The 71,878-nt window shown below is 40.2% G+C and overlaps 3 protein-coding genes and 1 non-coding gene across 4 annotated transcripts; 1 reads left to right on the top strand and 3 right to left on the bottom strand.

Moving 5' to 3' along the window:
• Positions 1-32,339: 32,339 nt before the first annotated feature.
• RANBP1 (RAN binding protein 1) lies at positions 32,340-42,248 on the bottom strand. The gene is made up of 6 exons (XM_042035089.1): positions 42,161-42,248; positions 40,244-40,380; positions 39,072-39,229; positions 37,152-37,280; positions 35,177-35,242; positions 32,340-34,247 (listed from the first exon to the last, which is right to left on the bottom strand). The coding sequence occupies exons 1-6, from the start codon at positions 42,173-42,175 to the stop codon at positions 34,123-34,125; spliced, it is 630 nt and encodes a 209-aa protein (XP_041891023.1). The 5' UTR covers positions 42,176-42,248; the 3' UTR covers positions 32,340-34,122.
• LOC121667966 lies at positions 34,965-35,096 on the bottom strand. Its single transcript, XR_006017213.1, has one exon. It is a non-coding gene; the product is annotated as a small nucleolar RNA SNORA77 (small nucleolar RNA).
• Positions 42,249-42,361: 113 nt separating the features above from the next.
• On the top strand, positions 42,362-49,405 carry TRMT2A (tRNA methyltransferase 2 homolog A). The gene is made up of 11 exons (XM_042035088.1): positions 42,362-43,339; positions 44,043-44,151; positions 44,634-44,815; positions 45,682-45,796; positions 46,037-46,152; positions 46,728-46,839; positions 47,312-47,434; positions 47,723-47,798; positions 48,300-48,416; positions 48,634-48,730; positions 49,047-49,405. The coding sequence occupies exons 1-11, from the start codon at positions 42,759-42,761 to the stop codon at positions 49,315-49,317; spliced, it is 1,899 nt and encodes a 632-aa protein (XP_041891022.1). The 5' UTR covers positions 42,362-42,758; the 3' UTR covers positions 49,318-49,405.
• A 1,164-nt stretch (positions 49,406-50,569) lies between these two features.
• On the bottom strand, positions 50,570-70,385 carry DGCR8 (DGCR8 microprocessor complex subunit). The gene is made up of 14 exons (XM_042035087.1): positions 70,244-70,385; positions 63,413-64,412; positions 62,819-62,981; positions 61,503-61,645; positions 60,530-60,812; positions 58,838-59,035; positions 58,372-58,473; positions 57,719-57,817; positions 57,238-57,320; positions 56,033-56,133; positions 55,512-55,618; positions 55,166-55,293; positions 54,741-54,854; positions 50,570-54,396 (listed from the first exon to the last, which is right to left on the bottom strand). The coding sequence occupies exons 2-14, from the start codon at positions 64,133-64,135 to the stop codon at positions 54,313-54,315; spliced, it is 2,328 nt and encodes a 775-aa protein (XP_041891021.1). The 5' UTR covers positions 64,136-64,412; positions 70,244-70,385; the 3' UTR covers positions 50,570-54,312.
• Positions 70,386-71,878: the final 1,493 nt, after the last annotated feature.

Genomic DNA, 71,878 nt, shown 5'->3' with positions numbered 1-71,878 from the left:
ACACTGTTACTCAATGGAAAAAGCCATGTAATTCTTTGTATATTTGGTACAAGTTCAATGATTATTCCAGGCTGTGAAATTTTTACACTACACATTCCTGGAATGAGTTCTTTTAGAAGCAGAAAGTTGCCATTTTTTTCCGCTAGAAAAAGGGATGTTTCCTTTAGCTGAACCACTTTATGCTTGCAATAAAACACTCCAGGGTGCGGTGACAAACTGTCTAATAATCACCACACCTACCAGTGAATGAAGTCAGTGTGTCCCAGCACAGATTAGGTGTGGCCAGACTGGACAACATCATCGTATCCTGGTGTGAATTATTACTTAATGAAAAAAGGCATAACTGGGGGCAGGGAGGGTTAAGCAGTGCTGAACTTTAAAACAACTCTACACACACAGTACTGAGAATGGAAAGACAAGGAAGCAGACAGAAGGATCCATCTGCATCATTTCCATTTGCAAAGTTTGTCCAAAAAATCCTTTCCTACGTGTAGAATATGCAGACTTTTTCTTCCCTTTTCCTCCTCTTCCTCTATTAAAAGCGGTTAGAATAGCTTTTTTTCTGGTGAGATGATTCAACACTTACTGGGCTTTTACATTGCAACAAATAAATTACATGAAAGGGAGGAGGACAAACAATAAACATGAGAAACTACCATAAGCCCTCCTGAAGTCAGGGCAATACTTAATTTGGTATTGAAGATCATCTTGACATCAAGCAAAGCTAGTTATGGTTTTTTTTTTTGCTAAAGTAAAACCAGGTTTGAAGTTATATGAAATTTAGATTAACAGCAAACTCCTGACACACAGGAGTTGAACTGAAAAATCCCATGACTATGGAAAGGGTGGCTTGGCATCTTACAGAATATTGTGCTTCATTCTGGAAGTTTTCTTTCTAAGAAAAGTCATCCCATGGTAGAATTATCCTTCACTGAACTGTTCCTCTAGCTCGAGTTCTAACAATCAAAAATTGAACTCTTTACACATATTGCTACAGAGAAAAGAAACAGGGCTCCTACAAGAGCAGAATGATTTAAAACTTGTGACTGTTTCACAACAGAAGTTCTCAGTCTAAATGTTCTTTTTCAGTATCATAACATCTTTCATATGTTTACACTCGAATCAATGTAATAGTGTCAATTTTAAGCGGTTGCTTAGAGCAATAATTATCTTTCAAAATAAATGGTCCAAACATTTTCTCCTGCCCTCTGGGGAACGAACAAGCTTTAAGAAGATGGTTGGTTGCTCAAGCAGCCAGGAGACACGGAGGCGACAGCTGTCAATACAGACAGAAACCCACAATTCTCATAATGCAAACCAACAAACATTAGGATATAAAGAAGTCTAAATATAAAACAATCTGATTTCTTTTCTTTCCAAGCTCTTTCTTGCTATAGAATAAAGAAATTTTGATTATACTATTCCAGACTGCAATGGTAACCACTTTCCCAGCAGCCAAGTCCTCCCATTCTACTCCTGTCCACCCTCCCCACTGCTGCTACCAACCCCAGTTTAATTCCTGTAGGAAGAAAGTACCTTTCTTAGTCATTTTTAAAAATTGGAATTTCATGGAAACCAAAATGTTACCAGATTTTTAACCTGTTTAGGTTTCTCATACACACTAAATTTTTTATTCTAAAAACCATTCCAAAGATTTTTAGAGAAAGTAGGGAATTGCATTTAGACAAGAAATTATTTTTCCTTATCTCACAGCCTGAGAGACAGTTTGGCTTCTTTTTTTCCCCCCTAATCCTTAAAAGTGCTAGAGGAAAAAAGGTATGTTAAATCTGTACAGTAGAACTTTTAGGACACAAAAACATGGTGATTTTTATTGTGCCACAAAAACATGGTGATTACTCCTTCTCCCCTTTCCATCAGGGACTGATTTATTTGATTGATGAATAGCTTTGCCTGCAAGAATTTGAAATCCCAGTTATTTCAGCCTCAAATAGTTGCCATGCTTGTAATTATTTCAAAGAACAATAATTACTTTCACCCAATCTATTTGAAGTTATAAAAAACCCACCAGTTTTTGAACTCTAATCCATAAAACCACAACTTATAAAGTCATAAAGGATTGCAAAAGAGTCAAATTTGTGAAATATTAAACATCATGGAGAACGCAAGGAGGCCTAAGGTTTTGTTCTTAAAATATAAGACTTAAATTTATGATACTGCTTAATACATAATATGATCCCTTTTTATCAGTGAGAGATGGAAGCATCCAAGATAGTCTTGCAGAAATGTGACCACAACAAACTGAAACCCCTAATCCTATTTGTAAAAATAGGCTGTATGCTAAGGGTAATAGACTTTCCTGTAATTCCTGGGGAAGCAAGCGTTTTTCCAAATATTTCTGCATGCAGTAACATCTTTTACTTGCTCCAAGATCAATTGTGATGATTTTGACAATAAAGAAGAAAAGTGCACTGAAACAACCCAGATCAATCCAAGGGAACCCCAAGTTGCTTATAATGTTTAAGCTTTTCCACTTTATAGATACAATATTGTATTTCTCACCTTCCTCAGACTAATAATTGAGTGAAGAAAAAAAAGCAGCCCCAAGCCCAGCACTTCTTTTTGCAACCTGACACTGTAAATTCATATTCACCATCATATTTTTTAAATACATTAAAGTGACAACACTGGCATAAAGGCAAGTGCTCAGAAAATGGGACTGCTGGAATAAAACTGTCCATGAATCTTTAAAGTCACTTGCATGTAACAAGAGGGACAAATTTAATCTCTTTATTGCCTGTATTCCCTAAAGGGCTGCTGCTGCTCTGCATGCTGGCTGAGCAGGTACTGTTCAGGATCACTGTACCCCGCCAACATGTGGCCTCGGGCCATACTCGCTGCATGCCATGCACATTCTGTATTCAATATAGAATTGTTCTCCTTCTGGGATGTTCTGTTATAATTAACTTCATATGAGTGTTTTGCTAACATCAGCATTTATCATTTTAACACCCAGAAGTTGTTATCATCTCTCCATCTCAGTCTGATTTTGCAGATGGGAACCCAAAGTGCTGTGTGACCCCCATAACCTGACTTTTCAGGGACCTTGGCATTTGGCAGTCAGTGAAATGGGCACTACCAGCATAACATAAACTTGGTATTGCTCAGAGCTAGAAGTTCAAGATGACATTGCTCTTCAAATAAAGCAAGACTGCAGTCACTGTGAGTTGACTGAAACCAGCTCACCCAGGTGCTTGCAGGCTCTTCGCCTTCCCCCGAGCCCTGCCCGGCTCCCTGACTGCTCACCTTAGAAGCACTGAGAAAACACGGCTGTTTCTGAAATATCTGTTTCTGCCCTCATTTCTGCTGCTTGCAAGACCCAAATCCTGGGCAAAGAGCCCCACACCTCCTCAGGACAGGGCAGAGGCCCTGGGGCACCAGATCATGCCCTGTGAGGGTGAACATTAAGGGACAGGAGCAGTCTGCCTCTGAACACAAACTCCACTGCTCTTCTAGAGACAAAAAAAGTCCAAGCACAAAAGCAGTTTTGTTGTCCCATTTCAAGTCCCTAAGGTTTAGCCTTGCTGAATTTGAGGATTCTGATAGGCAAAACATTTTTTTTAAAAATCATTCTGGTTTTGCCTAAGCATACACAAAATCCCTTGGTGTGAAGCATATTTCTTCACCCAAATGGCAGGTTTCACAGAATTAAACGTAAGGTCTTATAGCAGAAGTGTTGGAGATAATTATGATTAAGGTACACTGCAACCTGCAATCTAAATTGCAAAGCAGTGATTTCACGCACAAGGGAGATTAAGGGCACAGCTTCACAGGAACTTGATGCCAACAGCAGTGGTAACTGCAGAGAGAGCACAGGACCCTCTTTGCTATTGGCTACACGGGAACTGAACCACAGCAGCATACCTGGGTGAAAGCCACCATCAGTGCTGGCACACAATGGCTGTAAAGGAATGCCGTAGGGCAGAAGGTCTGGCACCTTTTTCAGAAGCAGCACACGTAAGTCACCTTCTGCAATCATAAACAATGTCCCAAAAACCATTACAGCTTTTAGTAATTCCACTGGTTGCTTCTGTCTTCCACTCATGTCAGAATCCATTTCACTGCTTGAGGTCTTGCTTTATCATGTTTTCTCTCCTATTCACATAGTATCCAAAGTGGCTGGCAAAGATTAGAATCATAGTCTACATATTTCATTTGTTCAATTTCCTTAATTTTGGATGCTTACCAGATGGAAGCCAGGAAAGCAAGTTTAAAAGGGAAGACTGACCAAGGGCTTGAGAAGCATCTGAAAGTACTTGCTTTTAAGAGGACCATATTACAACTATTATTTTTATTCCAGCAGTACAAAGCTGGGCAGTTTTCAATCCAATGCAAGCCTTGGTGGCAACACAGAAAGCTCTGATTTGGACAAGTGATCTGGTCTACTCTGACAGAGCTAAATAAATACAGAAACTAAAAAAACAGTAAAAAGAGACATTAAATAATCTCCTGTCTCATTAAACTATGATAGACCTGGGAATGTCAGACGGAAGGGTTCCCCCTCTGAAAGTATCTATTTTAAAAGTAGTACATAGCACAAACAGCTTTAGTCATCTGATTTCCAGACAAGCTTGCTGCTCAAATGGGAGGACAAAGAGCAGAAATTACAGTGTCACTTCATGCTGCTGTGGTTCCCTGGAGCTGTGTACTCTGCTCCCTCATGCCCAGGTGCCAGTCCCAGGTGCTGCAGTTTGAGGGTCTGCAAATGGAGCTGCTGTGAAGGGCACACCCAGACTGTGAAGTCCTACTCAAAACACAGTGTGAAGTGACAAGGTCTGCAAAAATTCCAAGTTCTTTATTTTAATTAAACACATGCAGATCAATAGTCATTCTTCTAGATATGCACAGTCTTGAGTCAATTAAACCAATTAGTTATTTTCCTTCCACAGCAATCAATGAAAACCATTTTCATTAATTAGCCCAACAGCATCCTGACCCTGAAGAGTTTAGTATAAGCTGAAGCACCGAACGAGTAGGCAACATCCAGGGGAGAAGAAAACCCACATGCTTTTAATCTGTGGCGAGCAACTATTTAATTTAAAGTTCTGTTTGCTTTCCAAACAAGGTTATGCTGAAAATAGCTATGGGCCATAATTTTTTTTTTTTGTTTTCAAAATAACACTTGTCACAAGAGTTTATCAAGGCCAACTACTTACTCCCTTTCACCGCAGAGCAGATAAATGGACAGACAAACTTCCAGCAAGTGAATTGCACTTTTCATTAAGAACATAACTTTTTGAGAATGTGCATTTTCAGGTTTTGTAACTAGCATATAAAAACCATGCAGTACACACACCAGTGATCGAAGATGCTGCAAATTACAACACAGAATTCCCAGACCTGTTCTCCATGCATGCTAGCACCCACTTAAGAAGATTAGTTGTTCACACAGCTACAGGAATGAGACTGGTAATCACTGTAGTGCAGTTTATCACTTTTCTTTGCAGATGCAAGAAAATGAGCCAAATAAAAATTAAAAAAAAAAAAATTTAATTTGTTCTGTACATATTTGTTGTTCAGTGACGGACCAGGTATGCAAAAAACCCATATTGTAACTAGGTTTCCTTTTTTGTGTTAAATACCATGACAGCTTCAGTCCTTTGCATTATTTGCTCATTCAAGTATTCATAATTCTTTCACTGTGACACGAAGAGACACATCAGTTCCACTAAAATTTCAAATACTCTTTTGCACTACCTTAAATCAATTAAATTGCTTGTATACAGAAAGAATTAAAGTCACCAACCGGTACATGAGAGTCACTTCATTTTTCTAATGTGTTTTAAAATAGCTAATGAAGGACAGGCTTTTTATAAAGCTTGGCACCTGTGTAAAAAACGTTTAAGCCTTAGGATCTGATTTTTTATTAGCCTCTTCTTTTGGACCTCTGACACTGCCCACCTGTCTCTGGTCACTCTGCATCACATTTCACCCCAGGAACAAAACAGGAGGTAGCAGGATAGACTTGCTTTCTTCCTGCCCAAAGACTTCAAAGGAAGGTCTCTTATGCCTCATTCCTGGGGAGCAAAATCTCCCTGCCAGCCCCTGAGCACCTTTCTGAAATTACCAGTGCCAAATGAAAACCCAGAACAGTGACCAAAGCACTCAGATTCACTTTACCTCTCACTCCTCCTCTCTCCTGCGCAGGTTTGCCCTATAAGCCAGCAAAAACCACTGTTGTGAGGAACAGCACTGTTGAAAAAGCACAGATTAAACACCCACTGGTTCCCAGTCACTCTTCCCCAAAAAGCATTCATTTGGGCCTCACCTGCTTAAGCAAAAACCACTCAGGTGAATAGCAGGGATAGTCCAGTGCACCCCAGAATAAGCCAAGAGGCTTGGGCATTGCCAGGTGCTCTGAAAAGGCCAGAAGCCTGAGGTGGAACTTGGTACACAAGGATCGTGTTCGGCTGCCTCAGGAAGCTGCAACTCCTGCTTGTAACAGAGCAGGTTTAAGGTTCCTGTGAGTCATCCCTAAGCAATACTGTCCTTCCTTTCAGCAGGTGCTGCAGGTGCCAGCCAGGGCTGTGCCTCAGAGAAGCTGCTGCTCTCTGAGCAGTTTCAGCACAGGAAAAGGCAAGGAGTGTAGTGAGGAAGACGAGCACTTTGCAGCACCCACTGAGCACTGTAAAATCTCCCATCAGACCGACAGTGGGCTGTTAAAGCATGCACAAGGACATTCCTCCCCAAACCCCCAAAGAGTTTAAACAATCTTCACTCTGTCAATAAAGAACAGGAATGTTCTTCGAAAGCACAAGATGAGTTTGCTATGGTAAGATTTTTATACTGTGCTAATAACTTAATGAATGAGCCAACTAGATTCACTACATCCAATTTGGGCTTCAAATATTCAATATATTCCTGGCAACAACTCTGCTATGCATAGGAGCTCCTACTCCAGCAGATATTAGTTCCAATTGTAATTTTAAAAAGTAATTCATTAAAATGCTGTCATGGTATGATAACAATGTTTTTAATAACCTGTAAATCATTTAAATGCCTACATTCTTTTGAAATTCAGGAAGATTTAACTACTGCCCATACTACGCAGGGCTGGCCAAAACACTGACAGAAGAGCTACTCTATACTCCAGATCAATTCTCTTCTCCAGTCAGCCTTAAGAGCTCATTGCTAATATTAGCTTTGGGACTACATGAGATTTTAAAAGTGAACACAAGAGAGGCACTTTTCAGAGGCACACTGGAAAACAGTTTGGTTCCTTCCAACGGGCACTGAAGCAAAACTCTCTATACTCTACATCAGTGAACTATCAACCGCAGCAAAGCTTTTGCAGCAACTTTAAGATTTGGGAAAGCAAGGGAAAAGGATGACCACTTTTCTGTATCATCCAATTTCCATGAGAAAGAGTTGACAAGTTCAGTGGTCTGAGCCTGGAGAAAAAAGGGAGAGTGAGCACCAACTCCTTGCCAGCCATGAGTAACAGGGACACAGGGATATTCACACGGGCAGGGAGAGCAGATGTGGCAAACTAGCTTTTTAAACCATTTGGAAACAAATTGTGACTTCAAGCAGCAAGTCTGATTTAAACAGCTGCAATCTTGCACTATCAGGATTATCTGTTCAATGTTTAGAATAATTCTCATGTTTCAAAACAAACTTACAATTTATTTTATGTTTCAATCTTTCTCCCTTTGTGGAAGATATTTCTATCAAAAATAAAACATTTCCAAAACTGTCTTCCAGTTAATGAAGTCTTTGTGCATCAAGCAAAAGGTACTTCCTTTTGGAAGGAAAGTGTGAAGAACAGATTAAACCCACTACATTAAAGTGGATTGAAAGCCCATCAGCACAGTAAAGAGAAGCTTATATCTTACTTATATTTCCTCCATGCACTCACAGCACAGTTATAACTTCAGTTCAATGTAAATAACACTGTTTTCATATACTTGTATTTCTTGTATCTAAAACATTAACCAGATTTCAAAGTTAACCTGGAATTGGTGCTGCACACGTAGACAGCAAATTAAAATGGTTTCTCATCAAGTCATCAAGCTTAAATACAGATGACCTAATGTAACTGGTGATGTTCAAAACCAGAGGTGTTGATAAGTCTGACTAATGAACAGTGCAGTAACAAGGATCACTGTATCACATGCTGAGGAAAAACTGCTGCTTAAATTTATCTTAGGTGGCATTAACTATTACTGCAAGCCAGAATCTGGCATAAATACATATTTAGAGAGCATCAGCTTTTTCTACCCAGCCATGAGGCACTGAAATCTAAGAGAGGAGCCTCAGCTTGTTAAGACTGTGCTATAAACATACTTCCAGCAGTCTGGATACTGTACCAAAATAAACAGAGGCATTAAAAGCAGTTCTCCAGTATTTTTAAAGGGGCCCAGGAAGGACAGTCAATTTGGTTTATGCACAATGTGTTACTGTTTGGCTTTATTTCTAAATTAGGGGGGTAAAAAAGCTGGTAGACCAGAGCAAGTACTAGAAGATGGGCACCAGCCGCCTCTGTTCTGGGCAGGGCAAAACACATTGCTGTCACACTACCAAGTTTAATGCATAACAGTGACATCTCTTGACAGGTGTAGTATGAGCAAAGGCAACTATGATGGAGTGCTTCAGGATAAGAAAAGAGAAAACTGCAAACTGGGCTGAAGCTTTAGTGTTTCTGCTCTGGAAACTTCATTCCTCACACAGCTTCTGACCTAGTCACTTTTCCTGACATTGACAGAAGATGATTATTTCTCCTTGTCTCTTACTATGTACTCTCCAATAACAGGGTACAGCTGCCAAAGTTACCCAAACAGATCCCTGTAAAACTGTGGTAAATGCTTCACATTTTCTCCTTCTACTACATGAATGTTAATGTGGGCAGTTTCCACATCTTAAACCTTTTCTAGTCCCCAGAGAAGAGGCAGCTATTCTCTGGAAAGTTTCCTCTAAAAATCTCAGCCCTGTAACCAAACCCTAGCATTTAAGAGGGGTTAAAACTAACCAAATCAAGTTTTCTGTGGGATTAGCAGGAGGGACAAGGCTTTTCAGCAGCCAGTCAGCAGCAATGCAGTTGGCTGGTGAGGCTACACAGAATTATCTGCTGCCAGCCCCAGGTGTGGGGATGTTTGCAGCCACAGCCTCCCACCAGTGAACTCTCTTCACCAGCAGCTTGCAGAGCACAAGAACTGACGGACTTTGTGTCCCGTGCTTGAATAAAACCCTCAGCTCATGACAGAGAAGCTACAGCAGAACACACAAATGGAGGATCCTCAAGTCACAGCTGAAGAAGCCACATTAACGTGACTCACAGAATCACAATGGAAATTCTGAGGAATTTCATTAATGAGAGTGAGCCATTGCTGCACTCTGACATTCAGCAATTTTCCTGAAGACAGATTGTTAAGCGCTACTAAAAAACAAGTAGTTTACAGGCAGGAAAAATAGGCAAATCTGTTTTCCTCCCAACTTGTTTGACTGACCTTGTGGTACAGGTGGGACGATGAAGGTCAAAACCGCATTTTTTTGGTAAGTCTCCTTCTCCTGTATGTAAAGACTCATATAAATGTAGAACTGCTGGAACATCTACCTAGAAATGTTTCCTCTTTGGGGTTTGGGTGCCTGTGCCCAGACGCTGAGGGCTGCTGTGAGGGGAGCCCTTAGCAAGGCCGCAGCACCTCGGGAAAGGGCAAAACCTGCACGGAGTGAGGGGAAAAGTCTGAGGAATGTCCCTCGAGTGAGGGGAAAAGTCTGAGGAATGTCCCTGGGAGTGGCTGTGCTGGATTCCCTGGCAGCCATCGTGGAGCAAATCCACACTGCAGCCTGTGGAGGAGCCCATGCTGGAGCAGAGGGTATTTCCTGAGGGAATGTGGCTGCGGAGAGGAACGGCAGCCATGGAGAGCCCACACTGAAGCAACAGAGAGGGGCTGAAATGGACTGACCACAGCCCACATTCCCCCTCCCTTTGGCCCTGCTCAGGGGGCAGGAAGAGGTGGAGGAGTTGGGAATAGAGGAATGAAGCTGAGTTTGCAAAAAAAAGAGGTAAGGGGGGAAGGTGTTTGGGTTTTATCTTTGCTTTTCACCGTCCAAATGTATTTTAATTGGCAGTAAATTAATTTTCCCTGAGTTGAGTTTGTTTTGTCTCCGATGGTAACTCGTAAGTGATGTGCCTGTCTTTATCTCAACCCCCGAGGTTTTTCATCCCATTTTCCCCCCTGTCCTGTGAGGGGAAGAATGCCAGAGCGGCTGGGTGGGCATCCAGCCAGCCAAGGTCATCCGGGAAGGGCAGGGCAGAGGGAGAGCTCGGAACGGGAATTCTGCTCCATGCTGGGCTGCGAGCAGCATGAAGCACTTACGCAGCACTAACAGTCTGTAGCGATGGCTCCAGCACCTGGAACAGCCTCCCTGCACAGAATATTTCCAGATATAGCATCTGTAGCTATGAACCAGCAATTCTATAGGAAACATAAGCAAGGGTGCATTTAAACTGCTGTCAACACTAGCTCTGATCTTTCATCCTGACATTCACTACCATCAAAATCCAAGACTGAAGGAATGGATGGAGGAGTGACAGGTCTCACACAGAGCACTGAGGAAACAACAGCGAAAAAAAGAAAAAAAGATAAAAAGAAAAAAAAATAAAAATAATAAAAATAAAAAAACTATGCTTCAAAGCAAAAAGACAAGAAAAAAGATGATTTCATCAACAATCAGCCAGCCAGATTTTATTAATCCTGACTGTACTTGCAGGGTCTCCAAAAGACTACAGATTAGTGTCCTCCTTATGTAATTACTGCCAATCACCTCTTTGAGCCAGAAATACCAGACAGAAAGCAGTCTTACAGAAAAAAAAAAAATTAAAAAGGGGAAAAAATTCATTTTGTTAGCTTTAGATTCAATAAGATACTGGACTTAATGAGAGTTCAGGGAAAGGAGATAAGAATCGAGGAGAAAAAGTAAAAAGATAAAAGGGCAAAACCCCAGCATTTGTTTTGAAGACTATTTATTTAAAATTGCTGCTGACCATAAAATGAACAAAAGTAACAGGAAAAAAATATTGCCATATCTAAGTGCCATGTTTCCGTGATAATATGGAACAGCATCATATGCTGCAATAAAATGTTTAGGCTGATCATTTCTTGTCTTTTTTGGCACTCTGCTGACACACTTTTAAAAGTGTTAATTAAAAAAAGAATCAAATCAACACTACAAATTGGATGGATTTGTGCCCTACAAACAGTCTCTTCTGACCAGTAATTTGTGGAGCTGGGGCTCAGCCAACTTCCAATGAATCTGTGGAGAGTTTCCAGCAAACTGTCATCACAGCAGGATGCAGTTCTTGATAGGGTGATCATACATGGCAAGTGAAGTGATGCTGAACTGTCACTAAACAAGTCTATTTTACTGTGCCTGAACCTTCCTTTAAGGCTCACCCAAAAATGGGGATTGACAGTTTATATCCAGATATACATTTATACCATAATGCACCTAAAACCCCGTGGTATCCTCATGGAAACAAGATTTTTGGATGATTGTCACATTGTGGGAGAACAACAAAGAACGCTGGACCAGCCGCAGCTCTAGAACACACTTTTTTATATTTATAAATCAAATAGGCCATGACAAGAGACCTGAACATGCAGTACTTTCCCCTTAGGGGTTCTGACTTATTTCCTTTCTATCTTCTTTAGTTTGAAATAAAGAATTTCAGATTTCATATACATGAGAGGATTTTAGGTGTGCCTAGTGCAGCCCTCATACTGTATTCATCTATTGCTAATATTTTTAGAATTTCCAAGATACAGGTAAATAAGTACAAAAGGAAAGCTAATCTGCATGTAGAATACTAACAGTAATTTGCAAATTCAGTGTAGATGTATTGACTTTTGACAGGTTTCTGCTTTCTGAACATGGACTCAGTCAAGGCTAGGCAAATACAGAGTAAGAATCAGCAGTCTAAGTCTCCCTTGATGTACCTTCTCTCCAGTACCCTTCAAAATATCACAGGTAATGTCAGGAAACTGATAGTGAAGTGTTTGTGTACTCTTGCAGAAGTGTTTGTGTACTCTTGGAGAAAAGACAAAATTTCTTCTGTGTTACCATCTTGGAAATCAGAATATCCCTTCTCACCTGCAACTTCTTCCTTAGATACATAAGATTGGGGTCCCCCCCCCCCGAATGAAAGAAATCCTTGCCTACTGCACAATAATTCATAATAACACTATTTTCTACTCTCCTGTCTTTCCATCCTGCCCCCTACCACTTAAATGGGTGCAGACTGTAAATTGTCTGAAATATCTTCTAAAAGAGATAATTTAGCTTAAATCACTGCTTTCTGAACTCAGAAAAACAAAAAGAGCAAACAATACATTTTTAAGACTGTCACCCTACAGAAGAAGCAGATGTAAGAGAACTGACTTTGAGAGGGAGAGCTCAGTATTTCCTGAAATTTAGAAAGACTTTAGAAAACAAAGGAGTGAAGAGAAGCATCTGAAAACTAGCAGCCACTGGAAAAGCTGATGGGAATGTGTTCAGATATCTGTTGATGGGACTGAGAAGGCACAGGTATAAAGCAATATTGCATATTTTGCATTCTGAATCACTTTGCCAAATTAACTGTTAGGCTGCAATCTTTCTTCCACCTCTGCCCTTCAAGCAAAGCATTTGTCCCAATTAAGGCTTTAACCAAAATGATTCAGACGTTTCCAAGAGGAAGCTGAAGAATGCTATTCTTTTCTCCTGTTGAAAAGCTCATCATTTCAGAGTCACAGAACAGGATCTTGTCCTTGGGCCACAGACAGTCATCTTTCAGAATGGTAAGGTTCAGGACACGTGCATGATAAAGGCAGCTGAAGGAACACAATCAGCCAAGCCAGCAGGACCAAGAGCCCTCCAAGGGATCTAAACCAAGTGTGCAGTCCCTTGGATACCTTGAAGTAATCACTTTGCAGTGAGATTTTAATGGGCAGGTCAGGAGATCAGATTCAGGTTCTAGCTTTAGATGGCTTCATCCCATCTCAGTAATTCTTACACAGCTTCATCAGGTTATTTAAGCAGGCACAGTTAAGAGCGAGCAAGAAGGAAACTAAGGGGAGAGATCTGAATTAGATGCAGCCTGTTTAATCAACTATCTCAATATAACTGTAAGCTTTTTTTTTTACTAAAACCAGAAAAGAAATGCCTTCCAAAAGAAGAGACCACTGGGACTAAAAGAAGACAGAATGTATATTAAAGCCTCAAGTTTCCTAACTGAGGAGTTGGCAGGACTCACATGCCCAGGGGAATCAATCCCTCATCAGACATGCAAGCATCCACCCATCACACATGCATAGTATGCTGCTTTGGAGACTTATCACAACATACACAATGGCAGAAGCAGCCCAAAAGAAATGTATTTCTAGGGGAATCAAGAAAAAAACTGGCAAGAAGAGACACTTTTTTAATGATGCCAAGTCAATATTACACTCAAAATAGCCTTTTCTCATTTCCAAAACAGTTGAAGCAACAAAAGTAAATAACGTCACTCTCAAAGACGCAAACAAAAGCACAAAACATATTAATCACAAAAATGCAGAATCAATGCCTCACTCCACTAAACAGGGCTCTCTTGTGTTCAGAGGAGGACAATGTAACTGGCAAATTGCTACACATCTCTTTCCCTTTTGACCAGCCAGCAACTCAGCTTACTGTTCTGGAGCAAGTAAATTCACAAAGAATTTCTTAGTGGGGAAGAAGATAGAAATGTTGGTCAGCTTCTTTGGAGAGGATGCCAAACATGTGTGAGTCACAAGAAAGACAGTGGCCCACTGAGAGCACTTACAGTTTCAATACAGAAGAGTTGTTTCATCAACCCCTAAAAGCCACCCCAGCTCAACAGATGGGATTAGATGTTGAATTACATCTTGTAGGGCTTCTACTCTGGCATTTCAGAAGGTAAACAAGCAGTGTTTTGTGTATATATTGGGCAAAAGGCCTTATCCACCTGAACAGACTGACCTGGAGATCAACTGTCAAGAGAGAAAGAGAACAGCAAAAAAAAACCAGCACAAGAGGCAGACAAGATGCAGCCAGATAAGCCCAGGAAGATCCAGAGTGATGGAAAAGACCAAACACAGGAAGTGAGAGGTCTGTTCTGTAAAGGTCTCATAGCTTAGTCCATAGCCATGCCTCTCCCGGAGAGGCAGAGTGGCTGGAAGCAGCTACTCAGGACACTTAAACCCACCGTAGTTCTCCGTTTCCTTCTGCTGTGAAGTGCCTCTGAAACGTAAACCACGTACTTGGGTTATGCTAAAAGTCAAGGGGCATGGCAGTGGGCTGTGACAGCAGCTGTGATACTTGGGGTCAATGCAAGTCCTGGGGTCAGATCCTACAGAGGATAACAAGGCTCATGTGGGAAATGAGAGGTGGAGAAAACATGGGTCTGGAAACCTTCAGGAGCACTTTAGGGCCCAAAATTCACAACTCCCCAGCACCCACTGCCGGAAGAACTAAGAAAACCCCACCTAGATGTAAATGGAGAGATGATAGCTGACTCAGAAGAGTACGTCTCTTATCAGATATGCATTATAAATCAAACACAGCAGGCTAGAGAAGGAATCATTAATTTTTCAGTTCTCGAACCACAGATATCATGTTTAGCTCTATCCCACTAGTCTTTGTAATACAATGCAAGAAAAATTACTTGCAAAAGTAACTAGTCATTGTGGAATCACACACAAATAAAAGTTTAAAGACTACAATGTTACCATTAAACTCTTAAAGAGAGACAACAAAGCTTTAGTACATGTATCTCTATATTCATGCATTCATGCAGTGTTCAAGAAACAAAACACTCTTGCTGCATGAAGGATGGCCCAAAATGACATTAGACGGAGTAGAAACCGTAGAATTAAGCACAGCTTCAGAAGCCCTCTCTGAAAGAACGATCTCCATTGAGTCCTGGGCTAAAAGGGCCTCAGCCCTGGAGTTGGCACATTTGTGCAAAACTTCCTAAGCACCAGCACTTCAGTTGTACAGTGCCTCTCTGCCTCAGTTTAAGAAGTAAACAGGGATTATAGCGCTGATGACCTTATTCACAAGTTACACTACTGGAGACCAGAAGGGATGGAGACTTCCTAAGAAGCAGCACAGCTTTGCCCCAGCAAAGTCTTCTCAACTCAAGCAGTAGAGAAAGCAGATGTTTTCCAACCTGTTTATTATCATCAGCCAGCCAAATTCAATGCCACATGTAAGACCTTGTATGTTATTATCATTGCGATCTATTTGTCAAATGCCATTTTCTAAAAATACACAAAGATGACACAACCAGAACCATTTCATTTCAAGGAACCAGCCCTTCCACTGTTAAAAAAGACCTGTATCTGCCTGTCCTCCTCCATTGTCCCCCAGATCCTTGAGAGCACTGCTCATACAGACTGGCTTTGATTTCAAAATCAATAGATTATGTAAGATGAGAGAACATACTTAGCAGAGCTCTGCCAAGAGGAGCTGAGGTGGTCCTTGCATTTTATTTTTGATACATAACTATCTGGACATAGATCACGTAGAAGTTTTGCTTCACAACTAAAAGAAAATATCACATTGATTCAGTGGCCACACCTAGCAAGCCCTGTTATTTTAATCCTGCATTGTCTTTGAACTGAAATTTCTGTAGCAGATATTAATTCCCTTTGTTGCTGCAGATGCTACAGCTTCCATACGATTTAGAAGTCACCTTATCAGGTTCAGTGGCTTCATATCTCCTTCTGTTTGACTTGTACTGTGTATCAGAAAGCAGCCATTTTATACACCTCTTTTTACAGAATTCTCAAAACTCGGTCATTAAAAACATCTAGTGTGTTGATGCTCTTATTGTTCTTGCCACAAAGACTCATTAGCCACTTACACAAGATGCAGTACGTGCAAAGCCAGCTTCAAAGAGAAAAGAAAGATGTGAGACTTACGCACCACACAACAGAGAAATGAGACAATAATTTAACAAAAAACCCAATACAAAACAAGAACCTAGAGACCTACAGTTACTGGTCAAACTCACAGGTCTTGACCACATGACCACTTGACCACATGAAGATGACCATACAGACATCCTCAAGACCCTGTTCCATCATTGTGCCTTGGAATGTCAGAGGATAAGCCAAGTTAACAGTGTGGTTCCATAGGGAAACCTTGAGGTAGTGGCTCCTGAGCCCAGTGCCAGACACAAACCCCCATGGAGGGGGAGCTGCCCACCTACACAAGTCATGGCTCCTGCTGCCTGGAGCCAGGAAACAACATCATCAAATGCTGGGGTTTGGTAAAACACAGGAGGTGGTTCAGCAAGCTGCTGACAGTAGACAAGGGTTAACCACAGCATTATTAGATCATAACACATCTGGAGAGTCTTATTGCTGGGGCAAACATTAATCTTCAGAGAAAGCTAAACATGCAAAATGAGATCTCACTGATGAGAAAGAACTGAAAGGGAGGTTGTACACAATGAAAATAATCCTAAATAACTTTTGAAAAGTTAGGCTGAAAAGGGCGAGAGGAAGTATTTTTCCATAAAAAATACCTGCCTCTCCTAGCCAACTGGGATAAGAGTAAGTGGAAAAATTATAAGCTGAACTTTTCCATTTTGAAGCATTTCTGTGATTGACCCAAGTTTCAATTAAAACGATGCTTGTTTATAGAAATGTCCAAGCTCTCCTTATTCCCAGAACTGTACTTAAATTGTGTTGATATAGATATTACATTACATTATTTCCCTGAAGACATGAATAAGAGCTAATGTAAATGCCAATTTAGTTTTAAGAATCCTGGGAGAGTAACGCTTTGTCTGGCTTTATTTATGAAGGCCCTTATATATTTAAGCAGTCTGTAGTTTGCTTTGTTGGGCTCCAACTTAAGTAATTTGTTAATTTAAGAATATTCTGTGATTAGTTCAGTCTGAGTGTGTACCAAGGTTTTCTGGAGAGTAGTCATTTCATGGTGCACATGCACACTGGAAACAGCTACTTTGGTGTTTAGATTTCAAATTCAAGAGATACTTTTCCTGCACCTGGCTCCAGTGTCTTTTGTTGCTGGATGATCTCAACACGCAGCAGCAGAGCACAGGTATTTCATAAGGATTTCACATTTGAAGTGCACAAATGCTGTGTTTACAATTTCACAGAGAACCATGGTAACCACTGCAATATCTAAATATGGGTTACTGTACAGTTTATTCCATAATATCCATCCTGAGAAAAACAAAGAATCAAGTACCCACTAATGTTTGTACAATACGTTTTAGAGCGTAGAATTTTAGGCACTTTGGACAGCTTTGAAGCAAGTCTAGCTAAATTGCATTAGTAATTGAAAAAAACCAATCAGTGACTAATTAAATCCTCTTTCTGGAAACAGACTACTGGCTGAAGATTTATGTAGTAGACACTACACTGTGGTGTACTCATTGGAATTAATTTTTCCAATCACCAAGCTAGGATCCCTAAAATTGCTTCTCCATGGTAAAATAAGATCAAGGCTGGGTAGGTTTTTCCAATCTATGGTATTCTTTGCAAAAGAACAATACAGCATTTCCATTAAAAACTGCAGCATTTCTGTCTCAACCTCCATGCCTCTTCCTCTCAATTTCATTAGCTGCTCCCAGTGACAAATGATCAACTAATAGTAGCTCTGTAACAGTGCAGCCAAATTGAACATTACTCTTGGATTATAGAGAAATGAGTGTTGTATCTACTGGCTTGAATCAAAGGACAGTAAATCAGTGTTCCACTTCTGCACTGATTACACAAGTGTAGCTCGTGTAGCTTTTACAATACTTCCCCCCCACTGCAGTTTGCATCTCCTTCATGCTCTAAACTGGCTTGCACCACTTTATTGCTGTATTCCAGGCATCTTCCATGGCAAAACTCATGGTTTCCCTTTGTTGGCCTTGAAAAGTTTCCTTGTAGCTTATACACTAAGTAAGCACAGAAAACTTGTTCCAGGTCATCTCTCACAGGTCCCACAGAGATCCCCACACCACAGGGCCCTACAGCTGATTTCAGCTGAGAAGCACGTGATAGCAGAGTAAGTTGTTTACACAATAATGTTATGTGTATAATTAGCAACTATCCCAGGTAATGAACTTCAAAAATCAGATCTCTAAGGTCACCACATGTATTTATCTCTCAATTTAAGTTTTGTGTTTTTGGCAGTAACATTTCTTAGTTGACGTTACTAACAAATCAATTGAGCTTGAACAATCTTGTAGAGATTGTTTCTATTTATAAAAGGATACACATGTGGCATACTTGGACAAACAAGGACAGTATTTAAATCAGCATCTTGAAAAGGACTGCAGACAAAAAAAAGAAAAATTGCTTGTATATTCTTGTACAAAGGCTGAGAGGCCCACCCTGATCTAATTGAGACACTCTCATTCCTACTTCCATATGACCTTAATCTCTGCTTATTAGGAAAAATAGAAAGGAGGTTGCTACTGGCATAAATCACACACTGTCTACAGCTGTAGCCCATGTACAGCAATAACTTCCACTACGGTAGCTCTTCTGCTTTTTTCAAACTGGATCTACAGTGAGCACTGAAATGCCACTGCAGTGGCTGCAGAAAGCTCTGCATCCACAGCTGAACACGTGTAGCCATTTACTGCCTTCCACAAACACGATTCTGCTTTTTACTTTCTCAAACTACAGGGGAAAAAAAAATATTCCCATTGATAATAAATACCAGGTTTTGTTCTAAAGGAATGAATTTTAATAGCTTTCAGAAATGTCCTGTATTGACAACTTTGCTGTTCCCCTTGGAAGCAAGATCATAAAATCAGCTAGTTAAAAACAGTAAAATGGAGGCTTCTTATAGCATTAAAAACAAAACAAAGCAAAAACTTTTCACACTTCAGTTAAACATATTTTCCTGTTGAGATTGCCCATCTTATCCTGCATGACAAGGTTGTCTAGATTCTATTTCCAAAAATTTTATAGCAAGATGAAACTGCCATGGCTTAAAAGGACATTTCTGTGTCATAACAAAAGTAAATATTTTTCAGAAGCTTACAGACATGACAACTGAGATGACTGAGGTCAACCAGGCAAGCGTTACCTCTTCTGGATTGCAGGTAGAGTGGACAGGAAAAGCCTGCCATTAAAGATGCATTTAACATGGAAAATGTTAAAGTATCTCAGGAGGCCAAACTGCACTACTTGAAATCAGTATGTGACTGAAGTCAGTTTTAAAATTCACCTGAATAAACTGATCCACACTTTTTTTGCACATTCTTCTTCCCCTGTATAGTGTCACCTGCGTGGCTGTCAGTGAAGCTGCTCCCTACCAGTTCCAGCAATTTCTCAGTTTGGCATACAGAAAGCAAAAACATAAAAGAAAAATCAGAAATACATTAATATTCCAAGTAGTGAAGAATGGTGTGGAAAGAACATTCAAGGAGGGCGGAATTTGTTCCTTTTCGTAATTAGCATTACCACTATTAAGTGGCCCCCTAGCATGGCTAGAAACAGACAAGGTAGAGGGGCTCTGTGCTCCAAAGTTTTCAGAATGCCAAGGATATCTGATCTGACCATCTGATTAGGATGGGGGGGGAGATGGATTGTGGAGTGGCAGTGTTTCCATGTGCTTTCACACACACCACAGCACACCTGGAACTTCTGGCATCACACAGCACAAGCAACTGCCACCAGAGCTCTCCAAATCCACAAGCAGCCTTCGGCAAGTTATTAGGCAGAAGCCAAACTGTAAGAAGGATGTAAGACCACACTCTAAGGCAAAATTCATGCTGTCCAGCAGCGTATCAAGATAAAACAATTTGAGCTGCAATTTTATCTTTATTTTCTTTGTTGTGCATCTACTTCTCAGCATTCAGTTCTATTTCCTCTAGGCTGGTATAAAACACACCTGTGTTACAGATGAAGCTCCATACCATCTGTAATATACATTTCATCATTTGTTCTAACTGAAATCAGAACACTGAACTGGCAGAAGTGAGTATCTGCACAGCTGGAACTAAATACTTTAGGCAAGGAAAACATCTTTGGATACAAATCAAATTCACTAAAGCAAAGATGATCTTCTATTAGCTTGACCTTTGCTAGTGACTAAACAAACCCAAGTCAAAACAGCAGACCATATTTTTCCCTTTTTGATCTGTGAACACTAGCAAGTCATAGGAGGAAAAGATCTATCGGACAGTTCAAGAACTCTAAGTACACATTTTTTTCATTATATATAGTTCATACTATATTCATATTATATTATATTCCTCTTATATTTTCATTAACTACCATCCAGGACGGTTACTATAGTTTTGAACTTTAAGGTGCTATTACCTGATTATTTTAAGGCTGTTCCAGTGCAGGATCAGATGACTGCAGGAAGGGGGTAGTGCCTATGATTTAAGAGGTGAATGCATCGTAAGTGCATCTGGATTCATATATATCTGACTACAGAAATGCTGAGTCTTTCTAGTTCATTAAATACAGTAACATGATATACAAATGTGGGGGGAGCACAAATTTTTCTGTAAATATTCATCAATTGAAGCCAAGCTTTCCTCCCTGTTAAGGTAAATCTAGGAGCCCTGCTATGGAGCACAGTCTACCAGCCATTCTTCCTCCTTCTGCCATCTGAACAGCACAGGTTTAGCTATGTCTCTATTTTCTTTCGATCCCTACTGCAACTTCAGTTTCTCTTCTACACCAATTTATCACTCCTCAGTTTTTTCCTGAAGGTTATTGGTATTAGACTCCCTGTGCCACAGACTGCATTACAGTGCCAATTGCAGATGTCTGTGGTGTATATCTATGATTATCTCCCATTATGACTCTTAAGAACAAAGTTGTTCGCATCTTCAGTACTGACTGAATGTGTTTTCACCTTATTTGCGCTTTCACTTCACCCAGAAAATTACCCATTTTATTATCCCATTTCAAAAGATAATATACAGCAGTGTTACTACCATTATATCAAAGATGTAGTGGCACCTAGACCTTTGTTATGAATTACATGTTTCTACTGTATTTCAAAGGTGCTCAAGAAGCTGCATGCTACGGAAAATAGTCTGAAAATGGGTATTTTATCAGAAACTTCAGGCCTACAATATTCAGTGAATGATGAGCTTTTTTTTCCTTACTCAAATGAGCCACAGTTTCCCCTTAAAACCATATGCTTTCAGCTGGCTGTGTAATCTCCAGACATAGGCACTGCAGCTGCAGAACTAACTCAGAAGTTCTCAGCACTAACACCTACAGTAAGTAGCCAACTTAAGCAGGTGAAGAGAACTATTAGCTCCAGAATAATTATAGAATCATTTAGGTTGGAAAAGTCCTTTTAGATCACTGATTCCAACTGTTCACAGGTGACATTCTACTTGCTGACAATTAAGCTAAATTCTCTGCTAATACTGAAGGTGCAGAACCTAAAATAAGGTGGCAAGTTCTTGAAACTCAGGGTCTTTGAATGAATACAATTAGGTTTACACCACAGCACTTGGTAGTCCAAGGCATAAGAACCCAGACTTCATTGAAATTGGTTAATTTGTTATCTCTAACAAAAAGCCTTATGAGAAATACAAAGAAAAAATGGTTTTGGTAGAAATAAGTTCAGGTTTGCCAGGACTGAATCACTGGATTCGTGCTATGTTAAGAAGAATTGGTTCTTCCTTCATTACACTGTTTGATTTGCTCATATAAGTAAATTAACTTAATCATTCTACACAACATTATTGATATGTTCCTTCATAATGCTTAGAGTTAACGCTTGTTTACTCTCCCACTGTGACAAATCAGACCACCTACTCAGACACTGTATTTATTACTGAAGGAACACACATGGAGTGCTAAAAGCCTGTGATAATACAAGTGCAATATTTAGTTGCTTTTCCAGGCAATAATCTTGATAGCTAAATAGTTTAGTTCCCCCTCATAAAACCAGAAGAAATACAGCAGCAATACAGTGAATCGTAAATGCTTAGCTGAGGAAAAAGAATAAAGGAGAATCTAAAATGGAATTTTCCTAAAGTATAACAGTACCACCGATCAGCACCACGATGAACTAATAGCGGACACTGTGTAATTCAAACACTCTTTATGTGCTGCTTTTTAGCAAAGGTGTTTGGAAAAAAAGTTAAAAATAAAGACCACATTGCTAAAAAGCTAACCCCGGCCTTCAAGTTCAAAGAGCTTTTCATCCAGCAGAAGATACTCATAATGTGTGGCATGAGCCCACAAACATGTCTCAGGGAGAAGCCAAGTCAGAGCCTCTGTTTTCATACGTGTTACTCAGAAATGTTTCCAGTGCCCTAAAAAGCTTATTTTTTCTATTCAGTAAGTGGTTTAAAACCAATTATTATTCAGTTTTTCCACTGCACTGAAGTTGCTCAAATCTCTGACACCCTACTGAGGTGATCTGCACCCAAAATTTGATAGAAGTCCCATCCATCTTCAGTTTCATGTGTTTATACACAGGTTACTTCATTAAGAGACACAGCAGCCTTAGAGTTTAATGACACAAATAAGGAATTAATAAATACACACGTAAATCTGCCTCTGATTAAGTTCTTGTGCTATGACAAGCAAGCATGGATTGTATCAAAAGCACCACTTAAAACAATTTTAGGCCAGTGTTTCAACTGCTGCATCTCAGAGCTCTATCCAACATCAAACGAGTTGTGCAAATCAACACACCTGAAAATTCAGGTCTATCTCAGCCTTTAATAACATATCACAACAAAAAGATCTTCAGGAGACAAAACACTGCCTGTGGAAAAAGATAAAAAATGGAAATGCTCAGGAAAGGGGAAAAAACCCACCGCCACACAAAAGAAACTAATCTCATGCATATGGCTTGCTTTGATTCCACAGCAAAGATAGATTTTACTAAAACTGCTCAGCATGAAAAACAACACCAATCCCATACAAAATCATCTGAGTATTTTTGAATGGACAGGACTTCAGATTCTGCCTGACAACAGTTGCTCAATTATGTGTTACTTTTATTACACACAAGACTTGGCAGCAGCAGAGAACGTATGTCTGGGACAATCCCTAAAAAATTTACTAACACTTCAAGATACACAGGCCAAGTTACAATATGGAGAGATCCTCAAAATACTTCATTTTGCATGTAATTATTCACTGATAACAGAGGGAGCAGAGCGAAGTTTCAGACTCGGTAACAGATTAAAACCGATTGCTTCTTCCATACCAATTGTAAAACGAACATCTCAGTTGATGTTCTGCTGCCAAAAGGATGTTTCAACAACAACTGTGTTACCAGGAAAGTCTCACATCACTAAGCAATTTGTAGCTCTACACTGGAAGTATCCTATGAAAACAAGCATACAGCTTCCAAAACAACCTTAGCATAAATCCATTTCTCAAGCAGCCGGAAAAATAAATGCTGGCATTAAGGCCCCTTTTTTTATCATTTAATATTCGCCACTCCAATGTCAACCAAGTTCATCACAAAAGCCAACTTCTGTCCTGTGTTTGCCTATGAGCACCAAACTATAATTAGATGCCCAAATGATGAATGATAGGCTGATACTTGTACTAGCTCTTGAGGCTTGACCAGTTCTTGAAACAGTGTAATATCCTGAAAGGATTTACCCGTACTTCATATCAAATGCATTGAAAACAAGCAAGGAAAAATCAAGGCACATTAAGTCAAGAGCAAAACTCAGTGTCAAAATCTGTTCCGATTTAAGAAACTGTTAGACAAAACAACATTTACATTTTATTCTGAATTCCTACATTGACATTACCATACCAGTGACGAGCATTTTGAAACATCGAGAATCATATCACAGCCAAACCACGAAAGATAATGACACAGACACATACTCCCACTCTTATAGAGCCTTCTGCTTCCAACAGCTTCACTGAGCTAAGTTAAAAAATAGCAATGGCAAAACAAGGAAAACAGAGTTCCAAAATAAGTGCGACAATAAATCTTAATATGCAATAGCCATGTTTTCATCTTCCCAAAGGCAGCTTAGTCAAAGCTCCTTTCAGAGCACAGTTTTGTAGCATCTCTGGAAACACCGACACCTCTGCAGGGAGGGTGCCGCTAAACGCACAGGGTTAGCGAGCTACAGAACTCGAGTGTATAGAAAGGGAAAGGAAACAGCCAAAGCACTACAGCACTCACATATTAATATAACTACAGGAGATCTGCAAGCCGACAGCCACAGCTCCCTTCTGCATTTAAGGGAGAAGGGAAGGAGTGAAGAGGAAACAGGGGAAAAGTTTCCTCGTCTTTCCGTCAAGCAAATGTAAATTTGTTCATTAGCTCCTCAATCTTTCAGGAACAGTTACATAAAGATATGTAAAATCAGTAATCCTTAGAAAAGGATTCCTTCCACTTCAAAAGGCTGTGCCGGATAAACCCTGAGACACGCCAGAGATTGACGGGAGAGGCCAGCTCTTCCTCCTGAAGCACAGAGACTCCAGCCAGCTGAGACACGGGCTGGATCCACGCCTGTCGGCACCGCGGAGGCTGGGGCTGCATTTCCCTCCCGTACACCAGCCCTGCACAGACGGGCAGAGGGGCTGCGGGGCTCTGGCATCTCTGATGCACACAGCCGGCAGCTGCGGGAGGCTGATGGGGTTTTACGTGCCATGAAATGGTGGATCTGACTGTCAGGCACATTTTATGATAGGGAGAGATCGTGAGCCTCTGCAAACCCAAGCCGGGCAGGGATAGCAAGAGGCAGGCGGGGAGCGGGACCAGCAGAGGCAGGGCCTGGAGGACTGTCAAGCCCAGCCGCCTCCCCCCGCCGGGCCGGGTGGCCCCAGCCCGGGCCCCCCCTCCGCCAGAGCGGTACTTACGTGAAAACAAAAAATAAAGTAGTCGAACCCACTAATAAGGCAGCTGCTGTGGAGACCGGGATGTATTTAGTAGGTTTAAACCTCTTTCCAGTGCTGCTGGGCATCCTGTAGTTTACACATCACTATGTAAATCCAACCCGAGAGGAGGGAGCCGGGAGGATGCGGGTCCCTCCGGCGCGGGGAGAGCGGGACCCGGGCGGCTGGGAGGGACGGGAGAGGGACGGGAGCAGCTGACCTCCAGCACAGGAAATCCCACCCACACCGCCCAGCCCACTCGGCTGATGTCAACCAGCCCCTTAAGGTAGCGCTGCGGGGAGATGGGAGCGGGGCGCGCAGGCAGCGCAGCCCCGCGGAAGGGCGGCCGGTGCGGGCAGTGACGGCCCCGGGGCGGCCGAGCCATCGCCGCTCGGGCCTCCCGCAGCGGGGCAGCCCCTGCGGACAGGGGTGTCTAGGTCTATCCTCTCTACAAGAAGCCCCCCCCTCCTCCCCCGAAAAGAAAAATGGCAATGAACTGAGCTCCACAGGGCGCTGTGTGGGACGCTGAAGCTCCTGTAGCAGCTCCCTGTACAGCGGGGCTCTAGAGGGGGCTGCGGGCACGGCACCGCCGCAGCAGCCCCGGAGCGCAGCGGGGTCCGCGCAGGGAGCGGCTCCGAGCGGGGCCCTGCAGGACAGGGCGAGCTGCACACGAATCCTGCCTTGCTAGCTCAGGGAATAAACCCTACTTTTCATTCTGCTACAGCCAGAGTCACAGTATTAACGGAACTGCTGCACTCTGCCAAATGTAACTGATTCCAAGATCCATAACTGAGTGCAAACATAACTGAAATTACACTATAGTCTGTTCTTTAAAAAACTATCCATTAGCATCAGGACGCAGACAGAAGAGGTAATTTAAGGTAACAACAGAAAGTTCACCGAATCGGCTTTCCCAAGAGTAGTGTGTGAATGGCTCCTCTGTTCACACTCGGGGCACCACGCAGCAGCTCGCCTCAGTCACAAGGACACCCTCCGATGGGAAGAAAGGTTCAAGGCCGCTTGGAAGTTTAGAAATCAAGACCAGGAGCTGCATGCATCTTGCTCCCTCCCTCCTGCTTTCTTTCTCAGCTAATCCCCCTTTTGCAGCTGCCAACATGCAGATAAGTAACCCCTGCCTAACACAAAAGCCACATTTGCAGCATCTGCTGGGTGTTGTTAAAAGCAAGCTTGCCCTAGAAGGCATACACTGCAGTGCTGTTCTGAAAGGACATTCATAATTTCTTGTTTCAAGAGACTTGATTAGTTCCACAGTCCTGAAAGTCTTAAGAACAGAACAAGTAAAACCCAACCAAAAATCTGTAAGGGTCCTCAGCTTTGCAGTTTGCAAACTGCCAACTCCCCCCCGCCCCCCCCCCCCCCAACAAAAACCAAATTTTGAGCATCAGCTTTAACAAAAGCAAAGCCAGTAAGTTCCAGCCTTAGGACATATGGCTATGTGAAATCTCAGCTTTTGCTAACAACTGCCCTGCTTAAAAAAAAAAAAAAAAAAAAAAATCTTATCCAAAAGGGACTACAGCCAGAAGGCAACTTAAAATGATCTCCAGAGTTGGATTTTAAGGAATGGGAAGGACAACATCTACTGAAAGTTAGTTATTTTTGAATGCTTGGGGGATTGAATGTTTCCTTGCTTCACTACTCCTTGTCATGCTAGCTTATTAGAATTAATTATTCTCCAACCCCTTGTAAGTAATCAAAAGGTCAACAGTTTTACACAGAATCAGGCTCTGCATACTAAGCTGAAAGGCTTCAGGTACAGCTACATGAGCATGTTAAATCAGATCAAAGGCACACCTGGGAAGCAAATCTCTCCATCACCATCACTTACCAGGTCTGATGTGTATTGCTGAGTGGTCTTCAAGGAGCCAGCTGGGTCCCTTTTCAACAAAACTGGGCTGGAAGATCCATTTCAGGAGCACACCTAATGTTCTGGGCCACAAGTTAGTTTAGCACCACTTACTTGACAAAAGCAGAGACTTCGTCACTTACATCAGTTTAATCATCTTCTTCCTTCCCACTCAAGCAACAGTCTGGGTGAAGAATTTTAAATGCAAACAGAACTCTGACTAATTTTTCAGTGATATTTTTATTTTAATCTGGAAAATGTTATTCTAAGCAACATTATGGACTGTTTATGAAGTTTGGTCAGCATCCTGTAATGGATAGTATGAGAATTACTCAAATGCATTTCTTATGTCTTGAAAAATAGTAAAGAAGTTGTCTCCCAAGTGACAGTCATATCTGCATTTTTAGCATGGACCTGCAAGTTTCCTTTCTAGGTGAGCCACAGAAACATCCTGTCAAGTTTCTAGCATGAGCTGGTAAGCAATAGGCACAAGTTCATTTTAAGATACATATCTGGAGTATAAAGATTTATTTAAATTTCATTATTTTTAAAGATGAAGCCTTTCTGGGACAGTAACATTCCTTCATGTGAATAGAGGAGTTATTCTTAAGGAGACTATGCCTCCTCTGCACCTCATTATTTTCAGTTGTATTTTCCCCTAAGGACTCTTTCCTCCATAGAAAGTCTGCTTCTCAAAGACAGCTTTGCAAGTGGGGAGGATTCAGCACTTCTGCTCGTTCCAGCCTTCAGAATGGTTTTCCCTTCATCACTCTGACACACTGATGCTGATCCACTCTCACTGTATCAGCCCCCACTTATTGGGCCAATCTTTCAAGCCATTCCTGTTCTGAAAAGAGGCTCTCAGCAGCAAGCAACTTCGGCTTTTTTTTTTTTTTAATATCCCGATCACACAACACTTCTCTAGAGGGAGACTAAAGATAACTGAGTTCTCAGGACACAAAGAATTGTACCTTCCATAGCCACAAGAAGAGGTGCATCTCCAAACTGAACTGATCTCAAAGATCACTGTGGGAGCCTGGTTTGAGCTGCACAATCATCCTGTGGATCACGACACCTGTGCTGTGCAGTCATGCAGACCCAGCATTTCCAAAAAACAGCTGAGACATTTCATTTTACAAGGCTACAGTGTTGGGCTTTGGGATTACTTTTTTCTGGTGCACATTGTAGATTACCTATCAGAAAGCAGTGATTTTCTGTAATTTTGTGTCCAACAGTTCCCACAGTTCACCTCATTTCCTTCCCACTAACACTCCAGTTCTCAAGAATGCCCTGTTTTCAAGCCAGCACAAAGCACTGCTGAGCAACACTCAATCTCATTATTACAAGCCAAGTATATTTAAAGCAGTCAGATGACTTTACCTGTCAAACACTAAGGGTGTCTGAGGAGGACTTGACTAAAGCAGAAAAGGCATGTCTCAGAATTGCTCTCCTGGAACACCTTTATTTCAAGGACTGCAGTTTCTGGATTCACACTACCTTATGAGCATGCCAAAAGATTCTGGCAGCACTGAGGTAAACAGCAAAGGCAGCATGAGTTAGGGAAAGATTTAATGACAAAGAACAAACACAGCTACAAAGAGCAATCTAAAAATAATCTAGCAGAGCATGGCTAGTAATTGCACGTCTTCTTGCAAGATTTTACTCTGAGGTTTTACCCCAAAGGAGGAAGGGCCAACCACAGAAGTTGTGTTGGAGCCACATGGCAGGGTACCCCTCTCGGAGCTGGTAAGATGAAAGGAAACTCACAACAGAGCAAGAATCAAGAAAGCCATGCAATTTTCATATCAAGTCATGGCACTAATTTTAGCTGGAAATCTTAGCTACGTGATTAAGAAAATTCTTTTATTTTGCACACTTGAAAGTACTGAAAATCCCTGGAATATTTTATTGGTCACTTGCAAGTTAGCTCCTAGCTTGTATTTGCTGTTGCCATTAAACAGTGACCACAATAAATAATTATACTTTTCTTACTACAACAAATGTAGTTGCCAGCCCTTGTAGTATTCGTGACCTGCAAACTGTTCAGGGTCACTGGGAGAACCCTCAAGGATCACCAATTTGTTGTTTAGTAAAAGCTGGTTTTCCCCTCTAATTTGCAGTGCTCAGAACAGAGCCATCTGGATCATCTTGTGCTGCACAGTGCTGCCAGAAAGTGCCAGACAGTTCTAGGTACGAGCCAGGCCTAGTAAGTTACCCACTGGAACTTTAATTTGACGATTTTCATTTAGTTGTTCATTTCTTACCAGATAAATCAATAAATTATTGCCTAATGATGACTTTTCAGTAGCCTTAACAGATATACCACAAAATTTTCTAGATGATTCCAATAGATATTTTTCATGGGATGGCTTTTGCTCAGAACAGAGATGGAATATTTCCCAACAGCAGTGACGAGGCATGTCAAGTTTCATTTACTATGAGACTTTGGTAACTCTGCAGACTGATTCTTAAATGATCCCCACAAAAAACTATTTACATCAGAATGAGGTAGACCTCCAGTTTTAAAGATTCACTAACCATCCTGTTTAAAACCATTACTTAAGTGCAATTCTCCTCCTCTAGAATGAAATATCACTCTAAATGATGCTGCTGAAACTCTGCAAGCCAACAGTGCTCATAAACCAGCAAACAAGATGTTAAAACTGATAAGCACTGTTTATATGAAGCAATGTTAACTTTAATTAGAATAGTTAGAATAGCTTGAGAAATATCCTCCAAACATACAAAATATTCAGTCATTTTAATGTCTAATCCATCTTTGTTGATGTTTACAATAGCCATAATTGCTTTTATGGAAAAACGTAACTACTTGAAATGAGGCCAGCCAGCACAACATGAATAGGCAAGAGCTCATGACACCATTAGCTTCTGTTAGGTCATAAGCAAATTGCACATCTTGATACAACAGTTCATATCTACAATACAGTGAATCAGCTGATGTCAGTTTGTAGAGTCAAGACTGATAAACAACGAGCTGCACTTTTCCAGCTTGAAAGCTGGAAACATGTTTAAGACTGTAAAGCTGGTGAAACTCTTGCAGTAGTCAGACACCTTCCACAAAAGAAGTTTGCTGCACGTAACATCTGATCCAGATTTGTGCCAGCACCTTCTTTGTACTTAAAACATTACATTGGTGTAACAGAAAATACACCCCACAAACATTACCTGTACCATTAATACTTTACAAAAAACCATCTGATCTGATGTATGTTGCATTTTCACTAGGAGACTATAGCAAACTGGTTTGACAAGTCTTTCAAATATGAACAGGTCTTAAGTCAGTGGTTGGTGTCTAATGTGACTTAAGTGGACAGATATTCCATACTTAAATTTGCATATTATAAAAATACAGTGGGCATAAATCTAATGCATAGCTGTAGGTACTAACACTACTCAGCTCTTAAATATTAGGAAGATTTTTGCTCCTGTGCTTGTCAGTTTTCACAGCCTCAAGATTTATTTCCTTATTCTTACTTGCTCAAACTGCTTACTTGAGAAGCACCTTGTTTTCACAAGCACTAGAGTCTTGACAAATCACTTGCATGTAGAATCCATTCTACAGCTGATCATTTCAAACTTTTCTTCATCAAGCAAACCACTTCTGATCTGTTGCAGTTAAGTTTTCCTTAGCTCCTTACTCTGAAAATGATACTGTCAAAGATTTAGCTAAGGTTGGTAAAAACCTGGTAATTCCTTTTCTTTCTATTTTCAAGAGTAATTCTAGCTAAATCTAATTAGGAAGACCTTTAAAATAGATCCTAAATAAACCATCATAAAATAAAATAAAATCCTTTATACACACCTCACTTCACTGAACTAGTGTAAGTTTACACATGAACTCAGCAATGTAAAAACACTTTGAAATTAGTTTGGCTAATCAAAATTAAGACATTGGCTTGCCATGGACACCTCAGAAAATACAGCTTGCTAGAAACAACCTGGAGCAGCCAGGACAGATGGGTGTCCTGGGAACAGGAGGGCATAAATAAAGACAGCAAAGGGAAGTTAACTGGAGAGGTTTAGGGTTGTTAAAATAACCACCCACTGTTTAAGGACTTGGCACTGAAAGCCAATGGCAATTTGTACAGATCAAAAACCAGCAGGGAAGTTTATAATGTAATCTCCACCACTGTCTCCATTTCTACACAAATAGGTGCAATTTAATATTACTGAGGTGCCAAGCTGAGTTTTCTGAACTCTGATTCGGAGTCTTTTCTTTAGAGAAAAGTTTCTAGCAACATTTAAGTTTTTCACTGAATTATGTGAAGGAATGCACCGAGATGGAGCAGCACAAGGCCCAGCATTGCTGAGGGGCATCAGAGTTCAGCACAACTCATTGTGATCCACACACAGCATCCACCAGAGGACACAACACTCTCAAAGAGGTAACAACTCTTAGCAACAAAATCCAAAGAACTACTCAGACTGATTTTTTTTCCCCTTTACATACAGCTTTAAGCACGTTGCATCAAAATTAAGAATTTACAACAGTCTCCTATCTGCATAGCATTGAGAAGAATTTTAATTTTCTGAGTTTTTGGTATCACTGAGAACTTGTGTTTGATACAAGCTACCTTATTATACAGGAAAAAAAATATCGACATTTAGTGTTAAAACAACAAATTGGGAGTGTTTGCAATTTGTGAATGAGAGATTTAGTATCATTAATACAAACTTACTCCTGGAGAAAAAAAACCCCAACAGATTAGTGTAGTCTTCAAAATAATTAATATGGAATCTAGAGAGAACTATTTTAAATTCATTTCTATAATAAGTAGACTTCTTTAAGACCTGAACTACCTGTTAAGAAGGTATTCTTTTGATGCTTGTCCACAGTTAACAATTTCTAAGTTGAATTCATCACTCAGGAATCCTCAGACATTCATCCATTCAGCATATACACAAAACCATTAGTACCATCAAAGGCTGGGTCATTAAGCCTGGCTATATAGCATCTTTCTAAACCTGAAGCAAGCAGAAAATTTGTACAAATTGCAGACTTTAGCACCCAACAATGCTTTACTAACCCTATTGTATTTTCCTTCTTTCTCAAACATGGAATAAAGCTTTTAAAAAATCTTCACTTGGCAGCCTACCTTACCTGTAGGAAAGTTTAATCATTAGAATAACTTGTACAAAAAAAAAAAAGGTCTTATTTCACCGAGATAATTTTAAAAATACTTACTGCTTTTTAATGTGTAGAACAGCTAAAGCAACCAGAATATTGACTGAGCATCCTTTAGTTTAGAGGACTAAAATATTCTTCAGCCCAATGTTACCTAGAGAAATGATTTTACTGAGTGGTCTCTCTTAACTTTGCTCTTTGAGACTGCAGACTTGCAAGGATGGTTGCAATCCATGAACTGTAAACACAGATCAGTTAACTTAAACAGGAATGGAAATGTCTTGAAGTCATTTAAGGATGCTGAAGTAAGAGGGGAAGAGAGGGTAATAACATTAAGCAGGAGTCATCAATAACCAATATTAAGACAAATTAAGTCATTCAGGTGCTGCCCCCCCTCTTCTGTACAATGTTTGACAGTGAAACGCAACTCACCCATTTTGCTGCCTTCATCACTTTGCCCCTGAAGACTAAAAATGCATTCCCAGTATGAGTTCTCAAAATAAAAAGCAAATCCTTTAAATGAAAATTTAAGTTTATTTTGAAATTTTTAAGTCATTTCTATCAATTTAGACACAGTTTGACATTATCAGATCATTTACAATGATTCATGGATAAAGATTTGGCTTTTACATTCAAATGTTAAATACTTCAAAATAGCTTTGTCTTGTTATTTCCAAACCAGAAACACTAAAGAGCATTTTGTTTTGCCTTTCAACCATCTTCATTAATTAACAGACTTTTGATATCTGCTGTAGTTCAAGGGGAACGTGCAAAACACCAAAGGAATTATTTTGTTTGAATGAAGTGAGTACCTGAATTACAGTTCCAGATTTAAGACTCGTTCACTGTAGCATCAAAAGGCAGTGCTAAGAAAAAAGACGTGATTTTTTTTTTTTTTTAAAAATATATTTTCCTCAGGTACACTGCAGAACCTGACTGAGCTAAAAGCCTCTTTATGAAGACAAAAAGGTCTTGCTATCCCATGTTAACATCATTCAGTCTTACAGTTTAGCAAGTTTTGTCCAGTTTTCATAATTATTTTGGAAACTATTATAAAATTTCATCTCTATCCTAACACAATCCTTGTATTAGTGTTTAACAACAAAATTCAATTTATCTATTAGACTTAATTCTGTTGATTTTATTGCTTACTAAAGTTTATTTTCTTACTCTCTAGCACTAATTTGAAATTGGATAAACTAAAAACATCTGCAGGGAAGAGATTTGATCAATTTGCCCATTCTGGCAAGGAGGGTGTCCCTCAAGCATGTGCACCATAATTAACTGTTCCAAAATGAATTCCAGACTGCTGCTCTCCAAGAGGGACAGCCACCCTACCAAGCATCTGAGAAGTTCAAAACTCCTCTAGTTTGTAAAAACAATGAGCTCCAAAGCCCTGGGAAAAAAGCTTATACATTTTAGACCTATAACAACAACAGGCTGGCAAGGGGAATGTCACAGGAAGGTACTCAAACAGCTCAGATTCCTTTGCATACACCTCAGCGTAACAGGCTGCTGCTGCTGCCTTCAGTCAGCAAACAGCACACCATGGAAGATCTGGGACAACAGCAGGAACTGTCTGCTGGAATCAAGCCTTTGTACTATTAACAAATTTGGGGCAGGGGGAAGCACAGATTTTGTTTTGTAAGAGGGAAATGCTTCTCAAATCTGACATAATACATATTTGTCCCCCACCTTTATTTTCACTGTCTGATGGATCATCATCAACAGTGTGCCAGAAATGCTCTTACTGCCTGATTCCAGAAGTCTGCTGTGTTTCAAGAAGCACAGGCACATTCCCTGCTCAGGTACACACAGCAGCAGGTGTGAAAGGTCTGTTACATTACAGTTTAGAAGCCATACAAGAAACACAAATGCAATCCTAATCTTCCCTGCTGACAAAGTCTGTTAACCTACTTAATCCACAGGAATGATGATATGTAGCTCAATTAAACATGTGTATTCATAAGCCTTTACAGTATACAGAAAACTCAGTTCTGTCCCCTGATGCGGTTTTCAAGTTTGTTTTATTCACTCTTTTGGATGACTATAAATAAGTGTTTCCACTATGGAAAAGAAAGTTAGCACAGTACATTTTCATGACTGGGGAATGAATTTTTCTGAAGACACCTTCCAAAGGGCAAAAGCTTAGAAAAAACAATGTGAATGTTGAATTCAGTTCCATATAAAGTCCCTTGTAAAAATTAAAAAAAAAAAAAAACAACCAAAAAAACCCAAAAAAAAGGAAAAGAAAAAAAGAAAAAAGTAAAGGAAAAACTGCAAGGCCCAGGATGATTTTATTGCTTTTCTTCAGTTTTTTCCTTGGTCTCTTTCTTCTCAGATTCTCTGCTCTCTTCTTTTACAGAAAGCTCTTCTAGTTTTTCAGCAACTTTATCAGCACTATCATTTTTGTCTGTGCCTGCTAAAAGATTGGTTAGGAAAAATGTTACATACAGGCAGTAATGGATTTCCCTGTTAGAAAGAGTAAAGACAGAGGGTGAGGGGGGTGGGGAGAGACAGCTGGTATTGGACAAAAATTAAGATATTCTTCACTGACCACTGGAGTGACTCATTCCATTTCTTTTCCTCTGGTAATTACTTCAGATGTCAGAATTCAAGAAATACCACTCGTATATGTTAATCACTACATACGGGCTTAATCACAGGGACTGAGCAGTGTGTAACATCTGGCCAGCTGTGCTGCTACCAATAAAGTATCCAGACAAGTCCTTAGCTTCTTGTCATCTTAACCAAAAAAAGCAAAGCCAAGTTCTCCAGTTTGAAATTGGGGAATAGGAATTCTTAAGACTGGAAAACTCCAATCTAAGTATCTCGAAGAACATTGACTGCGGTAGTCTGTTCTTAAGAAAGATGGAAATGTTTATTATATTTACATGGTGGGACACCTTGTCACACAGGCAATTCTAAAGGGAAGTGCAATAATCTATTAGAGACTTGTGAACAACTTCATACACATTAACAGCTATAAGAAAACATTAAATATTATACTTGCATGATTATACATTTGTGAAATTTGGGAAAGGGACCTGCAAGGAAGAAAGAGCACTGTGGCTGCAGTGTTCACAGTTCATTTGTGTACTATAAGCCACAAATACTTCCTTGGTAGCCTTTCCAAAGCAGCGATGTCCCAACAGCAACTGTAACAGCCTTCTACAGGAAAGAAGGCCATCGTCACTCCTGTGAGCTCTTACTCTCGCAGACAGAAAAGCACCTGAACTGAAGGCTGCAGTTCAGCACAGAGTGAGTCTGCTGGAACACGACACTCCAGGGTACTGCAACCACTCACACAGCTCAGAAATGTGGCACCGAGTTACACTGAGACTACCTTACCTTTCTTTGCTTTCTTGCCTACTTCGTTCCTGCATTCTTCAAATTTTGCCTTGAATTTCTGTGCATCTGTTTCAGTAAAGATAAAATATTTTTTCATTACTTTTACTGCCTCACAACATTGAATACTTCTAATCTGGAAGAAAGACACCCCAGGAGAAGCTTTGTGTAAACAAAATTTTTAGGGACTTATGAAGTAGTCTAGTAAATCATACAAGATGCAAAATTCTTCAATTGCATCTTTGTGCAACAGCAATTTATCTTCTTCAGCAAGTTTACTAAAGCGGCTTATTTTGCAAGATACTCAAAATGTAATGCCAGCAGGAGCTGTTCTGTAGTTATTGCAACTCCCAGCTGTCTGTAGCCTAAAGGAATAGGAATACGATGTCAGAGACTGCTAATACAACTATACGTATGCAGAAGACTGAAGATTAGCTTTGAACTCCTATCCTTGCCAGCTACATTATACCCCAAGAGTTTTCCACAACCTGACCATAACTGGGGTTCTTAGCATCAGCAAAGGAAGATAATGCCTGTTTCACCAGTACAGCATTCAGACTCTGTACCCAAGGGCTATTCCTCACTACAAAAGCCGACAATGCATAATCTTCATTACATTCTAAGCCACCACTCAATTCAACAACCATTCCAAGCAGCTGATCAAATTTCAGTAATGTTTCTACACAAGTAATACAAGCAACAAGAGACTGGCCAAGGAGCTTCCTGACAGCAGAACGACCAAGGTGGTACTAGCCTGCTATCCCAGGCTGGTCTGGCTGACCACAGGAGGTCACTGTTGCCCCACAGGCATTCTGAAGGCACTTTGTAACTGGTCCAGGAAGTGTTTGTATCGATTCCTTTTCAAGCATCTCAAACAGGAGAGACACCTGAAGGACAAACTTATGTCTCTTCACCTGTCATCTGCTTAGTCAATACTGCAAAGGGCAAACAGGAAGAAAGGAGTACTCCTTTAAGGCAGAACATTCAATAAGCTGAACAGCCTCTACCAGAAAGAGGGAAAGACTTCTCAGAGATGAGCAAACAGTTAGCCTTTAATTTCCTTCTTGATCATGAAGCAAGCACTAAGCAGGTGGACCAGAAAGGTTTGTCTAACTAAACAATATAACACTGGAGACTTAAGGCAAAGGAAAAAGACAAGATATACTAAGTTCTTTCCTGATGTAGTCAAATCCATCAAGTTTTAAAATACACAACCACTTTATGATCCATCTAGTATGTAGGGAGAAAAGGAAGCTAACACACTAAACTTGTGTGGCAAATTGTAAAGCAAGAAATGCAACACTTTTTCATTTTGCTCCTTTAAAAAAAACCCAACCAAACCAACAACAAAACAACATAAACCCCCTCTGCCCATAAACACTTCTTTGATTTAATCCCAGCTGATCCATTACTAGTTACTGTTCTGGTACTCGGTGTAGTCACTCCAGAAAAAGCCACCGACTAGTTTGATGGGTCTGACTAGCACTTTTCACTGAGGGTTCCATTTAATCAAAACAAAGATACTACATACTTCATTAGAAAAAAACCAACCCAGATGTTCTGCTAATGCAGACAGACCAGAAATATCAGGTCAGGATTTCCTTGTTTCTAATGCAAAAATCTAATCTTAACTACAATGGAGCACCCGAATTAAATGAAAGTAAGCTGCACATGAATCTCTTAACTGCTTTTAGTTTTATTCTAATTGGCATTCCACTTACATGAAATGGCTTATGTTAAAAAAGGGCCTAGGGCAGAAACAGTACAAATATTACTGCAGACCTAATTACTTCACTGTTTGTCAACAGATGTGGTTAAGTGATTAACAAACTTCTCTCAGATAAAGAATTAATTAGCTAACACTACCACAAAGGAGTGAGATACAGCATGTCTCCAACAATGGTTTAGAGCAGTATTCAGGCAAGCAGGGTAACATAACAGTTTACAATCAGTGTAAGTTCAGTGCCAGTCCACTCACTCTCTGCGTTTAGAAATCGGATTGCCAGAAGTTCGGGCTTGGGACTTTCATCTGCAAAGTCAGCATGTGTGTTCCAGACCCATGCCCTGTCGCTCCCAGCGTTAGGCTTCAGCTCCATTAAGGGTGTGACTGAAAGGAAAGCATTAAAAGATGTACAGAGCACAATAGTAAATGTTTTCCACATCAGCCTCCATAAATCTCAGTGACAACGGGCTGTGATGGTTACGTAAAGCACTTGACACAGAATTTCTCTGGGATAAGTACAAGACAATGGTGCCCATGTGTATTTTTCCTTACACTGTCAAATAAAATGATGCAAGACCGTTACTGTGTGAGAGGATGCTGGATTCACTACTGTTAGGAAAGAGAGTTTAATTCAATTTTTGTTTAAAACAGATGAGTGTGATACTAAGAGATGCAATCACTGAGCACAGCTCTGAAGTACAGGCAAATGATTTAGGAGGAAAAGGCATCCAGACAAACAACACTCCTTCTTTTGCACAACGAAACTACTACCAAAATTAATTTTAAAAAACACTATTCCTACAATTAGTCATCAGGTTAATTCTCTCTCCCATCATTTTAAAACTGTACTACAAGATATTACAGAATTCTGCAGTGCTGCAAAGTGTTCAGTGTATTTTCAATCTGTTTGCTCCCTTCCAGTAAATGGGGCCCTTTCCCACCAAGACACTACAATTACCTCACCTGACTGACTCGAGAAGTTGAAATGTTACTTCCCACAGTACCTTAAGACTTTGTACATTACAGACATGCAAAGTATAAGCAGGGCTTTTTTTCTGGGTCCTGTCTAGTTCAGGAGAAATCTGAAGAGTCTACTCCCTTCCCTGCATTTTTAAAATCTAGAGATCAAAATACATTTTGCTCCATTTAATGCTCTGCAAAAATGAAGAGAGTCCTTTTGTCTGACTGTGAGTCAGCATAAATTCAATAAACAAGTCTATATGGAGAGCAGCTTTTCCACGAAAAAACCCTAAACAACTTCTGACATGAATACTACAAATTCATCAATTCTGTTTTGCATATGTGCAACATTTATTTCCCTAAACAAAAGGTTTATTCCTGCTGGTTGGTGACTACACTGCTTTCATATTTGCCGTTTCTTTTACTAAACAACTGTCTCCTCTGAACACTTTGATTTCTGAAGGGATCTACCCAAGAAAACAAGCACTATTGAGCTTTGCATTAAGCTACTTCTTATTTCAAGTTACATAAATGTAGTTTAACTCCACAGAACATTATATACTCCTCATATAAAAACCTGAGTATCGCCAAAGCAAGCCAGTATCACCATATTAGTCTGCTTGTTCCGAGTTGTGCTGACTTTCAAGTTTGTCTTGCTCTTTCATGGTTTTTTTTTTATTCAAAGAGGTTTCTTTTTTGAATGAGTCAGCCCAATATAACATGTTCATTTCAGTTTATTTCACAAGCAGAGAAAGGTAAACTCAGATTAGCTTAGCACCTCAGTCTGTTTTCTGATGGTTAAGAGATTGGTTCCAGCAATTCAAACATTTAGCTCCAAGTAGTAAATTACTAGATCATGTTTTTTCTCACTCTTTTACAAAAGCAAGCCAGCATACATTAAATTCTTATTCCAAACAGTATTAAGGCCTACATGTTCTACACTCTATTAATCATTAAAATAAACCACACCCATTGGAAGCAATCATATAATGCCCATCTATCACAGCTAAATTTTAAAGTGACTTTAGTTAGTATTAGAGCAGTATCAGGCTCTGAGGGAAAAAAGCTTCAGCTTCCTTCCATTAATAAAAATAACCCCTCATGGTTTTTGATACCTGAAACCTTGTATGAACAGCAGGAGACAACCATACTGAATTTCTACAAGCTTATTTTTTCAAACAAGAATAAGTATAGCAATAGCAATGTATAACATACTGTAATGGTTTGCACAGATTTTTAGGGTTTTATCCCTCCGCATGAGGAGGCGAATTGTTCCCTTCTCCTTGTGTTTCAGGAGCTTCACATCACCAGTTCCTCGTTCTTTCCACTCTGGAAGGTCATTCTCAGATGCAAACCGGAAGAGCTTTGCTCGCCTTGGAGAACAAAAGATTTAATTAGCCTCCATGTATTAAAACATTTATTAAAACACCACACCTGATAGGACAGTTCTTTTTATAAGACACACAGAGGAAGAAAACAATTCCTTTTATAAGATTCTCTGTTCAACTTCAATATACACATTTAGAAACTGATATGATAAATTAAAATCTAGTAAGAGAGCATTAGGAATTATGTAATAACTGTACTAAAATTCTGGACACTCTTAGGGAATGATAAACATATTTGGTGTAGGCAACCTTTTAAATTCAGGTAGCTAATTAACAGGTTTTGCTAAAGCCAGAGTTCACCATACTACCTGTTAGAAACTGACCATCACTTTAGGTATTACCAGAATCTGTATATGGAGAACTCAAATCTCTCTTCCAGATGAGCAATACCATTCGTTGATTAAGTAAAAGCAGAATTTTTTAAACCTATTTAAAGCAAGCACATCAGGGATCAAATTCAAAACACTTCTTAAGCCTTTAGGCTACATTTTTCTTCAGAAAGATCAAGCTCTCCTGATCTGACAATAAGCATAATCTAAGGATAAACTATGTTGAGGACAACAGACAGGAAATGCCACAGATGCCCCAATACTGTACTGCAGCTGTTGTTTTTATTATTTCAGCACCTTGTACATCACCCTTTACCTAGGGATGCATGGCAGCAACATCATATACATCTCATTTGTTTCCTCCCAAGACACTTGTTTCATACTCTGTGATCACAATTTCAATAATTGTTACCTAAGTTGTTGTTTTCTTTTATGCTAAACAATGCTAAAGCCAGATTTGTACTATCAGCTCCCTTCTATGGTTCCAGACTTCATTTCCTTGGGGCAATATCAACTGCCCCCCACTCAATCTCGGCCATCACAGTGCAGGCCAAGCAAGTTAGATTACCCCTTCATACAGAGATTGCTACAAGTTATGCAGCTTCTTATAAACACTGTCAAGTTTAAGCCTAATGAACACGCACATAATAGAGAGAAATATTCTACTTACATCTTAAAGAGTTCTTCCTCATCCTCTTCCAGAGTTTTTATTTCTTGCTCTGGAAGGGAAACTATGGGCTCAAACTGAGGATCGTGGTTAGAATCATCTGCATTTTCAGTAGAAGTATCATGCTCCTCATGTGCTTCCTGAGGAGTAAAAAACCAAAACACAAACTTGCTATGTACCCAAACCCTGAAGTACTCATATCTGTGTTTAAAACATGTATCACTTTTCAGCAACTAGATCTTAGTAACTGAAATACCATTATACCTGAAAACAAAGGACTTCCAAGTCAACATACAGTTACACTAAGAAACAAAAAGGTGCTCATCCAGTGCTAGGTGTTTTAATCCTACAACTCATGAACTGTGCGGAGGCTTGGCCTTGGAGCAATAGCTCTTGGTTATGGAAAAATAATTTCTTCAACAATTTTTCCTATGCAATGTGTTTTATGCTACTAAAGCCCTACTATTTCTTTAGTGCCTAATGACCCATTGTTAATGGGAAAATTAGAAAAAAAACCCCACACAACATCAAAGCAACCACCTAACCCAGCTTAAGGGACACATTGCATCATCTCAAGTTCATAATTCAGTCTTATGTATTAGAATCACCCACAGTCAAAGACATTATGAGACAGAGCTGTAATACTCATGAAATAATTTAGGTTTCTTGTTTTAAGACTCCTCAAGGAACTTTAGGTTACAGGTACATGGCCAAAATAATATTTCCTATTTAAGTTCTTTAGGAATCTGTCAGAGTATTCATTAAGCTTAAGAATGGTTTTTACTAAGTGACTAGTAGGTAAATGATAAACATCTCTAGTACTTCATACATATGGACTGCTAAGAAGCACTCAGCACACAAGCCTAGGAGGGAGATTCATATGCAAGTTTAACAAAGCCACAAAGCAGCTATCTCAGGTCAAGGGAACTGATTTGGGTTTGGGGTTTTTTGTTGCTGCTTGAGTACCAGAAAGGAAAAACAGTCTATACATCGAAGACATTTAAATAATATTTTTACTTTACAAATGGAAGAGTCCGCTCTTACAGGCTCTATTCACAATGTCCTTTATAGAGCAGGTACACACAACTTGTGCATAAAGCCACTGAAATAAAGCAGTCTATTTTTACTACATAGTAAACAAAAGAAAAAAGAGGGGACAGGGGAAAATTAAGTAAAAAATGTTGCAAAATAAAGTCTAGTTGTATCAACAACATCACACAAGCTATCGCCAGCTTTATGTCCCCGGAGTTCCAACATGTAAAAAAAAAGCGAGAAAGGCGTTACGTCACATGTTTCCGAAAAACAGGACAAGAAACGTTAGCTAAACTTTTATACATTGTATCTTCCTGTGTAAGTAGCGCATCCCTCCTGGTAACTCATGGTGCGTTCTGCGCCTGAGCAATTAATTACACAGACCATGAGAAATGCACGATTCACAGCAGCCACATGCGAGAACGTGCATCCCGTTATCACGATACGATCCCGCCCTGCCGCGATATAAAGCACGTGGGGAACTGCTGTAGCACGAGGGGTCCGGCCAGCGGGCCGGGGGAGGGGCGGAAAGAGGGAGAAGAAAAAGAAAGAAGGGAAACGGGGAGAAGGAGCACCCGAAAGATCCCGGGTCGCTCGGGCTCCCTCACGCCGGGGAACGGCAGAGGCGGGTGGAGGGGCCAGCCCGAGGAGCCGCACGTGCCCGGAAGGGCCGCAAACCGCCGGCCCCGCGGGCGCGGCCGCTCCAGCCTCCAGCAAGGCCCAGCGTCCGTCCCCCCGGGCCCTGCCCGACCTCGGCTCCCCCCGCCCGCCTCAGCCCCCCCCGCCCGGGCCCCACCTGTTTCCGTTACTCTCCCGCCCCGGCCCTCGGTGCCGCCCCTTCCCCCCCGCCGTTCCCGGCCCGGCCGACGGCCTGCGGCCGCCCCTCACCGCCGTGTCCGCCATGGGCCCGCTCGCCGCGCTCCGCTCGCCGCTTCCTGCCGCGCGCCCCGCCCGCCTTTACCTCATTCCCGCAGCCCGCGCCGCGCCGCCGCAAGGCACGATGGGAAACGCCCGCTCCCTCTCAGCCCCGCGCTCGTGCCCCGCCCCCGGCGCGGGCAGAGCACCGCCCGCCCCGGCCCCATCACACCGATCCCCCCACGGGCCCCCGGAACCGGCCCCGGTACCGGCCCTGCCACCGACCCCCGGTACCGACCAGCGGCGCGGCCCCTCCCGCCCCCCGAGAAGCGTTTTTGTTGTCCCGTTTCCCAGGCGCTTTTCCCATCACCCCCCGCGCCATGGCGGCGACCGCCCGCGTCCCGGCTCAAGATGGCGCCCGCGTGAGGGAAGGGGTGATGTGTAAGCTGCTGGTTTTCATATGTTTAAGAGCCGCAGGTGCTCCCGGGCGCGGGGAGCGGCAGCGCTGAGGGGCAGCGCTTAAAAAACAACCAGATCCTTTCTCTGCCGTCACTCTCCTCGCAGCGGCCCGTCCGGGAGGCTACGGCCCCGCCCCAGGAGGTGCGCGGGGTGGCTGAGGGCTGGCGGGACTATGGCGGAGGAATGCGAGCGCTGCGACCCCGACCGCGAAACGGCTCCTGTGGCGGAGGCTGGAGATGGGGCTCAGCGGGACAGCCAGGCCGGGGAAGACCCCGCGGAGAGCCCCGACGTATATAGATATATTAAGGGAGACTTGTTCACCTCCGAGATCTATAAAGTAGAGATACAGAACCTGCCCAAATACATTGGGTTTAATGACGTGAAAAAGTTCCTTGCCAAGTACGGGCTCAATCCTCACAAGATAAAACTCTTTGGGAAGCAGACGTTCGCCTTCGTGACGTTCAAGAGCGAGGAGGAGCGGGACAAGGCCATGCAGGTGCTGCACGGCGCGCTCTGGAAGAGCCGCCACCTCAGCGTGCGCCTGGCCAAGCCCAAAGCCGACCCCATCGCCAAGAAAAGGAAGCAAGAAGAGGATTCGGAGCAGGGAGAGGCGAAGCGTCCGGCTCCCTCCGGAGAGGAGCCTCTAAGCAAGCGGATCGCGGATGTGGTGACCCCGTTGTGGAACGTGCCCTACGAGGAGCAGCTGGCCCAGAAGAAGCAGGAGTGCGAGCAAGTGCTGCAGAAGCTGACAAAGTAATTCCTGTTTGTAACGTAATGTGTACAAGACTTGGCCTTATGATGGGATATAGCTAAATTCACACCAATTGACAAAGCAAACCTCTAAACTGAAGTGAGTTAGAGGTAGGTCAAAACTCGGATCCCCAGTCAAACTACTTACAAGATAATCTGCGATGCTGCAGCCTAAAAGCTGTTCCATCTAACAAAACTTGCTATTGATGTTCTTGGTCACCTTCAAAAGATTGCTTAATGAAGGGGGATTGGTTTTAAAGTCTGTTGTTCCATAAGCAGAAGGATGTTTGTGCCCTTAAAAAAATGGCATTGTCACATGGTGTAAGAGAGAATCAATCTGTAGAGGTGGGAAATTACTACTAGGATTTTCTCTTTTTAAATCCCCTTAAAATTTTATGCCTGGTCTTTGGAGATCAAAGTATCACTTCTGTTTCTTGCCTTGGATAAAACTGGCATTCTTTATCATGCATGGATACATTGATAAATCCAGTACATAACCATTATAACTATATTTAACCCTTATTTTTTCAGGTTACAGCTCTTACAAAGCTGGAGAGGGTTTGCCTGTTAAAAAATTTTGGAAGAAACACTTCCATGTGATAAACTGATTCTTTTTTGTGCTCTATAGAAAAAAAAGTCTTGTGCAACTCTTGACCTCAATTTTTCTAAATGTGTGCTTTACACTTTTTGTTTCTGGTTTGGGCAGGGAAATAGGAAATAACAACAGAGCTTTATTACCCTGGTTGTTCCTGCAGAAGCAGAAGTTTAATAAATTATGTTGCCCAGTGGAGGGAGTGAAAGCATCACCCTTACAGGTAATGTAATCTCAGGTAAAGTGTGGAACAGGCTTAATGAGCTGAGGGTTATGTTGATTATTTGGTCTTGAGAGACAGTTGACAAACTGAGTATTCAGCTTCATCTTGTAATAAATGATGAATTTTAGATGTTGTTGCCTTTCATGTAAATACTGTGTGGAAATATTTACAGGAAGCAGAAAAATTGATAACTGGATATTCTAACTTTAAAAGAAATATACTGTCCTTGCAAGCCTGTGTTGTAAGCTAATACATTCCTCAACAGAGGCAATGTTTTGCTTTTTAAATAACAAGATTTACTAATACTTTTTTATTACTACTGTTAGTTCACACATCAAAATCCATGAGTATCTTCTATATGAGCTAAATGTTCTATGTCTGTTTTCAAATGCATTTAACCACATGAGATTTGTTTCAGGAGAAACTTGGCATGTACAAATAAATACTGTATAAATATCTTACATAACTTTATTTTAATCTAGACTGAATATCGCAACAAATGTGAGTTCTTGATTGGGATTGGTGTAAATCAAGAAGACAAAACTGTGGGTTGTCGTCTTGGCAAATATAAGGGTGGTACATGTGCTGTAGTGGAGCCATTTGATACTATTCACATTCCTGCTATTGCCAAAAAAGTAGTAAAAGCTTTCCAAGACTACATAAGGTGAGCATAAGTAAAATGAGTTATCCATAAAGGTTTTGATATCTTAATAAAAAATATTTTAAATTTAATTAGTGTTTGTTCTGAGCTGTAAGATCTAAGATATACCAGTCTCAAATTCTAGCGATTCTTTGTTTCCACCTCGTGCCTGGATCATGGGGTGTTTTTCCCTTGGTCCTGCTCAGCTGCTCAGAGATGGGGGAACAGGTACCAGCTGAACACAGCTTTATTGCAAGCAATGGGATACGTAAGTCTACAGGAAAAAGTCTGTGTTACTCAGGAGTTTCTTCCACTAACTGTAAAGAAGTACTCAGGAAAACACTTCTGAAAGGAGGAATTGAATAACCAAGGTCCATTGCTTCCTTGGATGAGGAGAAGAATCATCCTACAGCAAGGAATAAACCAAAAGTTGCATATTAAGCAAGAGTACTTTTTTAGAAAAAGGGATGCTTTCATTAAAGAGCAGTTAAATCCTCAGAAATGGAAACCTCAGAAGAATCATGAAGATGGAAGACTTGAACTTGGTATGAAGCAGAGAAGCTAACGAAAGCATTATGAAAAGTTATGTCACCCTCTGAATGCAGTGAGAAGCTGCCTCTTGCCTCTCTGTAATTTTGCATGGGTTAAAACGGGTAAGAGGATTGTGGGAAGGAGGGACAGATTATTTTGCTTTAGGAGATCCTATCCATCAGTCTTTCTTAGTTGAGATGTGGAAGTCATTCTTTCCCTGACAAATCAATGTACCCTCTGTTTGTACTTAGCATTTTTTCCATCACTTTGCAGTGACCTTCTTTTGATTCAATGAACTGTTTAATGTTACACAAAAAAATAATTCTCTGTATAAGTAACTGAGCTTCTGCAAATTACAGGTCAACTCCTTACTCAGTGTACAGTCCTGAAACCTACGAAGGTCACTGGAAGCAGCTCACGGTCCGGACCAGCCGGAATGGCCATATCATGGCAATTGCTTATTTCAATCCTCAGGTATTTCACTTGATACGTAATGTGCAGCCCAGACTCACAGCTTTAGAACTACTTCAATTTGATTTTGTGAATTGTGCATGCAAAAGAGAAATAGAAGAATTACTTGGGGTAGTCTGCCTTGCATCACCACTCTGATTCTATTCTGACTAATCCGATACATGGAAATGAACAAGGCATACACTAAATCCTATCTTGAAATCACTAAAATGTATTTTTCCTTTTTTCAAATGAAACCTTTAGAAATTGAGTAAAGAAGAGCTAGCTGACCTGAAAATCTCTCTGGCAAAATACTTCACAGAAGGGATGGGAAAGAGCAGTGGTGTTACTTCTCTGTACTTTGTGGAGGAAGGACAGAGGTGAGGGCATTGACTTTGCTTTGATGGATTTTGGTGGTGGCTGGGTTTTTGGTGTTTGTAAAATAGCAGTTAGCACTTTCATAGCCTTGTTTTGTCTGCTTCATAGAAGTAGCAGCACTATTACTAATTGTTGAAGTTACTCACCTTTTCCACAAGAGACTCCTGAAATTTCCCATTCTCTGGACAAAGGCAGCTAGAGTTTCAGTGGGTGAACCCACTGGCCATTGCTGGCTGTCAAGCTGTAGAAGTGTTTACTGCAGTAGATGAATGCTTATTACTATCAAGTAACTTCTGCCTTTCTTCCCTATTTATGTGAATTTTTCAATCTCCCCATCCTCCTTAGAGCACAAGGCTCACACCATCTTCATCTCAAGATGGTGAAGGTCCTTGCACTCTAAGACAGCAATGGCCAAGAAGAGTCTCTAAGAGCAGCTGATAAATGTTACTGATGAGGATGTAGTACTACAATTTTATGATGACTACAGCTTTGGTAAAGATTGTGACACAATTGTCTTCTTTTTTTGGTTTTGTTTCCCCCTCTCTATTTTGTCTCCCCATTCCTCCTTTACTCCCAGGAAATCTCCCAATCTAGAAGACTTGCCTTTGGAGCATGTGGCTGGTGATAAGTACATATATGAAGAACTCCTTGGCCTAAAATTTAGAATTTCTCCTCATGCATTTTTTCAAGTAAGGATGATGTGAAGCTGCTCATTTAACTGGATTTGCATGAATGCTCTTGAGCTTGACTAATGCTGTGGAACAAGATGTTACTCACTTAGAGATTTAACCTTTTATATATTTGATGTGATTAAATACCAGTAAGTATTATGTTTGGCTGTAAAAGCAGTCAATGACTGTAAGCTTGATGGGAGCACATTGAAGACAACTTTTTCTATTTACTAGTTCATTACCATTTTCCTCCTGTTTCTCGGCAGCGTTTTGTAACACTGAACATGCAATAATATAGTTCAGGAGTCTTGTATTACTAATTTTTGTTTTCTTTCCCAAAACTTATTTCTGCCCTTCCAACACTTTAAAATGTATTTTTAACTTATAACGATTTGTTTTGTTGAAACAAGAAAACATGCTTTACTAAGACTCATTAAAACATATTTACTATTTATGAAGAAGTAGATCTATTGGAAACTTAATTTCCCAGGTGAACACACAAGCTGCAGAAGTTTTGTACACTGCCATTGGGGAGTGGGTACAACTGAGCCAAGAGAGCACTGTGCTGGACGTCTGTTGTGGGACAGGAACCATTGGGATTTCTTTAGCAAAGGTTGGCAATTTCCCTTCCTGGATAGAAGCTACTTTTTACCTATTTTTAACTGTGGCTGCAAGGAAAGAAAATACCTAATGAACGTGAAATGCAAAAGATTATATCTTAATTTTTAAAATTAATTTGTAATTGAACTGCCTGCAGCTGCTTTACCATATCCTTGTGAAAGCTCACCCTTGTGAGCAGCCTAGGTAGGAGTCAAAGTCCCTGTTAATTGCTGATGCTATGAAAAATGGTTAAATTTACATATACATATCACAGAGGGATCTTTTTCCTTTGATTCTACAGAGAGTGAAGAAGGTAATTGGAATTGAGCTCTGCCAAGAAGCTGTGCAGGATGCCAAAGCAAATGCCCAGATTAATGGTGAGTTAAGCTGAAATGCTAAGGCCTTTGTGTGTTAAGGAATAGTTGTACAGCCAGTTGCTCTTTACCTTATCTAAGCAGCCTGGAATAACATGTTGTTGATAGTGATCTTGTCCAGTTTAAACACTTAATCACTTGAAAACAAATACCTTGGTAGCCTATGAGATCAATTTTCCAGTTGAACAGCTTTTTTTAAAATTTAAAAGTAAAATATTTATTTCAGGGTAAAAATGAAATGAAACCACAGCTACCTTCCTAAAGAAAACAGGAACATAGCTGATGCTTGTGGGCTCTTGCTTTAGTCCAGATAATGGAAGATGCTCAAATTACTGTTGTTTAAATTATCTGAAGTTAACTGTGATTGTTTAAATTACACTGATTTCAGGGTAGACTAAACAATTTGTAGTTTCTGAGGCATCAGAACTTAATATCCAAGGCGAAGAACAGAAAGCTGCTTTGACTAGACAAGTACTCTGATAACATCTTCTCTTTTTCTTACAGAACTGAGTAATATTGAATTCTATTGTGGGAAGGCAGAAGATATTGTTCCTTCCCTGATGAACGTTTTAGCTCCGCAAAACCTGATCACGATTGTAGATCCGCCGCGAGCAGGGCTGCGTAAGTTCACCAGTTAGGGTTTAACTATTGTCTTGATGGGTGGTGGGTGGGAAACTGAAGAAAACAGCACTGGGATAAATTAAGTGGAAGCTTTTGGTATAGCTTGAAGCAAAATGGCAGCAGTTTTGTTAATGCTGGAGTATAACATGGCATTTTTCTGTGAGGCTCGTGCTGCACACAGAACCAGTACACAGCTGTTGTGGTTTTGATCATCTAGATTCCAAGGTAATTCTTGCCCTTAGAAGAGCTGAACAGCTGAAGAAGCTCATCTATGTCTCCTGCAATCCCAGAGCTGCAATGAATAACTTTGTGGAGTGAGTGTTTCTTGCATTAAGTTTATTTACTAAATGTAGAAAGAAGAAAAAGATGTGTTTTTTGAGGAGGGGGAGCACTGCTGGATTTTTTTTTTTTTGTAAGCCATGGTCCTTGAGGCTTACCTTGCAGCAGAAGTAGCTGGCTTGGAATGGTATTACCCAATACACAAGTTATAACGGAAATATCAGGGGTAGTGAATAACCTGATCATGGAATTGAGGCTTGAGGAAGAAAAACCTCTCTGAGAATAGCAGTGATGAGCAGTGTACTAAAATATTAACAGTTCTTTCTGCATTTCCTTCCCTTTCCCATCAAGCCTATGCCGGGCCCCTTCCAACAGGGTGAAAGGAGCCTCTTTCCGCCCTGTGCGAGCCATGGCTGTGGATCTGTTCCCTCAGACCAGGCACTGTGAGTTACTGATCTTCTTTGAGAGGGTGGAATATGCCAACGGCAGCTCTGCAGCAGCAGCAGCATGTGGCTCCGAGGGCATGGATGGCATCAGCCCAGCAGCCAGGGAGGGGGGGAGCCAGGCAGCTGCTGGCCATGAGGACACTGCAGTCCAAGAGAGGGGGTCACTTAACTCCTGAGAGACTTTGCAGAAACTACTTTTGCTTATTAACTGTGTCAGTAACATCACTTCTGTAACATCCAGGTAATAAATCTCTGTACAACAGAGTCGTTGCAAGGTTTCCAGATTATTTCATCATGCTAATTTGAATGAAATTCATTATCACAGAAGCCCAGAAGGGTTTGTGGTGGAAGGGACCTTAAGGATCATCTTAAGGACCCTCTGCCAGGGGCGGGGACACCTTCCACTTGACCAGGTTGCTCAGAGCCCCATCGAACCTGGTCTTGACCACTTCCAGGGACAGGATATTACATACAATTAGGCCAAATCCTGCTTTTCTCTTGCTGCCTAGATGAATATAGAGAGAGACACACCCAATTCCCAGAGCAGGTCATCCTGTTACAGGGACCTGGACTTGTCAGTATTTCATCCAGCTCTGCTACCCTGTCAAAACTGTGCTGCATTTTTCAGTAAGCAGCAACCTTAACCCTTCCATAAATCTTCACTAAGAAGTAACACACTCAATCTGATAAAAATGCTACACTTTCCACAGTTGAAGTCACTCTTTTTCTCAGACTGTAGTATCACTGATAAGACAATAAAGGCTTTAAGTTTCCTACACCACACTACTAAAGCTGAGGTGACTTCGCTTGAGCCAGGCCCTCACCACTGAAACCTGACAGCCAGAAATGAAGTGTACAGACACCAGCACCTCACGCTGCACTGCCAGTGCATCTGCTGGGGGTGAAATCAAACCTGGCTGAGACTCCCACGCTTGCACAAGGTGCTCTCTTGTCAGGACTCACACTGCAGCCAGACACTCAGGAGCTACCATTTAATGGACTGTGATCCATGCTACAGAACAGACAGCAAGACCATCTTAAATCTCAACTTACTGAACATACTTCCAATATACATTTAATATGGTCCAACAACAACAACAAAATTCTACTACAGCCCACAGTTGTGCTAATACCCCACCTTTCCAGTGACAACAGGTACCAAAACCAGCACTTCGGGTGTAACATTTCCAACCTTGACACTGTTTAAGTAAAAATACAAATCCCAATTTTTAAAAAGGAACTTAATTTCATTCCAAGTGTTTAACCATGTAAACATTCAATTCCTCACAGAAAAAGGGATTCAGTATTTTCATAACCAATGAGCCTGCACTGATCTAATTTCTCTTTAAAGATACCTACAGGACTTGAGGAATAAGAGTTCCTTTCTCTAGATATGCTTAAGCTATCATAATACTGATCACACTGGCACATTTTATAATATCAAACTTTATTGCTCGAAACTAATTGTCTGAAAAATACACATGTAGTACTCAAAGACCGAACACAGAGGATTACATGATTGTGCAGAAAAAAAGCAAGCAGAGGCTCAGTGAAAATGAGGCTTTATAGTTGTACCAATTTAGCACTGGCACTAAGCAACTGCACCCAACACAACTCAAACAGCAACCATTGTTACCTGCTGGGACAATAAGGATGAACTTTGTTTTGTTTTCCCGCTTTCGCAGATACACTTTGAAATACTGTCATTGATAATTTTATTTGGTTAATAACAGCATGGCTTCTTGCACTTCACGTTTCTTCCCACAGAAAGTTAGGAGGCTATCACTTCCTGAATTTCATTCCAGAACCAAAGTACAGTTTAGGGAATTAGTAAGATAATCATGATGCTTTTAAATACTTGGACATTACAAATATATTTGTATAAAGCCTAACAGCATCACAGGAGAATGGAAGTTTACATACAACAGTTAAGGTTATGCATAATAGTCTTTCCAAACTTCTGAGTACCCAACTAATTCATCAGTTTTGTCTAATAAATATGGTAAAAAAAGCTGATGACTGGTGTTTCAGTAGGTAGCATCTGACTAGTCACCGGAAGTCACAGTAAGTTTTCTGTCAGTACCATGAAGATTTGAATGCACACGAATTTAATCCTTGAAGTCAATATACCACACTTTTGTCAAGAAGCACATCATATGCAAAGCAAAAATTGTCTAATCCCCAAAGGATGGAACAGTTCTTAAAAATACACTCCATCCCTATAAAAATACCCATCTTCCTCTGGATATAGAAGGGATAAATAACAAGTATCAGTGACAAAAGCAGCAGTTTTATGCATTCATACAATCAGATCTAAACCTTTACAGCCGATTACCTAGAAAACACACAAGAGTTACAAGACAAGTTTAGGATACATCTTGAATCACACTGTAAGTGTTCATGCAGAAGCTGAAGTTAATGCAATGATCTATCCTCTATCACAGCAGCTCGTGCTTATGTGCAAATGCAAGACTGTTACACTCCAAACAATAGTAAACATTAAAACACAAGAATACTTCACAATGACATAAACAGCAGTTACGTTGTTTGTTCCAGCAGTTATTGCGCTATTTTCTGGACATCTCTCCAGTTAAAGGCTGCAGCAAGGTCTAATACCATCTTTTTTTGTTTGTTTTTGTTTAGAATGCATAATATACGTTCTAGGCTTTGGTTCACAATGAAATCTCTGGATGTTTTAATTAAGGGCAATGGTCACCTTGTGATTCTGATAGTGGCAGACTGAGGTAATACAGCAATCCTCTTAAAATTAATGAAAACAAATTGGTAAGTGAGGCATCTATGGATATTCTGCAGGTGACCTGCAAATGCATTGACATTCTGATTTCAGAAAAATAAAAAAGATCTACAAGGGTGATTTGTCTTTTACAGTGCCATCCAAGTACAGATTTTTCTGCTGAAAACACAAGCTGAAATAAAACCTATCTAAGAGTAATACATTTAGGCATAGATAAAAGCCCTGTCTTTATGAAAAGAAACAGAAAAGTCCCAATAAAAAAACAACAAAAAGAGACAAACAGCAATCACTGTTTGTCACTACTGCACCAATATTATATATACCCTTCAAAAGATGGAGATTTATTAAAGCTATACAAAAAAAAGCAGAGGCAGTGGTTTTTTTTTTTGTCTTTTTTTTTTTTTTTTAAGACAGGCCACTTCTTTAAATAATAGTTTATATACTGTCTTCCAACTACCCGTATCCTGTTGTAACAGGATTACAACTCATGGAACTAAAAAGCTAAATATAATAATAAAAACTGGGTGGATTCATATTTGCAGAGACCTCCAAGCGTATCATTTAAACACAAACAGGTAAGACTCCATGACTCCTCCTGTTTAACCTCATACATTATATGCAACACATTAGAGAATGTTAGTTTGAAATACAAATTAAAATCCACGTATTTCCAAAGTAACACGTAATGTTAAAAGAAGGTCTTACAATACTGATGCCAACATTTTAAATCCAGTAGGCACTAAATTCAATATACTGCAGCACTCTCTATGTAACATGGTAAATTAAAAAACAAAACCACATCAAAATCAGAATAAAACCAAAACAAAACCAAAAAAACCCTCAAGCCCCCAGATTCCTGTCAACATAAGTACCAGGAGCTGCAGCAGGTACAGAGAACTGACCTTTTATTCCCAACAGGAGCAGGAGTGTAAAAATGGAGCAGTGCAGCTCCTGGATAAATCACTGCAGCCCTGCCACTAGCTTGGTTTTCACACTCTTCTTAAAGACCAAACCAAAAAATGGTTCCAAGAGAAGACTTAACTGCAGTCACCCAGTGAATCCTGTATGAAGGATGAAACCCACAGAGCAGACTGCCACACTATTTCTTCTGTGCTTGGCTTAATAAAGCCTCAGATGACACAGTGAGTACTGCCTGTTAGCCAGGATTGTATTTTAGACTAGTTGCATATTTGTGATTTTCTTATTTATAACAGGTTATGGTCTCATTCTACTTATTGTTCTATGTCATATTCCAAATCTACATTCTAATTTTCCTTGCAGAAGTTACACACTTTCTTTAAAAACTAAAAATGTAATTAAAAAAAGTAAAAACAAAAACTTCTTAAAAAACCCTAAATTGCTGCAGTCAGACTTAAGGGTTGTGTTGATTTTTTTTCTAAATTCTTTGCTTTTATGGTGCAAATTAATTAAGACTTAACAAGTCAGATGCAATCTGACACCAAACAAATGAGAAATTGTTTTATTGCTGGGAAAAGGGAGTAGAAAGTCATTGGCAAAATATTTTCAGGCTATCAACCATCATCAGCTGCATTTTGGCTCCAAGCTTTGAAAACAGCCTTTCAAATTACAGTTTTTATTTTAATCATATATGTGGGGCCATATTTTCCCTGTTCAACTGATCCATAAACTAACACAGGCTCTTTTCATTTAAAATAAACCCCGGTAATTTTGAATCTCCAACCTGTTACTCTTAACACTACCAGGTATTCTTGTTCTTTTCAAGTAATAACAAAATCTGCATCTTGTAATCTCAAATAACTAAGCCTGGCAGGAGACAAGAAACAAAACAAAAAGAAACAGCATTACTGGCCTAATTCTATGGCATTAGAAACATTGCTCATCACTTTCCTGTATTTGTCACCAAAGTGTCTTATCAGTGCATATTATTATGTGCTGAAATGCAACAAAACTTTTCACAAAAATAGTTTTAGGCATGTTCATACAAGAAGATGTACATATATTTCTTTTATATATACATATATATGAATGTGTATATATATAATATCAGCTTCAACCTGTACATAGATATTCTGAATTTCATACTTAAAATACATCCATTTCAAACAACATGGATGGCTTTCCAGGAGAAAGTGCTTGATTGGTTTTATCCTGTGTGAACATGCCTGTCCTCTGTGCATTTGCCCCAGTAGAGATCTTTATGATCAATTCTTTAAACATACATATCTCAGAGGTATTAAACAAGAAAAAAAAAACCAAAGAAAAAGAAACTAGGAAAAAGTAATATTGCCCTGATGATGCAAAAAGAACAATGCATAACTGAAGCAGCTTGGATTTTAAAAGTTATCTTGCATTCTGCAGCAAACAATTTTTAAATAATTGTTGAAAATCTAGTTCCTCCATTTGTGTTATTGCTCCCCACTTGTACATTTTCTCATTACACATCAACAGTACAGAGAGGTTCACTACCAGGTTGAGCCGATTCCACTATTGTCATCTTGGGTTTCTTTCGGGTTTCCTCCTAAAAAATACAAAACGACCCCCACCACAGTCACAAAGAGAAGAGAATCCTGAAACAGTTAAAATTCTGAACAATTTTAGCCAAACTTGTGTGAATTGTTGCAAGAGGCTAACTAGGGCTAATGTTAAAAATAAATGTACTGAAGTAGGTACAATCAAGTTATAAGCCAGTTTAGAAGAGAGGATGAAAGTCTCCCCAGAAGTAGACCCTAATCAAATTCTGAAGAGCTCTCTCTACTTGAAATACTGTGTAAAATAAGCAAAAAAAAAAAAAAAATCTGATCATTGGTACAAGTGACCCATGACATTCATGCTGTTTGTAAATACATAAGAATGTATACTCACTCTTTCCTGTGCCAGTTTTTTCATTTCCTCCTGTAACTTATTCAGGATGTGCAGATTTGGCTTGTTCTTTTTGGCATACTGCTGAAGTTCTATCACACTTCTATCAGAGGTTTCCTATTCAATAGAATCATAAGCAACAACTGATCAACTTTATGAAAAAAAAATTAATGTACATGGAGCAAAGTTTATTCTGTAGTACTTCTGTAGTTAGTTGGACTTCCTTAAGTAGGAACATCTACTTCCACGAGTTAGTTAAATAGGTTCTTTAATTTTGACCTGGAAGATGCAAGATTAACACAATTATTACTGTCAATGAAATCCAGGCACCTTAAAGTTTTGTTGTAACTAAATTTACAAATCCAGAAAAATCCAAAAGCAAAACTCCAGTCACAGGGTAGGTTATACTCAAACAAAAGCATGCTCACCTGTTTAACCAGCTTGCTATTCTCTCTGCCATACATTCGCAAGAGAGAGCCCCAATTTTTCACATGTGGATGCAGTAGCTGAAGGATTTTCTGAGACGCCAATTGCTTCCCCACTCTTTTATTTTTGCCTGTAAGAATAACCATGGAAGTGTGTCAATACCAGCACACTGTCTAATGAGACAGCCGCAAATATTCACTTGTGTTAGTCATAACTGAGATACCAGAGCAGAGCAGGATAAGCACGTAACAAACTTGGTGGCTGAACAAGCACCCTCAGAACGGACAGCAAAGGAGAACAGGAAGAGAGAAAGGGAGATTCAGAGGTCACACCAATTATTGTACTTACACCAGCCTCGCACTGTGTGCTTGCCACAAGTCATGACATATTCACTCTTCTGATTTTTCCCAGGAATCACTTCAAACTTTATGGATGTATCACCCATTCCGTGGTTTCTTAAGCACAAACACAATCAAGATCACATATTAAGCAAAATGACAAACAAGTGAAGCGGTTGCAGTTTATCATCTTGGATAGTCATTGCAATGACATTAGATATATTAATAACAAATGTCAATACATTAATTAACAAAGAGATCTTTTTTGATCAGTAACTTGAGTCAAATGAAAAAGCAACCCTGTATGAAAGAAACAACATACATTTGTCCAGTAACTACATCCTGATCTCCAAAGAGGCATGAACAGCAAATATCAATTAGAGAGGACTCGGCATTAACCAGGTCAGTCCCCACCACGTCTCTCCCAGGCCCAGGGAGCACAGGAGCTCAGGCAGGGTCACTGACAAACACCAGCAACAAGCAAACAGCAACACCTCACACCACACAGGGGTCCTCATGCTGCAGCCTTACCTTTTAAGGCACTCATGGAGAATCTGATACGGAGACAAGAGTCCAGCTTTACTGGTGAGTTCATATACCCGTGAGTCCTCAATACTGATATGGTTAAAATACTGCAAAGGAATTGAAAAGGGTTATTGTGCTTTGTGCAAAGAAAACCCTAATGATGTCCTTAACCCTAACTTCTGTTATGCTATACTCAAAAAATTCTGTTGCTCTGTGCTTAATACTTTAAAAAGTGTTTTAAAATCCGTAATGGATGAAAAGCAACATTATTAAAACTGTCACACCTAATCATACATTTGCAGACAAATTTTAACTCCAATCTTACATTATTCAATATGTACATAAAAACTACAATCTTATAAACTCTTTATCATAATTTCTCCCTTGAGGACAAGGTTACTTTATTTAACTAAATATGAAGCTTTATCAAAATGCTGTGGTTTAATAAAAGAAAACCGAACAGCTATTGGCGCATTTGGTATTTTATTTTAAAAGAATGGAAAAAATTGTCTGCATTTCCTTAATGACCATTTCAGTAGTGCATGGCATACAATACAGTTCTATGTTAAAGCAAGGGTACAAATAACTCATTCTGTATATAACTTCATTCTAGAAAACATTCCTTTCAGGCTGATCACTGATTTTTCCTTTACTCCTTACTGATGGTATCATTGATCAATGAGCTATTTAATTCTCCCAGTACCTGAGCATATAGCACAACTCTCCTCTTAAAGAAATTTTTCCTTTGATTTACTCAAATGTCACTGCCTAAACTATGAGATTTCACTATGTGGTAATAGAAACATCTCAGAAGCCTGAGCACTTTTACTTCTTACTTGGTGTCCTAAGATTGACACACAAAACCAAACAGCATCTAGCTCTGAACCTTTACTGGTATCAGCCAGAGGACTCTGGAAGGTAGGGCAGTACAGGCAGTCTGGTACCTTGCAACATCTCAGGTCTTCAGTAAGCGACCTGATGTGTCAATGAAGACAGCAGTTCTCTGAATCAGAGCAAATTTACTGATCTATTCCGATAGGAAAAAAAAAGTATTTTCTTAGCCGTAAGTCTTGCTCTAAATGAAGGATTTTATATTTCCATTTGACTGAGAAAACAATATTATTAATTTTAAGTAACTTTCTGATATTAAATGTGCAGTGTTTTAAAAACCAAACTCAAATGACACCAGCCAGGAAGCATGAGCTCAGTACCTCAAGTTCTTGACTGTCTTTGGGCTTCTCCTCAGAGGTCTGTTTAACAAAGTCAGGAATAAGGATTTCCAGTGTAGCTCGAGCTGCAGAGAGTGATTAAACATTTTGATTAGGTTTATTTTGAACAAAAATATCTCCTCTAGAAATTGACAGGTATTTTTTTCTGGTAAGAAATGTATTCACTTACACTTTCCAAGGGAAAAAAAGTTCTACTTGTTCAACCTGATAATTGAAGTCTTGTAATTAATTAAAATAAGAAGAAACTACTTTTTATAAGTGCCTACAAAAGGAAAAATATTCCAGTCTCATTTTAGAAGTGATATAGAGCCTTTAAGACCTAAAAATAAAGAGTTATCATCCCCTAGTTCTTACAGCAAAACCCTTGTACTGTATCACTATGGCCCTCAGAACCCCAGAATGGTACAAGAAGCAAATAGATCAACAATTCAGCAGTTGGCACTGAGAAAGAAAAAAACATTACCAGCTTTATTCTTGGCAAGTTTTTTGCTGCTGGCAGTTCCTGCCCCATAAGTTACACCATCAATAATCACTGAGGCTCCAAAAGGTTCACTTGGGTTCTCTGGAAATGGAGGAGGAAAGAAAAGAAAGCTTTTTGGAACTCCCAATGTATATGAAATATCACCACTATCAAGATTTGTTTTCTTAATTTCAACTTGAAGAGGAATGGAAATGGTTTATTCTTCACGAAGACTGAAAAATTGTTTTATTAACAGTTTTCCATTAACAGACTTACCACCATATACATCATTCTTCCAAATAAAGAACTTACAGATTCTAAGAGATCACTGGTAATCTGCCAGAATTCAAATATTAATTCCAAAGTTTTTGCATCATGGTGTGTATACAAGAGCTACACATTTTGATATTGGAAATTCAGTTGTATTATGTAATGCATACCCAGGAATAATGTAATTCTGAATGATTATAAGATACCCTCTAAAAAAACCCCCAAACAGCAAAAGCAAGAATGAATGGAACATATATTATACCACTTAAGGAAAGAAAACCCCAATATTAACTTGATTCCAGTTATATCTTCCATATATGCAATACTTTTGGATTCTTGATTAAGCATCAAAATCAGGATACAGTTGTTGAAGAAAACAGACTTACCACATTCAAAGAAATTGTAAACAGGGCGAACCTTTAGGACTCGTTGCATATATTCATGCAAGATGCAAACTTCAGACTTCCCATTGGGATTAATGACAAACTCTGCAAAAATGACAGAAAGAAGGGAAGAAGCTAATTAGTTCCAGTCTTTGAAAGATCATTTCTGTTACAAATAAATCAATACTAGGCAACACTCAGCATTAAAAAGAGCTGAAGGTAGTCATCACTTACCAGGACTGTAACCTTAAACAAAAATATTCTTGTTTAGAAATTGGTCTTTATAATAGGAAGTATATTTTGACAGTATTTTTTCTTTACCATGTAATATATGATGGGTCAAAGAACACAGAATACTGGATCAGGAATAAAGTGGCCTTATTACAGGATTTTTTTTATTTTCAGTCAAGCTTAGAACTGCAATTAGTCTTCAATAAAGACTATTTGAACTCCAGGTAGATCAGCTAACCTTTCTTTATGGGTGCATCCTGCACAGACAGGGTGATGAGTTTCTGGTTGGCCGGCAGGATGGGCCGCTCGGACTCCGCCTGCTTCCGCTTCATCTCCCGGTTGAATTGGCGTCGCTCGGCCCAGGTCCGGAATTTCTTTACAGTCACTTGTTCGAAGTCAAAACGCTTCTCAAGATAGCGCCTAAAATCTTCCAGATCTGAGAAACACAATCAAGTTACTCTCTCTACCACTGAACAAGCATTAGGTTCTCCATTTCCACTGTTTTAAACGTGCTGTAATTATTTTCTTAGACTAGGAGCAAAAGGTTAAGATGCTGTTTTGGACTAACAGAAATAATTTTAAGTTTTCTCGCTATAGGATCAAATGCAAAATGTTTGTGCAAACCAGAAAACAAAATTAAAAAAACACCATTTTGTTCTGCCACTTGATAATTTTACTAATCCCTAACCAGCATTAATACCCAACACAATTTGCAACAAAAGACAGTAATTGTTCTGCTTCAACATCTAACCACCTTCCCTTTACCTGAAGCAAGCTACACAGTGAGTACAGTAATTATGCTTTCAGCCTCAGTTCCCTGAAGCCAAACCCAACTGTTGCTGCCTACTTATTATGCAGTGTACCATGAAACACTGTACAGTGATGCTCCATGAACTCCATGAGTATCTGCAGCCTCTATGCAGAATTTAACACATTAAATCCACATACAGAGTACTAAAAGATCGCCCCTTGTAGTACAGCTACTTCTCCTTTATAGGATATTCTGCAGATATAATCAGCAAAAATAAAGAGTAGCATCCACAGATGTAAACAAACAAAAGCAAGCTGCTGATATTGCTTCCTTCCACAAGGGATTCCAAATGCAAGTCACACTTACACTTGATCACTCAGTATCTTTTTCAGTAATACAGAACAGATCCTATTTAAAGAGAGAGATAGACAGGTGAACTTCATGTAAAAAAAATAAGTGCTTACTGACTTTAATTTTGCTGCTACATATTGATGATTTGGGATATTTTTTTACATCTTTTGGCATGGTTTTTGGACTGGACATGACATATGTAATGAAAACAAGTTTTATGTCTGAGCACTACAAAGACAAATGTAGCCTATGATCCATACCAATATTCTGAGCAGCAGAAATTTACACGGATGGGACTCTCAGGTATGCAGATGTGGTAATTAACACATGAGCTTCCTCTCACAAGTTCATCTCTGCTGGGTGGTGATTTTGGCATGATGTCTCTCAACAACTTTTTGTGTAAAGGCTATCAGATTTGCATAAATAAAATAATGAAGCATATCACCCCTTTGTAGGAGTGCAATTGTATTTGCATGACTTAGTCTGCTAGACTTGTGCAAATACAAATATAGTTTAACTACATAATTTATCTTAAGAGATCATCCTGAAAATAGATACAACTCAGCCAATACAGAGGGTGCATAGAAAAGCCTATTTGCAGAAGTCACACAAACAACTGACAACAGCACTGACATAACTGATTCTTCAATGGAGATAAAGTCTACAGGACTAAACTACCAAAATGCTCACGTTTTTCAGTAAAACTTTTCCATGTGGACTCTCAGAGCTTCGGGCAAGACTACAATTCAGTAGCCAAGTCTGGAATAAAACTTCCCAAATGCCATTACCCAGCTCAAGTCAAGAAAAGACTTCACTTCCCATACATACCTACAGATTCATCTTTACATACTTCAACTTTGGCCTTAACTTGTCCCAAAGCTCCTTGTGCTGCATCTCCCCCAGAGGGGTCTTTGTCATCTAAAGGCCCAGAATCAGCAGCAGTGGAATCTGGTTCTTCTGTTTGGCAGTCCAGTTCTGAGGATTTATCTAGGTGCTTTACAGGTGATACTTCCCCATTAGGGGTTATGTCATTGTTTTGTTCCCTTTCCTCATTTTCCTTCATTTTTTTGTAATGAAAGCAGGGAATGCTACTAAGGGGAGGATCATGTTTCTGCAAATATAAAATAATACAGAAGGTTTCAGTATCTCAAGGTCACCAAAAGCAAAACTCCAACCCAAAAGATGCAACCAAGATTTATTCAGTCTAGGCTCAAGCTCCTCTTCAGTCAACAAAGTCATTCTACTCAAGAGCTGAGCAGGGCCACTCCTGTGGGATCTTCACACTGTGTAACACTGATACAAACCCACATGTTTAGATCCAGACTACAGTCTGTTCAGCTGTATGCAAATACTACATGCTTTCATAAAATCCATTGAGCTTTCCTGGGGCATAAACCCATGGCATTAAATCCAATTTCTGCAGATTCCTTGGGTTCATGAATGTCATATCCTTACTTCTGCAAATGCGGACCACAAGCCACAGCTCAGATTAGTTTATATTTACAAAGAAATGATCCCTATATATTTTTCATGGTGCAATAAACCCTTGATTTTGCAGCCATACTAGAAAAGTGAAGGCACCAAACAAGATCATCTCATTCACTTTAACTGCCCAAACAGAAAAACAAAGCACCTAAGAAAATCATATCAGATTTTCAGGAACAAAAGAGTTTACTTTTCAAGGATCTTAATTCTAATACTGGAAACAAGCCTGCCAAAGTAGAAAAATATCCAACTGCTTGCATGAACATACCTAATTTTTTTAATTTTAGTAAGTATTTAAGTAATTGACAGCTCTCACCCTTATGCTTCCTGTTCCCAAAAAATAAGGTCTAGACCAGGTAACAACTCTAGATTCTCTGTGCAGATATACAGGAATGCCCGAGTTATGGAATGTCATGATCCATCCATCTGGCAAAGGTTCTGTAGGAGGGCGGCCACGACCTTTAAAGCAAATAATGGCTTTAAACTTGGATAGACTGCTCAGAAGAATAGAAATAAAAGCCAGGTTTTTATTTATTTTTTTTTTCTGTCCCAAAGAATAAAATGGCACTGAAACAAGATTAAAAATGTTTTGTAGAGAGATGTTGTTTTAATAACAAGGTATATGCTCCTAACCCAGACTAAATCCTGCAAAATCACAGATTCCATGACGTTCTCAACTAAAGGCGATAGCAGCAGTAGTTTTTATATAGACTGATTTGTTTGTTTCGTCATTGAATTCTCTTTTCTTTAGTCTTTTTCTACTTATCACAAGCACCAGTATCTACTGGAGAAGTCATACTCGCTTCAGAAACAACTTCATTTTCCATTAAAAATTTTTCACTTGACACTCAGGAATAAATTTGCATCGAGAAACCACCAGATTCACAGACCCAAACAGCCAGAAAATAGCTTATCTCTAAGCCAAGGACTCATGTCTCTCTAAATTACAAATCAGAGACCATTCATCTTTGCCAGGAAGCTTTCAGCAATCTCTGTTACTATACAATTTTGGAGCAAAAAGTTATTTGTTTTTTTATTTTAGAATATAGTGAAGCTGTAAAATACTCCACAAGTATGTGTTTAAATTTTAATTCTAATTCAGAGGATTTTCAGTTACATTCTTCTGGATGGGTTTGTGTTCTCAGCTCTTTATTAGTAGTTTCTGACATTAATACAATGAAATTGGAGAAACGTCAGCCACTGACTTTTCTAGTTATTATTTTTAATCTAGATTGCATGCATAGAGAGACCTCACATGCAGCAATTTCAATAGCAGAAGTTATGTAATTGAAGCAGGAAAAAGACCAGAAGGACCAGAGACAAAAACCCCAGATCATCCTTGTTCACCTCCCCACCACTGAGGTAACACTCTTCATTATTTTTCACAATCACAAAAATGCACTAAAATATATTCTTATTACATACAACAGATCAAAAGCAAAAATCAACTTCACTGTTTAAGAATGTGAAAAATCATATTCCACAGTAAGAAGCCTCCCAACAATAAAATTCTCCAACACATTAACAATTTCACACAAATTGCTATCCCACACTTTGCTTGTTGATATACTTTCGTCCTACAGACACAAGCCACACACAGGATCTACAGTTATTAAATGCACGTTAACTTACTCTTCAGTACAGTTTTAATTTTGGTCATCATTGGCTGAACACTTGTCTCTCCATCAGACTGGTGATCACTTTCACCACCGTATTTCTCATTATCTAGTCTCCTTGTTTTGGGTGCTCGAAGACCCTCTTCCAGCAGAGCATCCACATCATTATCAAAGTCATCCTGAAAGAGACTTCATCAGACACTATCCTTCTGGGTCTACCAACCTCCCTTTTCCCTTGCAAAGAGAAAGCAGACATTTTTGATATGCACTTCCATACAGAGAGAAACTAGAAATTTCCAATGATTCCAGTAAAAAGACTGAAAAATAAGAAAATAAGTTTGTGAGAACTAGAATCTACATGATAAAGTGAACTGTAATTGTGTGAGAAGACTTTTAAATACTGTTTTTACAGAAAACTATACAAGCTGCCACACAACTCAGAAGTTTGACTAGAATAGTTTACAGAAGTTCTCAGCCAAAGCTCTGTCTCTGAAAATTCTGCCGTTTTGACTCATGTACTGCACACTTTGAGAAGAGATTGTTTCTTTGTATATTTTTTTCTAGCCACTTGGAAACCTCTTACCCAGCAAAGACCTGTGGATTTACTTACCTCATATGAGAAATTCAAGGTTTCTTCATCCACTTTATCTCTTTGAACGATTGCTTTAGATGTGAACCCTCCTCCTTCTTCATCTATTTCCATCAAATTGTCGGTAAAGTCTTCTAGCTCATCCAGAACTGCAAATTCCACTCTCTTTTCCTGATCAATATCATTTTCATCATCCTTCTTGTCATCACTTTCACCCCCTAGCCCTACAGCTTTACCATTACTACCACCGAAAGGACAAACATGCAAATCCCCATTGACATTATTAATACCAAACTCTGTATCTGCCTTATAATCCTGCTCAACTCCAGTGTACAGAACTTTCCTATCTTTGCTTTTGCAGCTTTCTGTAAAGCTAACACTAATCTTCACATCCTTCAGTAACTTAAGATCTGGGGTGAACTTTCGAACTGACGGTGCATGACGAGCAGTTCTCGGGCTTTGGTCACTACTCTTGGGGTCTATGATAAGACGACTTTTGTAGCAGGCAGATCCCTTTGTGAGCAGCTGTGTTCTGCAGAGACTGTGCGTGTCCCCAGCAGGGGTATCTGACTGTCCATCACCACCAGAGCCAACGTCCATTACCTCTGCGTCACTGGACGTTTGCAGGGGAGGTGGTGGAGGCTGTTCGTTGGGCGGCAGAGGTGGGGGACAAGTGTGATTCTCCACATTCATTTCTCTTGCAGGTTCTTTAGGGAGGGGTGGTACATTTTCATAGTTCTCCATTTTTAAAACTACTGTTTTAAAAAAAACAATGCTTTAATAAATGTTTATCTCTATATTCCTAACATGCATAAGTCCATCAGGATTGGTTTATCATGTTCTATTCAATATGCAACACTGATGATTCAGTTAAGCTGACTACATTGTTCTTTTCATTAATGTAGACAGCTTTCAGAATCACTGTCTCAATTATTGGAAATCACAATGCATTCAGCTTAAATAGCTGAAGACTAAGAGTGCATCTTCACTGGACAAGCTGGTCTCCTTTTCTTCTTTCAACCTACAAGAGGAAACAAACAAAAAAAGAATTTTGTCACAGGAAAAAAATGGAAATAGTATCCCAGGCAGAAAGAAAACAAGTCACTCCTTCCAGCATAAATTTCAAGTAGAAGAGTGACACAGTGAGAAAAGCAGGGTACCCAGATACCATCTTGGATGAGGCTGAAACTAGAGTGGTTTAACTGCTTGAGCTGTACACCAGCACAAGAATTTGCTAAAACAGTTGCCTTTATAATTAGTTGACTATCTCTGCTTGGTTAGCAGGCAGGGCATTAACCATGACAGACTAAAAACTGTGCATTTTGGGGAATTTTTCCCATAATTTGAAACAACCTGGTATTCAAGCCATACTTACCCACACAGCAGAAAGGCTAATTAGTTTACAGTTTAAGACAATCTGCAAAACCAACAAGATTTTAAAGACTATGGTCATGGGCTTTTCAAAGTTTAAGTTATCAGCTGTTTTTGAAATCTCACAATTTACTAAAATCTCACAGAAAATTACTCTCTAGATAACCAGATATTAGACATTTGATCTTGTATTTTGCACTATTATGGAACTATTTACTCTTTATGTCCAAAGAATTCAGGTCCAGATACATAGCATTACAGCTCAAATTAATTTTGGAAGGTATTTAGAAGCCACTGTTTTAGGGAATTTAACTCGGAAAAAGTATTCAATTCCCCTAGGAAATTTTACAGGGGATAGGGTGTGTTTGTTTAGGGTTTATTTTTCACATTAGGTGGTTCTTTCTACCATGTCTATGATGGCATCTTCAATTATACTTTTGTCATCTGTGCTGGACCATAAGCACCTAGGGAAAGGAAGGATCGTTTCTTACCTGCTTATTTTGGTTTCTCCAAGTCCCTCCATGCCAGACTGAACTAGGCTTAAATCATCCTACAAGCTAGAAACAAAGCACTGTCACTCTGCCCCAGCCAGTCAGCTGGCTGAGTCTGCTCTGTTCAAAGCATTCCCAGCTGGCAGAGAATGTCTACCCAAGTATTCTGGAAAGACAAGCTCCAAGATCTTTCCTGTTGCTGTGTAACACTGCAGGCAACAGGGCAGAAGATCTGCGTTGTCATGAGGGACTTAGAGAAACCAAGTGTAATTCTCTCATGCACCTCTACACCAGCCCTGGCAGAACAAACCAACAGCAACATCCAAACACCAGCTGGGGCAAGGCACCAAGCGGGGAATCAGAAGGTATAACAGGATCAATTAAAATTCAGCAACATACAGAAGTTACCTACCTGGAAGCTGGAAGAAAGCGTAATACGTAACAGCGCAATCTCTAATTTGGCAACAAAGCAAATTTTGCTGGGGCAGCAGAGGAGTTCTCATATTTTGTGGTGGTTTTTTGATGTGTGTGGGGTTTTTTGATCATACTCAAAACTGTGACACATCCAACATGCCGAGTTTGACATGCATTATAAAATTACTAAGGAAAAAGACCGATAAGAACTCTTGAAATAATCCCATCTTCTCTGATACAAACACATTTTCAGATTGAAAAACGGCTCATTCGCCAATAAGACAAGCAATTCTCTATCTTTAAAACCATTCCATTCTACAAGATGACCATACAACAACCTTAGCAATGAACAATTCCTTCATCCTTCAACAGGTTCTGAAACATACAATGTTGTAGAGAACACCCCTAGAAATATATTTGTCTAATAATTAACTTCCTCATCTCCAGATTAAAAAAGCAAAAAAAAGGGAATGACAAATTATTAAATTCTTTGCAGTAAATCATTAAAGTCTTAATTCTGAACAAAAGAATCAAAAGTCACAGCATGAGTTCAGCAACTCCTGGAAACGAAACACCCAAGTCATCTCATTTTTCCACCTTAAAAAGCCTTCTAAAGACTCTTGAAAAGAGCAAGCAGAAGTAGTTCACACAGAAATGAAATACTGAAATCAGCATTCTAGAATTTGAACAAGCAAAGCCTTCCTTTATGTTCGAGGAGCTACCTGGTCCAACTAGAAAGACTTATTTTTGACACGGCATAACACATGATCATGAATGCCGCTTCCAGATCCCTGATACATGTCCTGCTCCTATGCTCAAGTGTATTTTAACAACACCAATGTCAAAACGTAAGAACTTAACCTTTACCTGCCCATCTTTGGTGGCTCACTGAAACAACACCTCTGCTATTTGCAGGAAAGATGTCTTGTTATTCTATTCAAGCACTGGTAACAAATTCTTGTTGTCTTCCCTTTCTTGCTGGCTGTGAAACGATGCATAGCTGAACGATGAATAGCAAATCACTGCCAGGGATTGTCTGCTCCTCAGTACAGACACTGTGCTCAGGAAAAGTAATAGACCAAGATGGGTTCAAATGAGCTTTTCCCATTTCTAGCCATGAACCTGCCACATCCCTAGGGTAAGATAACAGTCTGGTAGTGATGCCAAAAAGATTTTTGCTTTTTTATACATTTTTCATATATTTGTAGCTCTGTAGACTACTATTATATAGCTCCTTAACTAACTCTAGTACTTTTCTTACCCTTTCTCTTAGATTTTATAACAATAAGCTGACCTTCTAAACACATTCCTGAAATATTGTTTAGTCTTATTCTAAGTAGGGGACCTACAATAAGACATAATAAGAAGTGGGACAGAGAACCGTTGGACCAACTCCAAGGGGCTGACGGAGGGGTGGGTTACTGGGGCAACTGAATCTCCTGCTGATGTACCTGTTAGATAGCCTAATTAATTAACCTTATAATTGTAGAAATCCAGTGCTGGGTGTGCCCATCACCACTGGGACACCTGGAAGCGTCCAAAGAAAGGTCTGCTTGTTACTATTCCAACACCGTTGCAAGGGGTTTTTTCTCTTTTGATCATAGGTAACAGCAGCTCCACAGTTACAATGGGCTACAATACCTGCCTATAAGCTACAAAAAGCAAGGCAGAAGCAGAGGAACACAGGTCCAATTCCCATCTACTTCCCTGCCAGCTGACATTACAATATGCCCTTTATATCAGGGTCTGGGAAAAAAAACCCAAAACAACAAAACCACTGAGCTATCAGGTATTTGGAAAGACAGAAGGGAAGAAAGGCAAAAGGATGAGTTAGATGAGCTTGTAGGTTACAAACAGCCTTAGACAAGGGAACAAATGGGCCTAAGATAAGGGAACACAACTGTCACATACAAACAGGCTCAGCGGACCAAGTTAAATCTGAACGTGAGTCAGTTTGCCTGTTGCCATTCTTAATTATATTGTCCTGAAATAACAGTTTCATTCTCTAAGGCTCCACCAAGTTCCATCAACAGTTTCCATACAGATTTGTTCCAAGGAGACACAACACCATTGGCAGCTGCACCAAGCAGTAAAAAACACTGAAAACATGAGTGCACAGCTCATTTTCTGCAGATCACCAACACATGGAATTTCCACATTTTTAACTGCTTGTTCTTATTTTAGCTGATCATTTTTAAAAGTTTCATGTCACAAAGTAAACTCAACAATACAGATACAGGGGGGGACATATAAATGTAATGTAGCAAACTGCACAAGTCCCAACAAAAGCAGAGTAATCTTAGCCTAGTTGTCTTACAGATGTCTTTTAAAGACAGAAAGGAAAAAAACAAAACTACTTTGTTTAATAAGTACTACTGCCCATTCCCACAATCAGACAGAAAAGGGATGGGAGAGAAATACACAGAGAAAGGGGTATCTTTTTTCAAGGCAGGAAACAACCAGAATCTTAAAATTTGTAACCAGCATCGCCCAAACTCAAAGAAAAATTCCCTTCAGTTACAGCAGGTCAGCAGTCTAGTAATGAGTTTAATAAAGAACATATTTTCTTTAAAGATACTTGTAACTGCAGCAAGGAACAGCATACCACAAATTCTCTCTTCAAAAAGTCACTTTTGAAAAGAAACTGTGTCAGAGACTGCTTACTTCACATTCAGTGGACCCCAAAAGGAAGAGTGGCTCAGAGCAAACTCTCCTTATTTGCTAACCAAATACAAAGTCCTCCTCCTCATCCTCCAGCCCCAAATGGCAACTCTGGTGCTGATCCATTAACCCCTTTCGAAGTAATTCCCCACTCACAGTCATCTACCTTCTTTTTATTATACCTAGTGTGTCTTTTCAATACATACAGCTCTAGAAATAAGTTAATCCTATTTATCACCACTACTAAAAAAACCAAAAAACAAAAAAAACCCCACCCAAAACAAAACCTGAAGAAACTGAATTTATTTTCTTTAAACCAGAACAGGAAGCACCAAAACAAAATACTTTTTAAGAGAACTACTACATGTAAGAACTCATCTCTTCTCATTATCAGCTGTAGAGTAGAAACATTCTGAACGAAACAACCACTTTGTGTAAGTCAGTCGTCAAGGAAGTTTAAGAAAATGCAGCCAGGGCCCAACAATAACAGTATCAGTGGCAAATACAGACAAGGCTCAAGAACTTCTCTAGTTCATAAAGCTTCATCCCATTTCAGAATGAACAGACTAGATAATTTTGGAAAGGCACACTCAGAAATGGCAAAACAATGGTTGCTTTTAGAGGTTGACCAGTTTTCTGGCAGGGTTTAGATGGTTTGGTTAATTATGTAAGACAAGAAAATGATTTACAAAAAAAGGTGAAAATCAGAGCCTAGAAAAGAGAAAATATATTTTTCTTTTCACATTATATATAAGCTTCTTACTTGTAAAGAAGAACAGCACACATAAGGAACCAAATTCCCTTCTCTTTCTCTAAAAAGCAAAACAACCCTAATGATCAAAAGGAGCTGCCCAAAAACCCTAGCAATCCAACTCCTCATCCAGAATCAAAAATAGGACCCCCTAAGTTTAATTACCTAAACAGACAGAAAAATTTCTCAAATCACAAAAATAAAAGATCTGATTCCAAGACCTCTAACTCGCAACCTAACGGAATAAAGAAACTGAATGTGTTCACCCAATTCCAGTTTATGGTCGAGCAACGCCTGGATTATTCAGGTCTCAGCAGGCAAACAAACTCTGCAGACAAACCCGAAGCCTAAGGAAAGGAGTTACAAAAGAACGAACTGCTTCCAACCAAAAAAAGCTGAAGAAAGCTGGGAGAATTAACGTTTCAGAGGCTGAACGAGATATTTTGCTATTAATAGAAAGAACACATGAAAAAGAATCCTGAGAGTTACAAAGACACCCCATTACCTTCAATGTACCAAAACTAAAAAGTCCCTGTGCGCCCGCACACACGTTGGTGCCTTCTCTTCCTAACTTTGCCCAGGAGCCGAGACACGCTCCTGTCTCCTGTACAAAGGGGGAACAGAACCCTCGCCGTGCCTCCCTTTGCCACAGACACACACGGACCTGAGGCACGGTGTAGGAACAGCCGGAGCCCATACTCCCCATCACCCCCGGCCGAGGAGGTGCCGAGGGTACAGACATGGCGTTTCCTTCCCTTCCACCATCCTGAACACAATCCCACGGCGAGGTGAGTAGGGAGGTGGCTGGGGGTGGGCGGGAAACGAAAAAAAAAAAACAAAACCAACCCAAAACACAAAACCAAAACAACCAAAGAAAAGCCCTAAACAAAATAAAACACAACACCAGCTCTGAGCAGAGGCCGCTCAGGCCGGGCGCAGGGGAAGCGCCGCACGGCAATACCCTCCGGGCAGGGCAGCACCTTCCAGTTCCAGCGATGGGATGTCGGTGCTCGGGGAGAGGCTCCTCTGGGCTCCGCGCCCGGGGGCCGCACCGGGCAGGCGGCAGGAGCGCGGCGGGCCCGCTGGCGCCGCGGCCTGTCGGGCGGAGGGGTTGGTGCTCGCGCAGGCCCGCCCTGCCCGTCGCCCCGCGGGACCCGCACCCACCTGGGCCATACCCGGCGGCCCCGCCGCTCCTGTGCCGGGGCTGCGAGTGAGGGCGAGTCCGGCCGCCTCACGATCGCCGTCCCGCACTCCGCGCCGCCGCCATCTTTAAACGCCTGCGCTGGGCCCCTCCGCTCCCCGCGGGCGGGACCCCGCGCGCGCCCCGCCAATGGCGTCCGCAGCGTCCGCTGTCAGCGATTTGAAATCCCGGCTGCCATTGGTCCATTCCCGTGCCTGTTAGCCCGCTCCGCCAATAGAGGCGCGGGAGACACCCGCCCTCACAGGCCCGGGCCATGGCGGGGCGGGCGGATCCTTTGTGTGGCCCGGGCTGCACTCGGGACTTTTCCCACCCCGTACGGACCAGCTACAAAAAAAGCCACTTTTCCCTGCAAACGCTGTTTTGTGTCTTTAAGCAACAAAACTACAGCATTACTGCTTCAAGGCTGATTTATCTAAAAAGGATAAATGAAAGTAGGGCCATTTCTCATGCTATATGTACTAAGCAGTTCCACAGAACAAGTCCCAAATCTGACTGCAGTGTTTAGACACAATTCCTAAATAATTATTGAAAATATCTTACACAATTTATGTAAAACTACTTCTAAAGTGTTAATGAACATTTGCTGTCCTAATTTGCTCTGTTATTTTATAATTTGTGAGTGATATAGAGCTTTTATTGATACACTTACTTAGAGGGTTGCTTCTTTTGTCCTTCACTGTTATACTGGTTTGAAATCGACATCAGACACAAAATATTGTGATAATACATCCTGGTTTTGTCACCAACAGTATGTTTGTGGTTTTTTCATGTGTAACTTCAGGACATGAGAATCTTTCTCTAGTATTTCACTGATCTCATGTCTTTGAGGTCCCCAAATACTGCTATGAAAGGTAACAGTAATATTTTAATAAAACTTTTAAAACTTATTCAGAAGACCGCTGTTAGGCCTTTCCATCTTTGTGTTTGTCTCACTGGAACAACACATTTAATGATAGGGTGATAATTTGAACATAATGTCACAGTGCCGTGTCAACACGTAATGATCAGGTTACTGAAACTGCATTAAATCATTGCAAGCTGCCCTCAAAAACTGAACACAGTTTCAACTAAAAGCAGTTTCTAATTTTTAATTCCTTATAACAGGTTTCTCTCAAGCCATGATTTTAGTGATTTTTAAATTAGGTCTGCTTTTATTAATGTTAAAACAAACCACTTCAGAGCATGCATTTAATAAACACCCACAGTTTGCAAAACAGCCATTCACATCACACTTCAACTGTCAAAGCTGAGGAAAAAGATCTCGTAATTAAGTAAACAGCTCGAGTTGATGTTGGTATTTGCTGTGTCAGGCCACCTCAAATTGCTAACACTGGAACAGAAGTTTGTCCCTCTCAAAGGGCCTATGAAAATACCAGTACTGTGACTCATTGGCATCCCATTTATGTGACTGTATAAATGAACTACTGCAGTAAGAAGATCGCGTGCTTCAGAAAACAGGTTAAATTTTTTGTATGTATGGGAACAGCAATTCTTCAGTTAGGATCAGATGAGGCACACACACAGATTTTTGAATAGAGCTGGAAAATTAAAATGCCTGCAGTGCTTTAAAAATGGAAAAAATAACCAGTTTTAGTTTT

The sequence above is a fragment of the Corvus kubaryi genome, unplaced genomic scaffold (genome assembly GCF_017639235.1).
Source record: "Corvus kubaryi isolate FWS band 111438036 unplaced genomic scaffold, C.kubaryi_AGA036_p1.0 37382, whole genome shotgun sequence".
Taxonomy (NCBI): Eukaryota; Metazoa; Chordata; class Aves; order Passeriformes; family Corvidae; genus Corvus; species Corvus kubaryi.
Note: the sequence above shows the minus strand (reverse complement) of the source record. Positions and strands in the feature narration are given on the sequence as shown.

Bases quoted from the DNA above. Each gene is read 5' to 3' on its own strand.
- RANBP1 (XM_042035089.1), bottom strand. The intron at 39,230-40,243 runs GTAAGTAGAATA...TTGTTCTCCAAG, and splicing joins GAGGAAGAACTCTTTAAGAT to GCGAGCAAAGCTCTTCCGGT. The intron at 34,248-35,176 runs GTAAGGTAGTCT...CCAATCTTTTAG, and splicing joins AGGCAAGAAAGCAAAGAAAG to CAGGCACAGACAAAAATGAT.
- TRMT2A (XM_042035088.1), top strand. From the start codon at position 42,759: ATGGCGGAGGAATGCGAGCGCTGCGACCCCGACCGCGAAACGGCTCCT. The intron at 44,816-45,681 runs GTGAGCATAAGT...TGCAAATTACAG, and splicing joins GCTTTCCAAGACTACATAAG to GTCAACTCCTTACTCAGTGT. The intron at 47,435-47,722 runs GTTGGCAATTTC...TTGATTCTACAG, and splicing joins TTGGGATTTCTTTAGCAAAG to AGAGTGAAGAAGGTAATTGG.
- DGCR8 (XM_042035087.1), bottom strand. From the start codon at position 64,135: ATGGAGAACTATGAAAATGTACCACCCCTCCCTAAAGAACCTGCAAGA. The intron at 57,321-57,718 runs GTAATGTTTTTT...CACTCTCTGCAG, and splicing joins ACTTGCCAAGAATAAAGCTG to CTCGAGCTACACTGGAAATC. The intron at 56,134-57,237 runs GTACTGAGCTCA...ATTCCTTTGCAG, and splicing joins AAGACAGTCAAGAACTTGAG to TATTTTAACCATATCAGTAT.